This window comes from Accipiter gentilis, chromosome 5 (genome assembly GCF_929443795.1).
Source record: "Accipiter gentilis chromosome 5, bAccGen1.1, whole genome shotgun sequence".
NCBI lineage: Eukaryota > Metazoa > Chordata > Aves > Accipitriformes > Accipitridae > Astur > Astur gentilis.
The window spans coordinates 19,249,359-19,321,447 of NC_064884.1; positions in this window are offsets into that span (position 1 = coordinate 19,249,359).

Consider the following 72,089-nt stretch of genomic DNA (forward strand, 5'->3'; position numbering starts at 1 on the left):
CTTTCATGTTAAACTGGATCCTCGTAAGGGTAGGCTTTGGCCCAAAAATGCATTTCAAAACAATCCAAACAGATGGTAGCACTTAATATATCCATGAGAAGTGTTCTCACTACCATTCAAGCTCCCTGAGTGCTCAGCTGGGCAGAATAAGAAAAATCTCACTTTCAAGTCATCTTTGTTTTATATACGAGCAGATAAAGTTCTATAATGGGGGGAAAATTGGTGACAAACTATCCCATATCAGTCTGTAATAGGTCAAATTGAAGGGAGGAAAAGAGTCCTCGAAGACCCTGAGTGTATGTCCATGTGCAGGACTTTCCTTGAAGGTAATTTTAACTGTGCGGTTCCTATTAAGTTAAATCCCCGTATTCTGTGCTAGCTATTTATTATACCATGAAACAAATGTGCTTTGTTCAGGGAATTTAATTCCTAATGATTAATATGAAATAGTTTTGTCAAGTGACTCTTTTCTCAGCAATTTGTGACTGAATGTTAAAATCCCTGCTTAGGCCTTATTCTCACTCAGGCTACATGTGCAATGAACTTCAAAGCGAGTATTACTTTAATATAAACAATTCTGTGGGATGATTTTCAAAGGATTTTTGTTTGTTTGTTTCAGGTCTCCAGAGAGCTGCTATCTTTCTTAAAGCACAAGATCCTGGATTCATGCAGATTATGAGACTAACTGCAGTTACTATTTAAACTGTAAGCCAGTTTTTGCTTGTGGTTATGAAGAAAAATAGGATCTAAAGGTAACACACAGAAACAAAAACTAGTAGTATGATTTCTAGGGCCTGACTCAAAAGTCATGGCTATTTGGAATTGTTAGCCTTTTACCTATACACTATACAAATAAGCTAATTTCTGGAACTTTGCTGAAGACTCCTTTTTTTGTGTAAAACACATTCTCAGTCTAAAAGTTCTTTCCCAAGGAAATGTTGTCCTCTGAAACAAGAGACAGCTAAGGGACCCTTCAGAGCTTTAAGGAAATCCTTGCAGTTATAAAACAACTAAAATAAAGTTTAAAGCAATCCACAAGTTGACACTTTCTTAAGTTGTACAAAGATTTCATGTGTGTAATTTGAAGAGGAAAGTGCATTAATATACTTCGCAGTTGCTATCTTTATGGGTGTTCTGCCTCCCTTTGTAGCACTAAAAATCTCACAAGATGCTGCGCCTAATTTCAGAAGATGGGCGGTTCATCGTATTTCCAATTATTTTATCTGGATAAATAAAAGAAAGGTCACCTCCTGGTGTGACACATTTCTAGCCTCCTGCCTGCCCCATTTTTCACAGATAAAGCTTCAAAAGTTATTTTAATTATTATCTTTTTTAAACCAAAACATTGCTTCTCAGGTTGAAATCTCAACTCCCTGAAGTCAATGAGTTTTACACCTAACTCAATAGGGGCAAGATTTTAACAACTGCAACTCTTTTCCAGACCTCACACAAACAGAGAAATCGGTTAGAATCTCCTCTCTAATTTTTACATCAGGAGCAGAAAATAGAATTATTTAAATTAATGCAAAGCTACTTGAATTTCTGTATTTATAATATATACAAATTATATATAATCTTGACTGTATACATAACCTTTTCAGTTTTGTGTTCAACACAATCTTCCTTTAAGTCACAAGGTTAAAAGGTACCTTTCTCTGAACCAAGATTATGAGTTTTACTGTAAAAATAGGAAAGAGAAAAAAAACCCCAAACCTTAAGAAGCCTCGTCTGAAGTTAATCTCTTGTCCTTGAGATAGCTCCTCTCCAGCTTTTTAAAGGGGAGAGTGAACCTGCAGTTCCTCTAGCGTATAAGGATCATGCACCGTTTTCTCACTGCCCGATGGGTTTTGGTCAGCTATTTTAATGTTTCCAGTCCTTCATCTACATATGCCACTAGACATAGTACCCTGAGCAGCCTGGGAACGTGGCCATTTGTTAAATCTTGCTGGCATCAGCTACAGATTGTGCCAACTCAAGTCTAAATTTTTATTCGAGTATAACTATTAGCTCTACTGCTAACAAAAAGTCTTTAAAGAACCTCATCCTTTATTTGTATTCACTGCTGGATTGAACACCAACAGCAATGTGCATCCAATCTCACACCTGGTGGAGACAGTCAACAAACCTGACTGTTATGACACTTCTGAGTTTGAACCATTTTTCTGCATTTTACTGTTGTAGATAAAATTTGGTATAAAAAACCCCAAACAAACGAAATAAGCAGCTAAGCTCACCTGCCCAGATTATATGAAATTCATTAACTTCCATTGCCTAAATCAAATTTTGTATTGGATCACAATCCAATCTGAACAGAGTGCTTAGATCCAAAGGCCAAGGTTTAATCAGTTGCTTCATATCATCCACTCACACACACACACTCCACTTAGAAGCAGAAAATGTCCTTTCAAGTAATTGCAGTCTTGAGAAAAATTAAATAGCTATTTTCACCTGTCCCCCTAGCACCTCCTTTTGGTTCATTTGAGCCTTTGGATCTGCTTCAGTGTTTAGAGAGCCGCAATTACTAGATTATTTGGCTGATTGTGAGAGGCTGGCTCATTTTCCCCAGTAAGAACAGAGCATCATGCCCAGGGCTCCAGGCACAGACACAGACCTGCACACAGATAGATTTTTCTAAACACAGAGTTAATGCAACCATGTCATCTCATAATCACTCAAGTGGCTATTTGCCTTGTCAAGTGTTCCTCGCTCAGCTGCTAAGAATGAGTTCAAAAGGAGGAAAAGTCCAAACTGAATATAAAAATTTTACCTACCTATTTTGGGGCATAATCTAAACCACATTGATTTAGTGGAAAGGCTCCAACTGGCTTTGAATCAAATCCAGTATGGAGGTCCTTAAGTGTTACTGAGTTTTTGTACCATTAACAGTGGAACAATTATTGTAATATTCATATCAGCTCCTCAAAATATGAGAGGGCTTTTTGTATTATTTATGTCTTGTGCTAGGGGTTGGTAAAGTTTATTGTAGCAAGGATATTAGTCACTGATTATAATCTTCACCATTTGCGATAATACTTAGGGTTTCTTTATGTGGGTTGAAAGAACAAGGTGATGAATAAATAACATAGAATAGAAGGGAGAAATGACAGAGTTCCCCTCCTTGCCCAAATATATAGGAGGCCAAATGAGCTCTCTACCCTGCCAAAACATATGTGGGAATAATAGCAAAATGTGTACATTCAGGGTAGTTATCATGCGTGTATTTTGGACAAGCTGCATTTGTTTCTTGAGTGCTCTATCAGACAACGGAGGAAACCAATGCCAACGTTGCAAAAACACACACAAAAGCCTGGGGTGAGCCAGCCCCACTGTGCACTTTTGGTGCTAAATTAGGGATGAAATGTTGGAAACCAGCCCTAACATAGCAAAAAAATAAACAAACTATCCAATGATAGAGGAACTGCAAACAGCTTGGTTCAGAGATGGGGGTCTCAACTTCTTCCCTGTTCAGGCCCCACAAGTTCCTCTCAATAAATAATTCTGGAAATTCTGAAAACAAGAAGAGTAAGGGTGCGAAAAGAGATTAATTTCCCTTTTCTAAGAGAGAAAATCCTCTTCAAGAACTCAGTAAAAAATATAAATACCTTCTCTAATGATTTGCTTATCAGCACTAAACATTGTTTTTTAAACATGGAATTAATTAGCCCATAGAAAGTACTACTAGATACAGATATATATATATATATATATATATATATATATGAAGCCAGCGAGTATAAATAGTTTACTGTGGAATAATGACAAACATACTAAGATATGGAGAGAGAAACGTGTTGCAATGCACAAGGTCTTTTTCTTGCCAGCTGACACGTCTCTAAAATAGGAGGAAAAAGCAATGAAACGAGAAAGCATCAATAGTATTGACTTGTAAGCAAAAAAAAAATAAAAAAAGTTTATAGCATTACATTCAGAAACCCTGTGTAAACAGAGACGTACCATTATGCAAATACAGAAGAAACTCATTATTCTAAAGAAAACGTTTGGAAAAAATCAACCTGACATGCCTATATATTTTCAATACAGCGTAGTTAATACAGAACAACATGAGGATCGATGTGCCTTTAGCATGTGGTACACAGGAACCATAATTGCAGAATCATGTAAGTTTGGGAATACAACAAATTCATTTGGAATACCTATCAGCTAGAGAAAGCATTGTGAAGGACTGAAGTGCAGCAGTAATGCTGTTAGTTTTAACACCGCTCTGACAGTTATTTCATTGCTCAAAACCAAAATATGTCACACCATTTCTTTCTTTTTGCTCCCAAACTTCCCCCTCTATTGAAGGTTTCCATGGTGTTCTAGACTCCTAATATCTTTATCCAGATCCTCACAAAGCCCTTGCTACAGGGACAAGCTAGGAGTGACCTACTACCATTCTCCAAAATGAGTATTGCATCTTTCCTTCCTTAGATTTGTCCATCAGCATTCCTCATCATCCTTACCCCCCTGAATTCCTCTTGTTCTGCATAGCTGGGTACAAGTGCTCTCAGGATCAGAGAGCATTTTGATTTGGAAAATGGGCTTGGATCCGTTTTAGCATATCCTGCATGTTAATTTTGTAATTCTACACAAACTACTACAGCTAAAACTAAATAATAGATGAGAGCAGCAGGATAACATTAAGAGCCATGGGGAAAGAAGAAAATATATGATTTCAAATTAGATTTCTATTGGGAAAGGGAGTGAAGGACACAGAGAAATAAGTGAAAACTGTTTCAGACAGCAGGAATAATGGAGGAAAAGGCTTGTGAGTCAAGATAGCAATTGGTGTGAGGAGATAGAGTTAAGGCCAATATTGGAAATAAGGCAGAAGCTTATCTCTGTTGCTTGGATGTAAATCTGCAGCAAATAGTCTTACTCCAAATTTAAGTCTATACAGCTAAGATCAGAACATAGCCCAATATGTTTAAGATTGCAAGCAAATTTTTCCATACAGAAAATTTTCAGCCACAATAGGACATTTCTGGTTAGAACTTGGTGTCATAATCAAAAAGAAAATATTCACATCCCCATATAAGTAGCCAAATATGTAGCCAAATAGGACAAATAAATTATGCTCTCTGGAATTTGCATCTGATACACAGAAGAAATACTGAAAATGAGAACTGCACAGAGACAAAAATCCCATCAGTGTAAATCCTGTCTCTTCATAACAAAACTACTCTTGTTTTTCCCATCATATTGAGTCAGAGACAAGTGGCAGAAAACTAAGATCCAAACACCTTGGTCCTTATAGGCTGCCTAATATGCAGGTAAGTAAAAAGGATTACTTGAAACACCTGGTTTTGAGCAAGGAAATTAGGAATTACCTATAGCCCTAGCCAGAGGGATGTTAGCTGACATACAGACAGACAGCTCCATATGGAGCTCAAATGCTCGCACTCCCTTCTCCCTTCCTCTTTCCCACCCCCCTCAGACTGTCACTGGTACACACGGGCAAATATTACATGGCTGACACACTAACCTTGACAGTTGTGACACATACAAAAATGAAAAGTTACACCTTTGCTATAAAATACATTCCTGGGCTAGAAAGGACTCGCAGGCAAAAGACCAAGGGAGGGAAGGACACACACACACACACACAAAGCAAAGGTGTGTCCCCAAGTAGCTTGAAATGTCTGATGAGCCAATAGCTGAAGGAGGATGGGGGGGGGGGGGGGGCAGTAATCTGTTGTCCCAAAATAGAAATCTTTGCTATTGCTGTATAATCAGACTGAATCTGCCTATTTTAAACTTTGCTGAGTATTAAACTTAATATGCATACTGTTCCATTTGTTTTGATCATACCCAATCTCTCTATTCATTATAAATCCTATTTTAATTCCAGCCCTAGATCTCACAGCTTTTTCCTCACATTAAAATTCAATTTAGGTTGATTGACATTTTTACACAAATAATTCCCCAAACAATCTCTATCAGCTTTGGGATGAAACACCTTCACCTATCCCTTCATACAAAGAGGGATAGGTGAGAAATGGAGACACAGATCCATTCATCTCTGGCAGGAGGACATGCTGGGTAGCTGCAGATATGTTCTTTTATACATTCAGTATGTCCCATGAATTCCTGGATCTCTTCCAAAGTCCAGACCCTAACCACTGCTTCATCTTATTCCAAAAAGACAGAGGACCACAACCACATGTGGTGTCACCGTGTACAAATCAATCAACTTCAGCTATCAGCTTTGGTCAATTCTGACCAAACGGTCTGAACTTCTACCTGTATTCCAAATAGGTACTATAGAATTCATTCCGAGTTAATTCAAGCAAGTGTGTGTTTGCTGCCCATTGCAGAGCACAGGAACCTAATTGTTTTTTATACCTTAAACAATACCCCTCCTAGGTTTCTATGAAAAATTATTCTTTCTCATTAAATAACTTGCTTAGAATGGCTACCTCATTTTACCAGTTTTGAATCCAGACCTGTTTGAAACAGATTGATCCCTATTAAATTCACTGGTGTTTTCAATAAAGGGACAGGAAACAATTTATTATATAGATTATATATTTATTGCCACTTCTAGTTTGTCATCTCCACACTCCATTTCGAAATAGAGCTGATGCTTTCCTGCCATCTACCTGACCCTGCAAATATCTTCTAAATCAGTTGTCCAGCTTCAACCAGATTTGCTAGAGGCCTACAAACTTCAAAGATTAGGAAGTTCCTATAGATTTCATGAAAATCAGTTGGACTGATGAGAAAGGTCTGAACTAGCACCTGCCTCTTGACAGAAAAGCAGGCTCAGCTATTACAAATGCTGCTTGGGAACCAGCAATCAGTCACCCAACCAGCAGCATCATGCTTCCTTGCTAGTTTGCATGTACAGAGACAGACCACACACCCAACAGCAGCCAGAGGTGAAACTGCATAGGATGGTGTCATTGCAGTGTAATGGTGTGGGAGATGCGGACAACCAGGAAATCCGGTTTCATTAGTTCTGCCACTCATGGCACAAAGCATCCTCTTGAAGGCCAAGCATAAGTCAGGCAGGTAAACCAAACTAACTATTGTGTTCGCTTTAGCAGAATTTTCTAATGAATAGATGAGAAAAGAAATACAAATTCTCTTCTCCAGATAGTGACTGGACATCTCATTTAGCAAACATGAGCCAGAGGCACCACTTCCCAGGCACTGAAGTTGAAAATCTTTGCTTCATTTAAGCCACGGACATCACTCCCATTGATTTCAAATGGACTAGGAATTCACTCCAAACCTTTAGAGCCATTCAGCTTCAGCTGAATGTTTCCTCGCAACTTGTGCTGCCAGTTCAGGAGAATTATAGCTCTACAATTCAGAATAAAAGGATGTTCGAAATGTCTTACCCTTCACTAAGAAATAACCAAGATCAGGTGGCCATGTGATTCCATTATTTATGTAATGCCTCAAAATGTCATTTGTCTTCTAATATGAGATGACAGGTTTCACATGTACAAGTTTTCTGTAAGAGTAGCACGCTTATCTTGATGCACTCAATACACACATCGCTAATTTGAGATAAAAAATTTATCACGTAGATCCTGTAGTTAATTAGCTGCAGCAGCCCTTTTTTTTGTTTTCCTTTACTATGTAGATTTATTTGGGATTTCTTTATAGATGTGCCAATTTTCAAGACTGATATATTTGGACCAGAGGTTACTTTTGGGAAGGCTTTTATTTTCACTTTGTATATGCTCAGCACCTCACAGTATGTGTTCCTGGTACCTACCTGAGGGTCCCATGTGTTCTTGCAGGCTCACACAAATAGAATAAAAGAGCTTTTAATAAAAAAATTATTTTCTCTTTAAGGACCAATAAGAAAATTGGCCTTTTTGGTTATCAAGCCATACTTGATATACACAAAACTGTGTTTGTGACTTGAGTGAATTATGCTCTTGTACTGAAACTAACATTTAATTGAAGTTTGAAAATAACAACATGACCTTTCCCCTCAGTGATGCTTCTGTTCTACCAACTAAAAGAAGCAGCATCTATCATTTTCTGTCATTAGCATCCAAGTATTTGACAGCAGTGGATAGTACACAAGAACTCTAACTGTGACTTGGAAAATGCCACAGAATCACAAAATGACCAAGGTTGGAAGGCATCTCTGGAGATCACCTAGTCTAACGCCCCTGCTCAAAGGCCAACTACAGCAGGTTGCCAAGGACTCTGTCCAGTTGCATTTTGAACTGAGGACAAAGACTTCACAACCTCTCTGGGCAACCTGTTCCAGTGTTCAACCATCCCCGCAGTTATTTATGGGAATCTGGGGGAATATTTCATTATTCCGTAAGACATATTGATCAACCTGCTCAAACAATCTACACTCGCAATCTGGCAGGAGTCCCTTGTAGATATGCTCTGGGAGTGGGGAAGACACACTGACTCTAGAGGATCCAAAGCACTATGAGATAAAGGCAACTGGTGTGGTCTGGTTTGACTAAATTGGTATGAAAATCACAGCTGAAACCCAAAGTAGCTGCTAAAAACTGCAAGCTCCATTTTCCCATTCCTGCTGCCTCTTCTCCTGAGAGCAAAGTCCCTGCTGAGCTCCACAGGAGGTTGGTTTCTCCTCTCTCCAGCACACATGTGCATTTGGAAGTCCTCTCCCTTTGACCTGCTCTAGGAAGCAGTGTTTTTTTAGTATGACAGATTCCTCTTCTGGCTGTGACTTCTAGAAGACCGGCTTCCTCCTCAGACAATCAAAATCTGTCCTTTCTGCAGAGGTCTTAGGTAGAAGGTCAAGGATATCATCTGAATGTAGCTTATAAAAAGAGAAAGAGAAGAGAAAATAAAAGTGTAACTCATGAAATGCAAGACATACAGTCAACTTAAGCTGCTACAGACCCTTTTATCAATTCCTTCACCTCAGAAGTAAAAGAAATCAGGCACAGAGGTACCACATAACTACTATGCTGAACGGTTAGAGGTGTGTAGAAAGAAATGTTGCTTAGACACAACAGAAATTCTAACAATAACCAGATTTTTACTTAACTAAAATAAATGGTTGGACCAAGAGGCCATGAAAAAGCATTGCAGGTCATGGCTGACTTTACTTTCTGACCTCTGAACTCATTGTTATCCCTATCCTTTTAAAACATAACACTTTGTTTCTGTATTTATGACATAATCTTTCATCTAGTCTGTGAAGACACCCATTTTAAAATGTGCCCTGAATAAAGACACCTCCAAAGTGCCAAATAGCAAAGGCACACTATACTCCCTTATACTAGCCACTGCCCTGACCCTGTGCAAGAGCTATGTTTTGTTTCCTGTGAGACTGTTTGCTTCCTTTCCCCTTTATCAATGTCTTTCTCCACATATTCCTTCACCTCCTGTATTTGTACCGCTCTCACAAACATGAAGCAGAGCCCCAATGTCATTTCAGATGGGGAGTCCTCCCCTCTCCCCCAGACTGAGGCTCAAGGACCATGGCTGACACTTCATCCACCAGACTCCTTTAATCACGCATGTTTTGAGGAAAGTCTAGTTGGATTCAACAAGAATGTCTCACATAAGGTTTGGGGAGCTTGATTTGGGATATTTTTGCTGAAGGTAATCTAGCACAGGTTATGCTTAATGGGACAATATTCTGTTCTCAGTTACAGAATGGGTAAATCTGCTGTAGCTGTACCGAAAAGAAGAAAAATCCAACATTGACATGAACAGAATGTCAGAGGTGATCCTATACAGGATCAATTTTCTAAGACCTGGCACAAGTTTTCAAAAATTGGCAACTACAGTGAAGTGAATATGGCCTTTCCCAGAGGCAGAGAGGCAGAGACAAGCAAGAAAATTGAGTCTTGGAAAAGACACAGACTCCTAACATTATGATAAATAGAAGTCACCCTTCCTGGAAAAGAAACACCAAGGGGCCTGAGGCCAGCATTTGATCTGTGCTAAGAAACATTTGGATATTTTTACGAGCAGCAAGTTCATCAAGAATCTTGCTTAGAGGTTAAACCTCACAGAAAAGACAAAATAAGGTGACTAAGGAATGTTCATGTGAGCAAAGATGTACAGGAAGAGGCCCAGGCCAGTGTGTTGATCTTGCATTATGGAAATCAATTAAGCATTAATTATAAATGTTCCTGAAGGTTAAGTGAAGTGCGCCTTGCTACAGAGCCAGCAGCCTGATGGACCCGTAGGGCTTCCTGATGCAAACAGCTATGGGTTCCTTGGGCAGTCAGAAATGCTGAGCTCCACTGCCTCTCTGCAGCTGGGTACTCCAACCCATAAGCATCACAGGGGTGTATCATGTGCAGCAGAGGGGATCTTGAGGAATAGCTCTCTGAGACCTGCACCAAGCACTAGGGCAGCCCTGAACAGCGGGGAAACAAAGAGCAATCAACAGTCCTCCCAGGCATTGCTTGAGTCCTAAATAGCCATACTCCTAGTCTTACTAGACTAAATAAGCCAGCCCTTCCAACTTTCTCCCATCAGTGAACCTTTTGTCTTAGCAAGACCAGAGTGGTGAGATCAAGCTTTAAAACATTACCTCCCATGGCACCATTCCCAAGAGGAAGGCTGCAAGGAAAGGCCCCAACGTAGCTTCTGTTTGCTGAGGATATGGTACATATAGTGTTGATCAAGCAGTTTCTGCCTTCACTCCCTTCCCTGTCATACAGTTTCTGACAAAGTGCTTCTCCTGCTCTGCTACATCTGTGGACTAAGGTGATTTGCCTCCAGTACTCTGATTATGTACAGCTTAATTATCTACTGACTAATTGCACTTGCCTTCTTGAATGTCTCCAGGTAACAGGAGTACTGCTTTCTTTTTGCTCATTGGGCCGTGAAGGCAACCAGTTTGTCTCATCCTTTCTGGTACTTCCAGACAAAGGGCCTTTCAAAAGAAAAAAGATCCTGAACAGAAAAATCTAAGTAATCTCTCTTTCCACACCCCAAATAAGACAAATATATGTGTTTGCATGTGTCCATCCTAGTGTCAGCTCTTAATGCAGTAACTTGAATGTACCACCCTGAGAGATTTACCTGTACCCAGAGGCAGGAGTGGCCTACCCAGTTACCTTTTAAGTGATTTATTAAAAGGAATTTGCAGGAATGCAAGGTTAATCCTAACAGCGATACCTGCTAACAATTTGAAGCAGCAGCACAAATAAGGGTGTTCTCACTCACTGCATACGAGTCAGAGTTACCGCCTTTCACCCAGAAATTGCCATCTCTCACCTGAGTTAAACGCCTGTCCCGTCACAAGCAAAGCACAGCAAAGTGGATGACACTTAAACTAGATACAGAAGCTTGTGCATGCAGTCTGATATTGCTTCTCCAAGAAGGAGCAGTATTGCAGGATAGATCAGTAACTAGCTCACTTGCACGCCTGTGTGATCAGCCCTTATGCTAGGGTCAGAAGATATCACTTGGGACATTCCCTTTTCAACACTTATCTAAAATGGGAACCAGTCAAGAAACCGAGCATTTCCAAGCAGAGGTCCCTGAGCCAACAGCAGTGCAGGTAATGCAATGCAGCAGTCTCAGCTACACATCTCGGTTTAGGAATACTTGGCATGCCAAGTGCACTTAAAACTATTTCTGGTCTCAGCAGACTGATACCTTCATAGATACACTTCTTGAGTTGACCACAGCTGGGAAGAGCTGCTGTACAATAACAGGCAGGAGAATACCTGCTCTGAGGATCCAAACGGGTTATGAACCCAACAGAGACACGAATCTTGTTGGGAAAATTCTCAGGAAAAACAGGCTCTACGTGGAAGTGTTGGTAAGTGAACAAGCAGATTGGCACTCCTGCATATTCTCTGTCACAGATACTTAGTAAAACCTGCTGCACAGGCTGTGTAACATTCAGAAGCCAAACCAACAGAAGAAACTGGAGGCTCTGGTGGAGCATCTTCCCCTTTTTGGACTACCAGCAGGTAACAGCTGCCTGTGACAGGAAACATGCCTTCATGAAACCGAAGCTGACCCATGGGTTGAATGGCACAGTACAGTCCAGTCCTGAAAACAATCTTCTGACTAGCCAAGCGGGGCATCAAACACTTAGGCTTCCCCTTCCACAACGACTGCAGATAACATGAAGTTTTAAAATCAATGTAAAAGGCGGTGGTATTTGTTCATTCTCTGGCTTGGTTAGTACATATGAAGGGTGATACAAAGTTTTTCTTTAACTGAAATGATCCCATAATCATGTTCCTAAAAATCGAAAAATCTCCAAATGAAGGATATTCTCTAACTTTCCCTGAAGAGGCTTTGCTAAAATCTCTTTGGGAAAATTGATTCTGGAACACAAAAATTTGAGTAAATCTGTGCTAAAAAGTATCTGAGCATAGTCCAGATCTGGAGACCCTAGGATGATGATTCGAGCTTGTCCATGACTAAAATGTCAACAGGGCTTCGGTTTTATGGGAGCTGTCAGCCTGATGCTCCCTGGAAATCAATATTCACAATTTACATTTTGTATTTTGTGAGTTATCAGTTGAAGTTTAATGTCTGTTTCTCTTTCTTGTACTGTTTTTTGGGGGGGATTTTCCCCCCCAATCAGCATAGTGATTATACACAATGTCAACACCTGCTTGCAGCTGAGCCAGTGGAGGGGAGCAGATTCAAGAGCCCACATTGTCCCACACCCTAGACAGAAATAAACTGGTATTTCCTTTTATTACACCAGTTCAGCACCACAGTATGTGTGAGATTTCTCTTCCTGGGTTTCAGGGGACCAAATCCTATTCAGGACCCATAAGAAAATAAACACATCCATGTGTGTGGGACAGCAATTAAAAAACAAGACAGCAAAGCAGAGTATCCAATCCCAACCCCTTCTAGACTTTCTTGGGGAAGTTACTGTGCTGCAGGGTGGACACGTTTCCCATCTGCCAAATGACAACAATAATATTTCCTGTTCCCACAGTGAGGTTTGGGCAGTTAATTCATTTAAACCCCTTGATTTCTCTCTCCTGACATTCGTCACCATCCTCCCTTTGCTACAAGTCAAACTCAACCCATTACTAATGAATGAAAGATACCAAGTCCTCTTTCCCCACTCTCACGATAGTATTAGCCCAAGAAGTGCATGCAAGCCTCCTTCAGACTTTGTCATCCTCCTCACCACTCTTACCTCCTTCTTTGTGGTCTCTACTCATGTTACTCTGGGGCAGGGAGCTCAATCCTGTTTAACACAAGTGAAGTCTCCTGAGCAGGACTCTGAAACAGGACTTCTCCCTTTCTAAGGGAGGATTTCAAATCTATCACGCAAGAAGGCGGCATTACTGCCTGTCTCTGGCTCTGTTTTAGACCAAAAAGTCCACAACCGAGTTTTGTGTGGGGTCCAAATCCAGTCTGTGAACATTGCCTGGAAAAGAACCCTATAAAAAGCATAAGCATGTCGTTCCTGTGTCTCACTGACACTTACAGGGGAAGCAGGGAACAAGCTGGTTGGAGTGGGGCAGTTACAGGCATAGAAAGAAACAGGTCTCCAGGTCACTGGAGTCCAGCTGAGCAGGGACTTAAGAGCCACCATTCTGCCTGGAAAAGAAAAGCCCCTCCATACGTCTTCTGCTTTCAGGGACCTAGGCAGTCCAGCACCAAAGTGGGGCACCAAATTCTTTTTTGTAAAGAGTTGACCTGTACAACAGACTCAGAGGGGGAAGGCTTACAATTAGACAGTATCTGCCAGGTAGTTTACTCCTGTGAGAGACTAAAACTAAGCTATAGCATCCCTCTGAGATTTATCCTGCCAAAATAAAAAACATCTAATTGAGCAACAAAAGCCTTATTTGCTCTCATGCCTGAAGCTGACCAGAGCTACTCTCATGAAGAACCGCTGCTGCAGAAAATAGAAATTACCGGGGAAAAAATTATGACACACATGGGAAGACAATGCCAAGTAGCTGAAATGGGTAAATAAAGTCAATTATTAAATGCAGTATGAAAAGACAAAAGCTTCCTTTTATAACTCTGCTTTTGCACTAGTCTTATCTAGACACTTCATATGTCGGCATTCAATGAAGTTAGACAATATGCTCAGCTGTTTTCAGCAACTGGGCACTGATACTTATTTCAGAAATAAAAGGGCCTTGTAATTCATTTGTAAGGCTGTACGTGGTTAATTCCTGATGCCTTGTAAATGCTAATTATGAAGGAAGATGTTAGAAGGTTCCTTAGGAAATCAATACTTTATTATACAACAATTGCATCTGCAAGTTTAATGTTCTTCATAAGACTTCAAAAGAATGGAAGAGGTTGGGAGGTCAGATGATGCGATTGGTGGCTGCACGACCTGGAAAGTCATCAAGAATTTGAGGCCTAGTAAAATGCCCAGATGTCATTAAAATATTTTCAAAAATCCAACACTTATTATGGAAAGGAAACTGCTAGTGCATCTGTCTAGATGACACCCTGGCCCAGTATAAACCTAGGCACACTCATAATTGAAATGGTTGTTCCATCATTCGTTCAAATGCTTTGATTATTCCTTTGCCTGAATGATTTGTTTCTCTCTGGAACAGCATTTCAGTTCTGTCCCCCCTCATCTTCCTCTGGCTCACTCCCCAGTTGTTCCAGCTTTCAACATAGGAGTCTGCAAGGAGTTACCGTTAGGGTTATAAGCCCTGGAGACAGGATATAGCTGAAAAATCATTCTTCCAAGAATTTCTGGGTCACTGTCTAATTGATACTAGCATTAGCATGCTTCATATTCATGTTCCAACTCCACAGGCAGTACTTACTCTGCACCCAGCCATGTGGGACTGCTCTAGGCAGTGAGTGGGAACCCAAAACAATGCTACTGTATCAGCCTAAGAACACACCAGCCCCAAGAGTTTTACAATAGCAAAACAGAGAAAAAGAGTCTTTCTTCCACCATGGTCATCAGTGCAGCAGTACATTCCTCTGTTTTTTATTACACACTTTTAAAAAGAAATATTCCGTGTTACTTAGAGCTTATTAATTTGCAAAGAAACCACAAGCTATGTCCTTACATCATGATGGGTTTTTAATTTTTTTAATTCTTACAGGCTATAAAAATCCAGGGACTTCAAAGGAAATGAGTTTAAGACTCAGTATGTTATAAAAGGAGTCCAGACCATGTTCACAAATAAGATATCTTTTGCTAAAAGCAAAGTATTTCACAGGTTGTGTTGTAGCCTATACTTTGTTGAGAAAATGAATGAGAAGTAGGTAGCAATTCATAAAACAATCTGTACATTTAACACACGATAAAATAAGATAGTATTGCACAGCTTTCTTGGAGAGCCAAAAGGCGGTGCCTTGTGATCAGCAAACCAGTCAAATAAAAACACAGTAGGAGGGGGTGTAATGCTGAATTGCTGCAACCACTCCTAATGATTCATCTTTTCTCCAGCAACTCACCCAGTCAGCACATCCAAAATGAAATATGAATATTTAATGCACGCCCTCCAAAAAGTGACAAAAAAAGGACAATATGTGCATATGTTCACGTGTGGTGTGCATGCAGTATTTCTGTGTGAAAGGATGTTCACTTCTGTGCTCCTGTAAAACTTTCTGTTTGGCTGCCTACAGAGAGGTCAGAGGGAATCTGCCTCAATACATCAGCCACATGCTGACAGAGGTGGTTGCAGGAATTTCATTTTTCTGGAGAAAGCTTGGTCTTTGCTGAACACAGCAAACTCCCTAACAAATCCTCCAAAGTAGGAATCCTGGCACCTTAAAATATCCTCTCTTCCCCTTTTGCTGAATGATACATTTTTCTGGCGCCTGCCCACAATCAGCAAGACATAATATATATTCATTTATAAAGGAATGACACATCACTGCTTGACACCCATAAGCAAAACATGCAAAAGAAGTAACATCATGTATACTGGAGAACTGGTGACGCCAAAAAGGATTTTTTTTTCCAGCATGTCAAACATGACCTCACTCAAAACCATTAAGGGTGAAGAGCTCTACCTATATGCTCCATAAACCCTCCCCTTTGCTGTATAGCCTGCCGCTATAGAAGATGCTCCACTCAGCACTTTGTAACCTGCAGCTGTAGTCAACACAGGGAACAGAAGTGAATCCATCAACTCTATTTCCAAACATTTCGGAGGGTATTACTGACACTCAGGACACACTTTTAAAAGACAGCTCAGCACCCAGACAGGCACCAAGCTAAGTATCCTGGCTGGCTGAGTCCTGTTGAAAACCCAGCCAGGAGTGCTGCTGTGAAGCACTTTGAAAATCTTGCTCTTGTTGTGAACCCTATTGCAAACCTAACTCTGAAAGTGAGCTTTAAAGGGACAGCTTTTCCAGATTTGAACACAAGATAAATATCACTTGAGGACCCCAGGCAATGAAATTAGATGCTTAATTCTAAAAAAATGACTGACCAAACAAACAACCCCCAAACCAAATCAAACCCCACCCCACTGGCCAAAATTTTATAGTAATAAACATAGGTGCTTACCCCCAAATTTTCTTTTCTTCAGGGACAGCATCCACCAGTCTTACCTGGCACCTTCATGGCTGTCTGGAAGCCTGAGGACACAATCCAGGCTTGTCAACCCCTGCCACAAGCACAACTCTCCAGCTGAAAAAGCCTGTTAGCTGAGACAACTCGAAACTTATGATTGAAAATGTGTCCTTCTGACAACGAACATCGGTATTTCAGTCAAACACTGAACACTGTGCATATACTTACTGGAGAACATGAGAACCCTGCCATTCAGTCAGTTACCGAATAGCAAGAGCTTATCTTTGAGCTAGTCCATGACATGTAACCAGCATCGCTGCCTGAAGAAAGGAAACAGCAAGGTAAACACCTGAATGTTTTTTCTATTCTTCTGCACAATGAAAAACATGAGGAGATCTTATGATCCAGACAAGGTGTGGAAAGAAATGAGATTAGCTTTATAAATACAGTGTCCACCAGGAGTAGCTAATTAGGCATATTACTTCCTGCTTAACCAAAACACTAGCCCAATTTCAGAGGCATTTCAAGGATGTAGGCAAAATAGAATTGGCACTTAGGTGTTTGGTCTTAACAGCACCATTGGGTTAGGAAGGGGATGGAGACAGTTGCTGCTGGAAGGGCTGCCCAAGCCCTACCAAAAATGGCCATGTCATCACAAGCTACTTGTTGAATAATGGAGGCTCTACAGATGCAGCTTAAGAAATGCAATTCAACAAACCCAGTGACCATCCTACAGATCAATTCTCACTACAGTGTTGCTTGCCAAATGGTCTTAGCGATTTCAGGATGTGGTCTCCAACTGTATTTTTAAGGTACGCACATTTTCATTTCCTCAGACACTGAAGAAGTGTCTCCAATCCCTCCCAGGCAGATGATGAAGCATCACCAGCTATAGGCGTAATCTCGGACATGCTTTGGTCCTGCCAAAGCTGCTGTGAGGACAACTCATTTAACTGCATCTACTGGACACAGCAGTTTGGCAGAGGGGGATGCTACAACCACCAGGAAAAAGGAATAGAGCTGAAGGGGGACTGGCCCCAAAGCCATTCTGACAGTATGTAGGATTTTATCCTGACATCCTCAGGCACGGCACCTCATATCATCTCCCAAAGATAAGACAATAAGACCCCCCCAGACAGAGAACTACACTTTTCCTCGAGCTTTTACAAGGAGTATTGTCTGGGATAATAAACTCGACAGTACTGTCTCCAGTGAAGCTGACTATCTACTGCTGGCTAGCCAAAACACGCTTAAAGAAGTCTAAGTATTTGAAAGAAAATTTCAGCGGGTTTTCTGTGGTTTCCCACAGCACCTGATATTGTCACACTGGAATGATCTTCCAGGAACTGACTATGCCACCTCAAGGGCTACTTTGAAGTGGAAGAGGAGCACAAGAGCAGCTCTCACTAGAGCCAGTTGCTAGTCAGCACTCATATGAATGATTTACAATTTGCCCAGAAGAAACAGATGCTCCACATGAGATGTAATTGGAATGGACATTAGAAGAGAGGGTTTGCTACACTGGGAATGACCAGTCCTGCTATTGACATGTGGAGACATACATCTCAGTGAGAAAACACATACCCACCATCCTTAGCAGGGTAGGATGGCTTTATCCCAAACATGGACAAAGTTAAGAAGAAAGTAAGTAAATAACTGCTTTTCAATAAGATGACACATACATGTACACAGACGCCCAAACAGACTGCCCTGAGTGTTAAAAACAATCCTTTGGATTCCTTAAAAGTTCAAAGAGTACCTTACTAAGCATGTCATTTAAATGAGGAACCAAAGCAATGTTTTTTTCCTACTTTCTTGTGGTTTTTTGAGTCTTTGGGGTTCATACTTCCAAGTTCTTTCCAAAGCCTTGGGACCTCATGATTTAATGAAAGATAAGATTGTCACGTAACATCTTGGCTTCAGAAGCTTGAGTTTTAACAAAGCACAACTATTGCAAGGCTAACAATAGGACTGTAATAGTTGGCCCCTCTCAAATTTGGGACAAACACCACCTGTTGAGTGATTAGAAGATGCCTCAGACATGAATTTGGGCAGCATTCCTTTGCTATGAAGTCTCTTCAATGCCACTTTGAATAAGAAAAGACCGTCAACTTCAACTTATAATCGTCTGGTTTCTGTCATTTTTTGTAGCAACTTTACTGCCAGCACTGTCATCTCAAATTTGGCTGAAATTATAGATTTTTGTCAAATAAGCTTTCCCAGCATGTTAGAAGAGCCAACACATTCCTCTTACTTTAAAACAAAAATTCCAGAGGAAGCAGTTGTTTTGGAACAAATAGAGACCTCTGCAGTGGTTTCAGCTGAAGCATTGGAGAACTTGGAGGTTGAACTGATTATAGACAAAAGCAAAACCCACTTCAACACCATGTTGAAAAGTAAACACCAGGGGGGCGGCGAGGGAAGAAAAGAGCAAAAGAAAAAGTTAACAGCATTCTAATTTTTCCCTGTTGTCTCAATTTAAAGATTTTTATAAATAACACATTTTTAAAGATTCACTTTTCTCCACTGATTTCTAAGTTTTAAGTCTCCATAAAGTTTTCTGCCACACTACAGAGTTGTTCTTTGTGCTAAAGTAGTAGTTCAACAATATCTAGCCCTGATGTAATTTTTTTTAAGTAGGCTTAAAAGTATCATTATCCTCATTCCATAGGTGAGGAAATAGCTTATGTAAATTGCTGAAGGTCACTAACCAGTCAACAGTGCAGGCTCAAGACTCTCTCTCCCCTCCACCACACTTTACGGGAACAGGAATTAAAGAAAATTTCCAAATGAAAAATGCTATTTTTCCTTTTAAGTCCTGTCCTTAATATCTGACCCAGAGACCACCAATTCTGTGCTCTGAAACATCTGAGAAAGGGGAGAGATATCTAAATTGAATTAGCTAACAGGAGCTCCTATCAGTAAATGAGTGAAAGAAACCACTACAAATACACTTTCCTTCTGGAAGTATGGGTCCTGAGGCTTTACTTGATTTTTTTTTTTTTGCTTGATGTGGTTGGGCATGTGTCAACCCATAAAGATCCAGGCACCCCCTGTGCATCTTTGCTGAGCCCTGTTTTTTAGCAGGGCTGCAAAAAAATGGAGAGAGAGAATGCTCTGCTCCCTGCCTTGACCAGAATCAAAAGGGATCTCACACCCAGGAGATTCTCCTGCTGCAATGTGCCCATTTATCTTCAGGATTAACATAACAGACAACATTAAGTTCATGGAGATTCAACACCACATCTACTGTGCAGACTCTTTGTCTTCCACTCTCATCAGCTTTCCAGCTCAAACAATGAAAGACAGGAGTGAGAGGTAATAAGAAGTTTGCTGCTGCCAATGATGCTACCAGCTCCCATGTGAATAGTGTTCTCCCAACAGCTTGAGCTTCCTTGCCAGTTAGCTATCCTTCGTTCTTTGAAGAAATTAGCCCTTTGCTCTTCTCTCTATAGCCTTTTGAACCAGAATGTTCCCCCACCCTTTCTAACAGCATTTGGAGGAACACACAGTATTTACACAGCAGAGCTCACTAGCATGAGGAGGCCATGGTGTCTTATATCTCTACCCAGCATATCACCCCCTCCACGCAAAGCAAGCAATGGAATTCAAACAGGTTCAACTGGCTCTTAAAGACAACTGATTTCCAGCAAAATCCCTAACCATCAAACACTTCAACCTGCCAGCCAGGTCTCGTGCAGAATCTTTTAAAGTACAGTTTTACATGTCATCAGGTGCTGACTGCTCATCTGCATAAAAAAATAAAAATCATAGCTAGCAAGAGTCAGCTTAGCATTTACAGAACACCACTGCTGGTGGACTTACCATCACAAAAACCTTACACATTTATGACATTCCAAAACAGAATGCTGGAAACTCAGATCAATGAATTTCACAAAGATGAGACTGACCAAATTTGGCAAAACTTTTACAGCTTTTTCTAGGCAAAAACCTCTTGCCTTCAGCAGGATGCTTAGAGTGTAAAATTACTTTTAAGATTTCATGCCTTTTAACTCAAGTGGATGCCCCCCAGATTTTCTGGTCTTATTCTCTACATAAAACACGTCAGTGCTTCCTGCATTAATCTCCATCCATGCTTCAATATAACAGGTTTTATGTCAGCAAGCTTCTTCAACTTTCATTGCATTCTGCCTAGGGTTTTTATATCTAACATACTCAGGCTACACCCAAAAAGGTCATTCAATCTGCAGCCAACATTGCTGCACAGGGAGGAAGGGGCAGTCCCGTGCTCCACTGCAGCCAGGACCCAAGTGAAAGCAATGTTCATGATCTCTTCACTGGGAATGCCCTCAGGAAAACACATGGCACCTTACTTGGAAAGAAGGGGACTGGTGGCTCATATCCAGATGTGTTTTGTAATTTATATACACTGACCTAGACATTTCATGAAATTGATTTGGGTTCTCCAGTACAAGAAAGACATGGACATACTGGAGGGAGTACAGTAAAGAGCCACTAAAATGATTAAAGGACTGGAGCATCTGCCATATAGGAAAAGGCTGGGACAGCTCTGGTTGCTCAGCCTGGAGAACGCTCAGGGGGATCTCATCCATGTGTATAAACATCTGATGGGGACTGTAGGGGGCGTAAAGAAGATGGAGCTAGGCTTTTCTCAGAAGTGCCCAATGACAGGACAAGAGGCAATGGGCACAATTGGAAACACAGAAAACTCCATTTAAACATAAGAAAAACATTACTGTGATAGTGCTTGAACAGTGAAACGGGTTTCCCAGAAATTTTTGCCATCCCCATCCTTGGAGATATGAAAAAAACCCACTGTAAATGGTCCTGAGCAATCTGCTCTAGCCAACCTTGCTTTAAGTAGGGTCGGTTGGACTAGACAATCTCCAGAGCTTCCTTTCCACCTCAACCATTCTGCAACTCTGACTTTGTAACCTTTTTAAATTGAAGTAAATACTTAATTATTAGCAATCCTGACTGTTAACACACACAAAGTACAAATGTTGGTTTATTTAGATCAAGAAACTCCTTCCAGCCACCTGGATAAAACCCCTCAGCTGACCTATGAAGATCTGCCCCTCATCAGCAACTAGGGATGGAGACATACCTTAGCCTCTCCTGCCCTACACACCTTGCCTAGCAAGCTGTCTACTTCCATAGGAAAGCCATAACTTAGGGTAACAGGAAGGCTAGGACAGAGTGGCCTGAAATTCAGTGGCACCCTGTGCTCTGAATGCCACCTAGCCCATCCTGAAGTCTGGACTACCCACATCTCCAATGCTTTAACACCCCACCAGCTAAATTAAACACAGCTTAAGAAAATCTGTCTATTGTATTGTCATAGTGTAGGAACACCTTGAGATGAAATGCATTCTGTGAGGGTTTTTTTTTTAGGGTTTCCTCCACCCCCACAAAATTGAACCTAAAAAAGTCTCATCTAAGAAGCAAAGCTGTCCTGTTTTCAATTCCCTCCGCCCCCTACCCTCACCCCCCCCAACCCCCCCTGCAAACATGGCTGTCTTTGAAGTGCTGGCAAAAGCAGGTTATGATATAATCTAACAAAGCAAGTAGGAATTTAAGGTGCACAAGCCTTGCCCTGATGAAGGTAATTATTAGGTCAGCCCAAGAAAAACTGATGAACCTAACGTAACACTCCCAAACAGATCAACTGTCTTCATATAAATTTTGGTCCTGACTCCTATAAAACCATTAGCATTCCCCTAGTATTGTAATTTACAGCCTGATGATGCACTGAATCATGTTTTAATTTATCTGGAATATATAAACAAACATTCTTGGGTGGAAATTAATACCTGATCTTTGGCTACCTCTTGTGGTATAAAATTCAAAGAGAGGAATTACATTTTACAAAACATAAAAGAAAATCATTCCCCAACTGGTGAGCTTGCCAAATACTTCTAAGGAGAAAACCAGTTCTTAGTTTTTTGTATGTAAGAAGCCTAGAAGACCTTGCTGTGAAACTGCATGCTAGGGTATAAGCAGGGTGAATATTTCTGTAAGTATGTGCCATGGATGGCATCTGTTCTCAAGAATAGTTCAAAAGGAGTGCAAAGAAGTAGTGTATTTTTATGCTGGTAATCTCTTATATCTGTAGACTCTTCTGAAAGAAAACAACACAGATAATCCCCTAGACTTGCACCAATTTTGTGTTGACCCCAAATGAAAATCTTGCTAATGTGATTGAAGAAAAACCATACATGAATTACATAAAAGTGTTCCTTCCATTTTTAAAAGACAACGGAGGGAAACAAAAGTTACAAAGCTAAAGTGACCCAGGAGACTTTTTTCCCTTGTCTTTCAGGACAGTTCAAAAAGAACTAGCATCTAGAAATAGCCTGCTTTCATACACAAGAAAGTGGAGGACAAATAAAGAATTATAAATAAAAGCCTCACCTCTTCCATTTTCCTAATGTCCACTGTTCTGCAAAACATTTCATGCTATTGCACAATTTTATGTTTAGAGATAAATCTGTGAAGCATTGTTATTCACATAACCTAAGGAGAAAAAACCCAGGGAGCTGATACAAGCTTCTGCTATGCAACAAGAGCTCTCCCACATAAAATCAGACTCGACAGCTACAAGTAACTTCAAGTATAGTAAAGGTACAAGATATACAGTTATGGAGGAGAGAATCATAAATGCAGCTGGCATGCTGAGAGAACATCTGCACACTTATTGTACCACAGTTCATCAACTGTTTATTTCAGCAAGTACCATACGCAAAGCAGAAATGGGAAGAGTGCGAACACAGACCACAATTTGCTCAGATATAAAGATTCAGATGGTAGATCCATGGTCCAAGCTAAACAAGAACAGCAAAGAGATTCTCAAAATGAGACAGAAGGTCTATCTAGCCTCCAACTGGAGTAAATCAGTGTGGTCCCAACAAGGCTTACAGCTCTTGCTAGTTCTGATCTATACGGCATCACATTAACCAGGTGAGAAAATTACACTTCAGTTAAATAGCTTCTTTTCTGCACAACCAACTCAATACTGGGGAGAGACTTTTCTTTGCTGAGAATTTAGCATTCTCTAGCACTCACAAAAATGTTTCTACCCACATTGCCAAAGGCACAGCTTGTAGGAACACTATCCTATCAAAACAAGAGATGCCAGTAGAAGTCCAGTTTTGCCTGTAAGACTGTACCTACATTAGATGGTCTGTCAGTCCAAAATCTTCCCTTGCTGTAACCATGAGCACCACAGACCTTTGAACAGTGGAGTTTACCCCACGGTAAATACACAGGTGGAGAAAGAGCTGCACCACATAAATACCTATTGATATGTAAGAGGAATTAAGACAGAACACAGGAAACAAGTGAAAACAAGAGGAAGTAGTTCAGATGAAAACACCAGAGAGAAACCAAACAACATTTAGTAGCCCTCAAACTGGGGGCAGGAGAGTGCATCATAAAAGTTTACATACATACAAGTTTATGTTGTGGCCAGTGCCAATTTTTTTTCTGTAACTGAGATCACAAGAGATTTACTTTCACCCTATGTCCTACACATTGTGCCATCAAAGTCAGTCCAAATACATAAGCATTTCTACTACACTCCTCAGCATGCTGTGCATGGTAGGAAACAAACTCTTCAGAAAAGACTGGAACATATCCAGTTGTGTATGAGTAGAAGCAAATGACAGCATTAACTGCACCATGCCAGAGCCCCAGAGCAGCTGTGAAAGTCACTGGCAGAACTACTGTGAAAGGAGAAAGGTAATAGGAGATAGGCAATGCAAACACTACAGTAAAGGAAATTGAATACTCTGACAGGTGATAAGGAACCGGAGGGAGATGACTCCTGGACAACCAAGAGCAGGCAGCAAAGGAGATCTCCACATGAGATTTTTCAAGAAAGTAAAGTGGAAAAGAGGGGGTTCTCATAAGGAGGAGTAGACCAGAAGAGTCAAAAACGTAGCTATGCCTAAATTGTCCTTTTTACACCAGCTCCTGCAGAAAAAGGCACAATCTCTCCTGTTACGCTAATCTCTCAAATGGCCAGCACTCACATTCATATAGGTACAGATAGAGAAATAAGATTTCATCACCAACTCAAAAAGCCATTATAAAATTTGCTGAGGAGATTGCAAACCCAAAATGGAAGCCAGCTGAGACCACAGCCTGCAGGGTCATGTATCATTAGTGCCAAGTGAACCAAGTCCAAATGTCCAGCTTACTGTTCAAGAGGAAACAAAAGGACTACTATATATGTGGGCAAAGTATCATCTTTTTCTAATCAAACCTGTCTTAGGCCCAGGTTCAGAAAAGCATTCAAGCATGTGCTTAAGGCTCTCTTTATTCAGAAAACTGCTCAAAACACACATTTACCTGTAAGCACTTGCTAACAGCCATGAATAACAGTGTAAACCATAACTAAAGTCTTCTGAGAAAGGGTGTTAAAAAAAAAGCAAAATGTGGTAAGATGTGATTGTCCAATGCATTGCCTTATCTCTCTGCTAGGAATACTGTGGGATAAACAATGAATAATACAGGGCTGCTCCCAGAGTAAGATGGCCACAGACATTAGACACAATATCCTAGTCGCAAAAAATATATAATCAGCACACCAGCCAGTTCTTGGGTTTATTTATGGTATTGCCACAGACCCAGTAAAAAACTAATTAGAGCAGTTCCAGGTTTGAGCCCATTCTCAGCCATACAACTTTCAAAAGGGATCTTTTACAGGAGTCTGAAGTGAAAGTTATGACCCCATTTAGTGCCGTTCACTAATGGCAGTAAACATAACACAGTGTTCACACCACAGCTCAGCCCTGATGCCTGCTTGCAGTACATTAATAATCCTGTCATAGCTGTCAAGGGGACGCAACACTTGCTGTTCTGATGATGCTCTGTCCCTGTCTCCATGCAAATAATTTGTCTTTCATCACCAGCAGAATTGTTTTCTGGCATATCTGTTTGACTTGGTGACTTTTGATCTCTGGCCTAATATTCCATTCGTCCTTATCAAAAACCCCACAAATCTGAATAATAAGCTAGAAAGTTGCTGGCTAACAAATCTTAAAGGTTGCAAAGGCAAACTGTCATTAATTTTATCATATGATTAATACAAGTTGACTTACATCTTGAGGAAGCTACGTTACCTCCCTGGGAAATACCCTTCTGCACCAGTTATTCTTAGGTGCTATTTCTGATTAATTATGCTCTCGCTCCATTAGAAAACTGATGACCAACTTTGCATCTGTCTCTTTGCTTTGTATCTTACAAAGACAGTGGCTATAAAAAATTCATAGGGAATGAATGAATAGATGGTCAGTGTGTCCAAGGTGGTGCAGCAGCTCAGGTATGCTATCCTGGGAGTATGTGCTATGTATAAAAATGAAGGTCACAGAAGCATCAATTGATACAGCACCTAATCCCAGGTAGAGGTGCAGCTTTTGACCCACAAAACTGCATCTGCAGTTTAACACAGTAGAATTATTAACAATTCCATGAAAAAGTACCAGATGCGTCCTCAGTTTTATGAATGCAAATAGCCCTATTGGAGCCAAGGGGAATACTCACATGTGTTTAAGTAAGATACATGCATAAGCAAAGGCAGGATCAGAAACCCAGCTATAAATATTTATGTCTGCAGTACAACACGGCCTCAAAAATGCATTCACAAAACAGACTATAATGCAAGATTCTGACAATGCAGTTACTCCATAGAATTTCAATGGGAGGCTCTCCTTTCTTGGGCCTGTTTGAAAACCGCAGCCTCTGTTATTTTAATAAAGCTACCACTGTCATTTCAGCAACCTTGGCCAACAGCACCCAAAAGAAGCCAAAAGAAAGAAAGTATAGTAAAAAAACCCCCCACATTTGTTACTACCAATGTAAAAAATATTTTTAAGTTATGTTTTAGCTTATTTCTTCATTATTAAAAAGGGTACTAAAAGGATCTGACTTTGGAGCCCTGACATACATCTTCAACTAAGACGAGCACAAATCAGGCAAATTCCCACCTCTCTCTTCCTCAGAGATTTAAAATTAGATTTGGGTGACTAATGCAGATAAAAATATTCATTTGCTTCAGCCATGCAATCTGGTTTCCTGGCACAAACATTTGCAGAAAACAAGTGTCAAAGCAAATGCCGTTATTTACTTTAGAAGAGTACTTCTATACATCCAATCACAGAATAGAAACACCAGCAGGTGACTTATGCGGCCAGTCAGAAGTAATATCACTCAGATTTGAAACAGTCAATTCACAAAGGAAGAACATTTGGGAGAAATTTTATCAGATCCATTTGAACTCAGAATACATAAAATAGAAACCATAAAAGTACTGAAGGAGAAGAAAAGATGGAGTTAGTCAAAACAAATATGTCACTGAACCCTAGCTGACAGAAGGCTTTTTCCCTTTAGTTCAAAGGATTTCGGATCAGGCCCCTCCAGCTCAGTCCAGTTTTAAAAGCTCACACAAACTTGGGGACCTCATCCTGCAAGCAAATCTCAGGCACTTGGACTGTTATAGCATTGCAGGATCAAGTCCTGTAGAGCATCAAAATACAAGTTGTAATTAAAATAATTTACATGCTGCTAGCAAGTCAGCTAAAGCAATCGCATCAGGTTCCCAGCATGGATTTCAATTTGCTTCAAAATTACTCAAGGATAGGAACTCATATTTTTCAATATCACCCTAGTTAGCCTAGGAAAAATGCAAGACCCAACTGACAGCTGTTTGATTGGAAGAAGGTGGGGGTGACTATTACTTAGTAGGTATTTATCTTTACTCACTGCCTGGATTCATCATGAAAGCAAACATCCACACTATGCATACACTACCAACAAATGCATAATCAACTGCAAAAGAAACAGGCTGGGTTGCCTTTCCATGCAGAAGTATGCATGATGCTCCACAAGCAGAGCAGCTTGGTTAATTCATAGCAGGATCCAACCTAACAGGAGACAGTCCTGACACATGGATCCTGTTCTCACACCCCCTTGGCAACCCTGTCCTGGATGGAGCTGCATTCCGCTGGCTTCTCTTTTCACCTTGATGCTGTTTCTTCACAAGCTGCTATTGCTTAGCCAGCCTTAAAATCCAGTTAGTTGTCCTCTCCAGAACAAGCCACCTAAGTGAATCTTTTGCCTATTGAAATAGTGAGATTAACTCCAGTGGATCCTGGAGCATGCACGTTCCTCTACAGGACTACCTTTATCCCCGCAAGTGATAGTGGAGATGGAGGGAGTTGTGTGAAAATGAACCAGCATGTCAAAAATCCCATTTCTCCCTGTATGGGCAAAGTACCTCAGAGAAAATCGGCTGATGATGAAAAAGATCCCACAGAACACCACCAATATGACTTCAGCATTTTATAATAGCCATGCATAGTACCTACAAAATTAAAACGTATTTCCTATTAGCATATCTCGTTCAAGCATTTATAATCTGTCTTTGGCCATCTCAACCAATGTATGGATTCTTGTTTTAAGGACAGATGGAGACAATTTGGTTTTCTTTTTTTCCTTGGGAGCTGTGCAGTTGCTGAAATATCTACATGAATACTTGGGGTTTTGTCCCTTGTGGAAACTGATATTTTAAGGCTGCAAGCAATTCCACTCCAAAACTCATCCTTGCTAACATTACAGTGCAGGTGGGCGGATGTTCAGGGTGACTTCTACTGACACAAGCCAACTACCTTAAGTCCCTGAAAGACAACTGGTGGCACGTTTAACTGCAAACATTGAAGGAGTTACTCTATCCAGGAGCCCAGCCACCAGAGGTAACTGTGCCTACCGCAGAGTCAACAGATTGGAGTATCTCTGCTGGTGTCTCAGACTCCAGCACAAAGCCTGGAGCCTCCTCTTACAAGGACAGTTACAGTTTAGTACTGAAACCCAGCATTGACTGGCAGAGACCAAAATTCTAGCTTCCTAGATATTTTTCTGGAGCCTCTGCTCTTGGACATTTCTACACAGGCCATGCAAGTCTTGGTGGATCTCACAGCTCATCCACTGTGACAATTCCTTTGTTTCTCACATCTGTAACATAAAAGTTTGTGTTTGAAATTTTGCAGCAAAGTGGCTAGCATATTGAGTTTCATTTGTGCTGTATTACTTACCTTGCTGACAAGTCATTTAATTACTACATTTCTGAGAAGGCAAATGTTTACATGTTGCCTAGAACATAATAAGAATATTGCTTAAAAAATACTAATTCATAGGATGGCATCTGAAACAAGCAGATCAGGAGTGAAAGTTATTAGCCTAGATTCAAGGCAGACTTTAGCTGGAATAACGTGTGTTCTCGATCTCCTCGGATTGTGTAGTCAGGAGGGAGATATCTGGCTAGATGGGATTTTGCACATCTGTCAGCTACATCAGAGATCCAAATGCAAAAGCCAGCATGTAAGAACATTATGTGGATTTGTTACCCTCTCCTGAGGATTTGGGGTCCATAAACCAATGAATGGATTACAAAGAAACATAGTTATAGTATTTTCATCTGTGACAGATACTGCTGCAACTCCAGAGTGGCTCGCAATATTTAAAGGAAAACCATACCCATTCTCCACACACAGGCCCTGCAAAAATACAAAAGGCAAGCACTGCTGAAGAAATTGGAAAATGTATGTTAAAATTTGTTTAGCATCTGACTTGAGAACTCCAGATTTCTATGGTCAGAACCAGCATAGTATGGGAGTTTTTTCCTCTTTCATATTTGTTCTGTAAATGAATCCATGTAGAACAGACATTGGTTGTATACCCTGAACCACATGTTAGACACATGCAAAGAAGTTCACCAGATGGGCTAGAGTTCCTATTAACCCAGAATCAGATGACATTTAATAAGCAAACTACATGACCCTGTTCATGGACATTTCCTATCAATCCATTCCAAACTCTACTTCAAATATCTTAGCATGAGAACTGCTGAGCTTCAGTCCTATTTGGATGCTTTCTGGGAAACCCAGGAAATACCAAGAGCAGATGAAATTGAACCACTAGATGCACTACAGAGTAGCATTTCAAAAAGCCCACCCCCAAATTCAGCAAAGTTGCTCCTTTTACCTAATGGAAAGCTGGGAAATTAAAATTCTAAGGAAATTTAAAATACTAAACAGCACTCAAGCCACAAGGGAACACGTGTGAAACATTCAATTTCTGAATGAAAAGACATAACAAAAACCTAAATCTGGTACAAAAAGGTGAGTGAGATGACAGCATTCCCCAGTTCATGCAAACCTGTTCATGCTCTCACAGGCATGTGCATTGGTGGCCAGCTTTCCTCAAGAAGGCCAGTCACAAATCTCTCCAGCGCTTTGCATACCATGTCTAGCTTTCAGTACTCTGCACTTTGGAAAGTGAGCTGCTAAGCATCATGTCTTGTCTTGGTTTCTCCAATATGGTAACCATTAATTCAATTCTCCATAAACATACTGGAAAATCACATTCTCCCCATTGATCACCTTTCTTTTCTTTGCAAAGTCTATGCCTTTTACAGTCACAAAGGTCATAATTTGACCAAGTTGCACACTTTAGAGCACTTTCCTCAAACCAATTTTTTCTTTCAAGCTTAATGGCACACACAGGCTCCTAATGAAGTACAAGGCATACCACACAAACAGCAGTTCGCTGGAGATGTCTGGGGGTTTTACTCACCAGAGTGTCAAACACATCACTGTACACATATTTAAAACTTGAAAAGCTAGGAAAGCAACACATGATCTTACTTATTGAGCCACACAATGTAAAAATCTTTACTTGACCCACTGTACTATTCTGTGCATATCCTCAGTCAGAGAGCTCTTTGTTTCTGTGGTCTCAGGGGGCAGCACCATTAGAAGAAGTCCTATTTGTTTCCTTCTGATCTTGTTTGGAAAGGCAGTCATTTTAATTTGAAGCTAGGATTGACTTTATTTGTATCATGACAAGACATTTTCTGGTTTTTTTTCCCGAGTTCACCTGTTTATATTTAATAAAAATGCTCTTTTGTAACTCGTGATGGGCTAGAGAATTCCCAAACCATTCAAAATACTTTAAAGTTCTTTTGGGACATAGCCAGATACTTAATATTGTATTACATTTTATAGTTGTCACTTAATCAAGCTATTTAATATTATAGTACATTTTAAAACTGTCACTTAATCACATTTTCTTGACCCTTTTATGTGAATTAAAGATCACTGTAGATAAAAAATGGCATGCTTTAGTTTAAATAGATTCAGTATGTCCAGTTTGACAGTTTCTTCTGAGACATTAAAAGAATTTTCTGTGATTAATGTGACCCCCACACGTTACATAGTATAATGTTCCATTTCTTCAACCATTAGAGGAAACAGCATTAGACAGAAGGAGCCAAAACTTATCCAACTGTATGTAAAGCTAGGAAAGCTTAAAGATAATGTACAGCTATCTATGGTGTATTATGAGACTGAGTTAAACCAACTAAGTATTTTCTGTTTCCTTACAAGTCAAGTCAGAAAAAAAAATGTTCAGTAATGACACAGTAAGCCTACATTCCACAACAAAAGAAAGCATCTTATTGCAGCTTGCTCAGAAAGGAATAGATGCACTTTATGCCATGACAGGTGAGCAGGACTATCTGTGCTTAGTATAAATGATTGATAGCCATGCATTCTAATTTTGGAAGAAATCTTACATATGCATTTACTCACAAGAGCAAAAAAGTACATAAGACATGTCCATCTGCAGAACCATTTATAATGGCAATCATCATCATTTTATGCGGTTGATCCAGAACTGCATCATTGAAAGATTTTATGCTTTTAAGTCATACATAGTAAATTACCTTCTCTTATAGCCATGTTTAAAACTACTGTCTTTTTCTGTAACCTTGGTCCTCAGATCCTGTTTAATTCATTGAATTGCAATTGTTCTTCCTTTGTACCTTAATCTCAAATCAGAGTACCATGTTTGTTAACAGCTGTGACTATAAGTGCTGCCCATTCTTAGAGCATTCTGTGCGCTTTTCTTGATAGTTCAATTAGAATAAATACTCTTTTTAATCCATGAAGGAAGACACAGTACAATAAAATTGATCTTTCATTTGACAGAAAATTTGTTTGATAACAGAACATGATTTAATGTAACCAAATCAGCAACAGGAATTCTTTTTGGGTAGTCAACTAAAAATAGTGTGTATACAGTACCTCTGCAAACAATGAACAGTGGACTAAAATAATCAAAACATGAAAAGAGCCTGCACAGAAATCAGAATTTTGATGGAGGAGAATAGTTCAAAATTCTTTACAAGAGCTGCAAGTGAGATGCATATGGGTATAAAAGTGTCTCTCTTCAAAAATGTGGGGAAAAGAAGTCAATTAACAGGGTCAACTCAACAGAACTGCTGCCTCACTTATTTACTCCAGAAGGATATTTTGTTAACCTAAATTTTGCCTTTGCCTTCTCCTGAGAGAAGTGAACCAGCTTTTGCACTGGACCAGCAGCTTGGGAAGAAGGAACCTACCCCTTCATCCAAGAGCAGGCATCATCTCAATGAGGTCCACCTGCCCCTTCCTACCAGCCATGCTGGCACTGGCACAGTATCTCATAGCAGCAGAGCCTCAACATGTTGGGCTACAGCGTACCTATGCCCTATTCCTATGATACTGAATATCACATCTAAAAAGTAAGTTACAGTCATGAAGAGCAGCAGAAAACTAGATATACGCTCTTCCCTCCACCCAAAAGAGATTATAGCCATCTAGACCTAATTGAAGAGCTCGGTGAACACAAGCTGCAGAACCTCCAAATTAATACACCCTGTTACTGTAGCATGGATGTCGCAGGTATCAACTCACCAGTGATGTACAGTGCTTGAACACAAGCACAGCAGTAAAGAGGACAGATATTGTTACTACCAGTAGGTAAATGGATATTCTCCTTTTCCCTTCATCCATTCTTTCCCTTCCTGTTTATCATCAGCATTCTTGGATCTTTTCTTCAATTAGATTGTAAGCTTCCTGGGACATAAACCAGGTCATTATTGTGTCTTCAAAAAGGGATCATCGTAAGGGGCCAAAACTATGTCAATGCTGCTTGGAGCCTTTGGGCACAATATTACTAAATTGCCCTTCAACTGCAACCCAAAATTATAGGCATGCTGCGTGCAGTATTTTGTAAGCCATTGTTTTGCAACGTGGAAATATGCAAGTGAACATGATACTTGAACAACATAATTCATTTTCCATTCATGAACCACAATGGGTATCTCATGGCACTGTTTGCTCTTCAGTTTCAAATGTGAACTTGCATACAAAGTCAAGCAAATGAGCTTTCCTTCACGTTGTTTTATTAAGCTCTTGGACTACACTCTAAGCCCTAGAAGAAAGAATTACAATTGCTGTTGTCTCACAAAAGCAGTGAAATTCCCAAAGAACTGAAGAACTTGGCCCTAGATTGTGTATGAAAACAGCTGTAAGCTCCCTGCATGACCTCTTACTATGTCCTCTGCTGCTTTTCTTATCACTCCTCATGCCAGCACTGCATTTGTGTTCAAAAGTGAAAATTAAGTTTTACAGCCACATCCTGTAAAACCCCTCATCTCGACTTTTGGACAATATCCTTAATGACCTTATTGGTCTGAAAAGTTTAAAGATAGCTTTGTGTTAATTTCTCTTTAGGTCTTCACTCAAATATCCCATGTATGACACTATGATAATTCTTCTACCAGCTTTATACTTGCCAACTCCTCTACTATTCTTTTGTTCTTGGGCTAATCTTTCCTTTTGTATTAATGAAGTCCTTTGAAGTATCTCTTTAAATTGTCAACTAGATTCCTTTGTGACTTTTTTTCCTCCCCTAAACCTGATAGGGTCTTTTTATCATGAAAATTATTAATACTTCCCCTGCTGCTGGCATTGTACCGTCAGCTCTAAAACATTCTATTATTATTTCTGATCTTAAGCTGCTTTCTCCTGACCCAGGAATATTGGCAAATTACCGACCTATAGCCAAGCTTTTATAGGGAAGGTCTTGCATCAAGTGGTAGCCTTTCAGGTGCTTAACCACCTAGTAATAATCTTTATGACAAATGGCCTCCTGGTTTGCAGTTATGCCTAGCTTGCTATGCATAGTGCTATGAGAGTGTCCCTTAAAGTGGTCAATGACTTTTTATAAAACCATACCTTGAGTATCATGTCAGCTCTTACCCACTGTGCTATTAGCACAGCACTAGACACTGCAGATCACAGTAACCCTTTCTGACCATATGCCAAGTTATAAAACACAGGGTGCTTCATTTAATCAACTTGTCACTCTGCAACATCATTCATCTGCATTGAGCAACATGCATCATTTTCTTGTGATCAATGCAGAGCCCTGAACTGTTCCTGAACATTACTGGAGCTAGTCATTAAGACGAATTTAATTGTTAAGAGTACTGACACTCCTTTCACCCACTTTATGCAAAGAATTAATTCCTATACCTACAATTTGGCATTTTGCTGTGAATCAGTCTTTTTTTCCTCTTTCTACTCCTTTATCACATTGTCCTAGGTGCAATGCAGTGGTTTAAAATTATGCTTTTAGCAATAGGAAGTGTTCGTGAATAGCTATTTTCCAGAATTTTTTTTAGGTCACCTCCTTCAATCAAGAGCATGCCTAAAATTACTGTAAACTAGAAATCAAGACTATAAGCCATGAAGAAGTATGAAGCAAAATGTTCCTTAACAGGTTCTTTCCTGGTCACCCAGCTGAGTAGAAATTCCACAGGCAAACAACTTTTCACCTCCCAACCACAATTCATTGCTTTTAAAAATGGCCTCATCATGACCAGAGATTTTGTCATGGCTTTCATCAGAAAAACAAATCCAGAAACAAACACAGTTGACAAGGACTCTGACAGATGCCTTTGTTTGATGTAATGATCCTCCCTATGTGGATAAAGAACCACAGTCAAAAGTGGTGAGTATTTTTTGACAAATCTCATTTTGCTGAAATGGGAATATTGAGGGAGGAGGCAGCTGACGAAACTTGTTCTCTTATTTAGAAAATCTTCAGCTAGTCCAGAGACAACCTCATATAGAGATCTATAGATAGATCTGTAATTATCAATAAGAATTTTTACCAAAAATATAGAACAATCAAGCTTATAAAATGACTTTTTAATGTTCAGTTATATTTATCTCCATTGGGGCTATTTGCAATATTTGCTGTGCTTAATCTAAAAGATGAGACAAACATCACACATGAATGACAAACATATGGCAAATGCCCTGTTCAAATAATCCTGTTCTCTCATATGCCCACAAGCACAAGACTCTTTGCATATCCTCAGCATTCCCTAACACAACTTAATTCAAGCCAAACAGCAAGTCTTTCTGCTCCCAAATTAACTCCTACCCTCATCTCACAAAAGAATAAATTAAAAGGCAGTCTATAGACTTCTCCAGCATTATGCAAAGAGACTTGGGCAGAACCGGGAGTGGAATGCAGAAATCTGCTGGCTCCAGCAAAACCAACCTGAGTCAGGTGAAAGCTCCTAAGGGATGATCAAACTTCTAAGGTCAGGTTGCTGGCCACTCCATTGCTTTAGTCCATGGTCACTGAGACACATTACAGGTGACAGTTTCATTTGGACACTCAACATTATTCTGAAAGTGTTCTTGTGAAGCTGGTGGGGGCTTCACAATTGAAATACATTTGAAAACATACACACATGCAATTTTGATGCTCCAAAGATGAACTTTGAACATTAAGAGCATAAGCCAATGGACCCCAACGAAAAAACCAACATTTGCTCATGGCAAAAAGCTACTCACTCTCACTACTGAACTGGGGATTTGCCTCTAACATTGTACACAGTCAATGCTGATGACGGAGGGGAGCAAGCTGTATATTAAAAACTGCTGCCTCAAGAATAATATCATGTACAGATTTAATCATAATAAAAAATTATCTGCAAGTAATTGTAGTCATTACTACATCTGTTCAGAGCTGTGGGTAATCATTATGTATGAGTGAATTAAATCAAATTCAGTATCATGGGCCTGATCCTAGAATTTCTTGAGTAAACTTGCCTCATATTAATAATCTCCCTGAGTGCAGTAAGTCTTACTTGCTTCTACAGGTGTGTGTCTTATATGAGGAGTCTTTCAACCCTTCCTCACTTTACCTTTAAATGCTAATTAAAACATAACTTTAAAAAATTAAGAAGGTAGAGTGAAACACAGATTCCAAAAGGTGGGAAATTAATTTGTTTCAGGCTGCTCTTCTGTCTGTAAAGGTGCTGAAGGAGCAGAGAGAAAGATGACTTGGTGTGGAGCTTGAGTAATGGAAAAGGTAAAGCCTTCCAGGATAAAAAGTTGCACTCAAATTCCTTCCTTTTCTCACTAAACCCCAGGCATTAGCATGGTACTGGAGACACAGGTGTAATTTATAGCACAGAGTGGGAAAGTCAAACCCTGACTCATGTAGATAAGAAAAAATCTGTTCACAAAAAGCTGCTGAAGGGCAGACCTGGAGCCAAACTCAAACTAGATCAATAGCCAGATGAATTATTAGTAAAACAAACAAATAAAGAAAGAAATTATTGGTGAAATTTCTTCTCTGTCATCTGTGCCAAACGCATTTTACCATATCATCATGAAAATCTATCCAACAACCAAACAGAAAGTTTTTAGTCCAATAGTCTTGTGCTGACTTCTACGTACGTTTGAAATGAGGAGTAACAATTGAGGTGCCATATGTACACTTTGTACAAAGGGCAAGTTTTACCATTCTTACACACAAGGGTCCACAGAAGGCATCATGCTCTTCCAAAGATGCAGGAAAGAAATGGAACAAGGTCTGAATTATTCCTTGCATGCCCTTGGTGAGGTCACAAGAAAATATGTTACAACCTGAGTTTAGGTGACATTTTTTCTGTCTTTTCCATGGTGGATACTCCACTGAAAAGAGTCTTGAGGGCAGCTGGAGCCAGGAGAAGCCATAATAGTTTGCCTCTGTGCAGCTGGACTATCAGAGAGCAAAGATTGAGTCATGGGGACATGGGGACACATTCATGCAGCAGGAGAGCTGCCGATTCCATGCTGCTCAGGGAAAGGTCATCAGATTTACCTCCTACTGTCTCCTTTCACAGGGAGCATACCACAACAAAGGTGGCTTGGACTTAGCTTTTATAAGGAGTTCTGTATTTTGGTCTCCTGTCCAGAGACGGCAATATCTCTGGATGCGATGTTCACAGAAGTTGCAGTGGAAACAGAAGACTTTAAAAAAAGAGGCAAAGTAGATGTGAGTGCATGCATGACACATGAAGATTATACATATATATACACACCCACACATACAAATCTCCCCATCACCCACATCTATGCACATATGCTCTCACTACTGACATAGGTAATTGAGTGCAGTAACACAAATTATAAGGGTTTTTTTCTCCTGAAACAGAGATGAGCTGGCAAGCATAATGAAAAGATGAGGATCATTTTTCCAGAGAGTGAGAGCAACAACAACAAAAAAATCCAGCAAGAATTATGACAATGTAAGAAAGCAATCACTAGAGAAATCCTGATAAATGAGGAGCTTGCATTTTTAAATACCTTAAAACCAGTAAAAATAAATCTAAATTTGAACAGAATTCAATGCACAATTGAATTAGAAGGGAAAAATTCAACCAAATTGTTAAACTTCCACTATAGAACCTGTAAGTAGTTTATCTAGATACAGCTATAAAATGAATAAAACAGCAGCAAAAAGGATTGAACTTTTGCTGTGAGTAAGAAATCCAAATCACGGATAAGAGTATTATGAATGCTGCATAAAGAGCTCTGCAAAATATCCTCCAGTGAACAGGAACTAATGACAGATGAATGTGCACATGTAATTGAACATGCAGAAAAGAAAACCAACATCCCAAGAAGGGAAACAGAAAAGCTATCAGTAATGGCTCATACTAACATCCACAAGACTGAGACCCATACAAGGAGAAAAGGCAAATTACCAAAAACGCAGCCTGCTATGTAAAAAAAATATATGTTTGGGTCTAAATGTATTCCTCATTAGGTTATCAAGGGAGCATGTGTCACACACACAGTCGTGAGGAATGCTGGCAGGAACACTCAACCACATAAAACTCGCCTGGTTTGGGGTTTCATTACCAACATTGGCCCCCATGTTGTTCCCATCTTAATTGATGACAAACTTCCCTTTGACTTCACAGAAAACAGGATCAGGCCCTTGCAATTTAGCAAAGGGTTAAAAAATAAAGTGTAGCAAAACCCTTGAAGTGCAACTCAGCCCAGAGCCAAGCCACCCCGAAGAACCGATCCCTTTTGCATCCCACACCATAGGAAACAGGATTTTCCTAGCTGTGTTTTGTGTTAAGTTGTTGGGCTCAGCTAAATCAAAACTCAAGCAAAGCAAACCCACACGAACTAAAAATCAAATGAAATTTCACACTCCCCCTGAAAACTGAAGCAGCCCTATGCAAAGGTACTTTCAGCAGACGAAGCTAGTGCACCTTTTAAGAGTAAGCAAAAAGTAGACCATATTTGTAACAGATGAATTAGAAGCACATCAAGGTACTGGATGAAAACATTTTTTGAATGTAAGCCAAGTACACAGTAGGAATAGGTTAGAAGGCTAAATCATTTCTAACCACAACTTAAAGAAGACTTCATTGTAAAAATATCCTTTTTTAACTCTTCTCTTCCAAGCACACATCACAACTTTTGTTTCCGTTGGTTTTTAGTTCCTATTTCAAAAGCAGCATTTGCTGTAACAGCTCATTTTTTCATGCAAAATACTGAATCTAATTGCGGAAATATGTCATTCCCTCCTCTCCGCCACATGGCATGAGTTAATGATGATGAATGAAAGTAATAAAACCCAAATCTTTTTCAAACTAAAGCTCCTGTTAAATTACTGGAAATTATATGCATGCGTCTACAATGAGGACACTGCAGAAGGTCAAAGATCTTGCTTCCTGCATTTGGCCAAACTATTCAACAGGCAGCTTGGCTGAACCTGCACAAGACACATTTTTGCTGAGGTCTGGGGGAGCCACCAAAGAAATGCAGCTTAGTTTAAGGCTGGTGATTTCATTACAATGTTTCTCTCCTTCCCCAGGGAACACTAAATATCATTCGCCAGAGCCTAGGACCTGCTCCACATGTCCATGCAAGCTATTTTTGGATGTTCGAGACCCAGGGTTGGAACAGTAATATATCATCTAATGTGATATATGTTCTTAGTGAAGGTCCCAATTTCCCTAATACAAAACTTTATTCTGTGGCATTGATATGAAGCAGAAAGAATTCAGCAAATTCAGAGCCAGACACTACATCTCTCATTCACTCTGAATCACACCTGATTTCTCTGGTTGGTCCACTGAGAAGACAGTCAAACCATTCAGAGATTAAGGTCCTACTCAATACAAACACAAGCGGCAAAATGTATTCCTTTCCTTTCTGAAAACTCTGTTTCCAATCCTGCATGCTGCGAACTGCATCAGCTTATTGCTGTTCTCCCCTTTCATTCTTTTCCTCCTTTTTGCTTAACTGGCCAATGATGCTGCGACCCCTTCTTTTCCTTTGGGCATTCGGACACTAAGTTCTCCCTTCTTTCCCCTGGCTCATCCACAGTTCTCTTCAGAGTCTTTTTTTCTCCCTCCCTTTCATCATCAATTCATTGAGGTTTCATTGTTTTTGTCTTCCCACTATGCTGATCTCCCACTCGCTATGCTTCCCTCTTATGGTCCGTTTCACAGATGGACCACAGAAGACATGGAAGGAAAACATAAGGAGAGGAATTCCTAATAACTTCCCTTAATGTATTTCCTGCCTACAGATGAATCTGAATGCTTTGAATCTTGGACTGATGCAAATTAAGGTGCTACTTTGCACAAGTCAGCATAGGTTATTTTTGAAAAAAAGTGTTTGTAGTACCAGGCTTACCAGCAGCAAAGCAAAATTTACCATCCTTGCAAGTTTTATTTCTCTTTCCAGGAAAAGCCGTTTGCTGAATTGAAATGCATAGAATTAGAAACATCAGTTTTCAGAAACAAAAGACCTAAATTCTGCCACTTATGTTCACAATGAGGGATAACTTACTCTCTAAGTAGTACTCATTTCATCTTGTCAGAGCCATCAAGAAATCATGAGTAATTCAACTCTCCATTGTACTCATTGCTTCACCATACAGCCTGGACCAGAGAAGTGCAACACAGCTCTAAGCACAAAGCAAAGCAGGAAGGTTGCCATTGGGAGAAATCAGCAAAGGGATGGCTGCAGTTAATCACTGTGCATACCCATTTAGAGCAAAAGGAAGTGAAGGAAGATCCAATGAAAGAGCAGAATTGTTTTTAATCTGCATGTTGACACCATTGAGGGATAGCACAAGTGTTAAAAAAAATACATTAATTTTTTTACCTTTCTTTTTGCATTGCCAAAGTACCTTATGCAATATCACACTGTAGAATGCACACACCCCCACTGATAAGTTTTGCTATATAAGCAAGAACACACAGAGATGTTACTAGCAGCTAAATAACATAGGGGTACAAGTCGCGCATTTTCCATGGGAATCATGCAACTAGGTGAGCAAGAAGTTAAAAACCTTCCATCTGTTTCAGACCCTGCCAGTTCACACTTGGCTTTCAGATACTGGCTTTGGGATGATTCTCTAGAGCTCTCATGACACCACTACACTATTGGAAATTACTAACTAATTTCTCACTGTGAAGGAGCCGCTTAATTTTGATCCTGAGCATGCACAAAAGGAGGAGGAAATCTCACAGAGCCACTCAGGATGGTATTTCACTGACTATTTTTGAATGCAATGGACACCCAGAAGTTTCAACAATCTCCATAATTTTTGAAAAAGAAAATCTCTGTGGGATAAAAGAAAAATAACTACATAACACCTCTGCAAGCACAATCCTGACCTTAATTGTTTAAGACTAGTTTTTTTGGTTCAGCACTTTTGCATGGAGCTTACAAATACCATACAGAATACACTGTGGTTTTCTGGCATCCTATGTCCACAGAGCCATGTGTTGGAGTGGGATTAAATATATATGCAAGGCTGCATGTCTGTTTTAAAAGAAGCATACTCTAAGCTCTAGCGCTTTGCAGGTTGAGAGAAATAGCCTCATCCCACAACCAGGGGCACCCTTTCTGAACACAGGCCTTCTAGGGGACAAATGACACCAACTTAAAGGAGTAGGTTTCATAACCAAAGCTGGGCCATGTGAGCTTTAACGTATTAGCTGGATATTTATAAGAACATGTCCTCATTTACTAAGCTTCTGGGAACATTTCCACAATTAAAAAACAAAACAAAACAAATTGAAAATAATTGTCAACATACTGACAACAATTGGCAGCTTTCAAAACAACTCACAATGCCATCTCCAGGCCTTCAAAATCTCCCCCACAGTGACACTCCATTACCATCCTACACGGATGTTCATGACCCTTGGAGGTCCCCTCCATTCCCATGCCCCCATCTATTTACATGAAGTCCTAAGTAAGAGTTGATACACAAACCCTATGCCACGTCTAAGAGTCACACTGAGGCAGTAAAAGGAGAGTATTCCAGTTCTTCGCTAAATAACCTGCTTCAGCCACACGGCATGGGTTATTAGTATTCTCATGGCCACAGCAGATGCAACAATTCACATAAAGGTAAAACAGATTTATGGAGAAATTGTCTTTGTGGCCACTGCTGTCAAAAAGGAACTGCAGTGAAATTGTACCATAAGCATTCCTAATGAAGTTGTTACTTACCATCAAAAAACCCACAGGACCAACTCAGAAGGGCAGCATACAACACCAAAACATTCTGCAGCTTTATCTCATTCATACAGATACTGGAGACAGCTGCTGAGAATGAGGAACCTCAAATCCTGAAATCATCTCTTCTAGGACCTCTGAAAAATGAAGACGAGAAGCTGCCACAGAACCACGATTCAGACTTGGCAAGTTCTACAGGAGCATCTGCTGCAAACTAGGATCTTCTGACTGTACTGACTCAAATCTGCCAGCTTGCCCCTCTCAGCTTATGCAAGACTGCCAGCTACAGTCACCACATTGTCTTGATACTAGGCACAGACTAAAGAAGGTCTAGCAGGAAATGCTTCCCAGATCTGAGATCTGCTGCTCTGTGATCTTCCTGGCAGAGAAAGTAGGAAGAGAAAATAAAGGGAGAGGCTAAGCAGAACGCACAACAATTACAGAGCAGATCTAGCTGCCAGGAACGATGCAGTAACTCTCTGAGCAAGAATGAGATGCTTCAAGAAAAGGGGAGACAGCATCTCCTCTGTCCTATATAGTATTCAGATGCAGTTCCCTCACCCATTCCTGACTCCAGGCCTGGCTTTTTTTCTCCTATACCTTCTCATTTGATGTTTCTTGCTTTATTTTTACCTCAGCATCTACCACTTCTTATCTAAACACCCTCCCTGTCTCTTCTTCCAGTTGCAGAAATCATCAACAGTCTTAATATTGGAGGGAGGAAACTATCAGGACCTTTTCACAGGAAAAGCAGGATGATCATCCCTCCTCTAGCACCTCTAGGCTTCCTCCATACAGATGTGTTTTCTCCGCAGTCTCCGTGGTTTCATCTTGTCCTCTTTTGTTCCCTTCATTTCACAAACTTCCTCTATGGCTCCTCTTACTGACATCTTCAAAGTCCTATGTGGCACAGAATAGTTCTTGTTCCGCATTTGGGCAAAGCTCATTGACTGGAGAAGGGCTTGGGAAACCAAAGAACATTTGTGGTTAGATGCTTTTTCTTTACCCTGAACTCCTTGCTTAGGCACATCTCTGTAGGATCAGAGTTACAACATCTGCAGTCTCAGCCATGTCCTGCTCTGAGTCTGAAGAGGACTCAGAACACCAGCACAGGGAAGCTGAGATCTCATTTGAGGCAATAGAGAGGCAACAAGCCTGACCAACCTATTTTGCGTTCCCCAAAGGTAGGCATAGTCCAGCAAACACTGCAACACTCTCATAGCAGAGGCTGGTCAGCAGAGGAAAAGTAAAACCAGAACACATGCACCTGGAATAGTGCCCTGCATAGATAGGAAAAGGCCAATTCTAAAACCACAAGCAGGCAAATTTCACCTGGTTGCACAACATTCATATTTTGTGCAGAAGTTTTGCATAGCTGCAATGTCATGATGACCAGCGCATTTCAGGAAAGAAGGACGGAGAGATGCGTGGGGCAAAAAGCTCACTTCTGGCTTCTGCACAGCCAACATCATGAAACTCTGGAGGCATGAATCACCAGTCGGCTCTAGGGGTGCTGAGTTGTGGAGTCTCCATGACTGGCACCCACAAAGACACAATTTGAGATGAATAGATGTTTCTGAGAAGGACTGTGGTGAACGATGTAACACATATACAGATGGCACAGTCATAACCATTAAACAGTTATGACCAGCTTGAGTGAGACAGTGAAGAATGTGTGCCCAGGGTGACAAAATACACCCATGAAGTTGAGAAAAATACACATATTCTAATTTTAGACACATGGGTTATCAAAGATAAGTAAGCCCTCATTACTGTAGGATCTGTTATCAGAAACCTAAGGCAGCTGGTTGGTTTCTGAACTTTGATTCACAGATTCCCATATGGTGTCAGTTTGCTGGAGGGGGGGAGGGGGGGGCAGAAAGCCATGAGCTCTTTTAGCACAGCGAGTCTAGTCCAGTCAAATGATTTCTCCTCCTCTCCATCCCTGACCCCATTTAAAAGCTATCTTAAATATTCCTAGGGACCCACTGGTCCATAAAGAAAAAAAGCTAAAGAAAACATAATCTTTCAAGGGCTGACATTACCTAGTTCCCAGTGCAGCTACAGATTAGTTGCAGTGAAATGCAACAACCTGATGGGAATTAGAAAGCTGTCTTTTAACTGCCATTATTATCTCTAAAGCTTCTCTAATAGCAATCCCAGAATATAGGTTTAAAGAAAAATCATTTTAATGGAGGTCCCAGTACTACATTTTTATATTGCACCAAGTCAAGCTATTGATTAGCTTTACATTAATTTTAAAAGCACAAAGAATTTGTCATGATTTTTCTCCCTTTGATATCAGTGTCCATCAGCGATTGCATCAGTTTTCTGCTGAGCTGCCGAGCAAAGTTAAATGATGATGCGCTTCCTCTCCCTGACTTTTGATTCCAGCTTGGTTCAGCAATCTCAACCAGCCACTTCCTGTCTCCCCTATTGCACCGTCTGGCACTTACTTCAGACAAGTCAATATGTTTAAATTATATCTGTACCAGGCGTAATTAATCATAAAGCTTTCTGCTTTGTAATGTTATTTGAACTTCTGCTTGGTGTTCACAAGTAGAAAGCAAAATAAAAGGAGTTCAATCAACCGCACTGCTCCCCCCTGCCTCCTCATTGAGTTGGAGCTCCTTGGATTTCAGAGCAAGAGACAATTACTTGGGAAGCCACTGCTCTCCAACAGTTCAGAACTAGGTCATTGAACTCTAGTAGGCCAATAATGGGTGTGGAGAAAACTCCAAGGAAAATACACAGCTTTATAATCAGCTACAGGCAGAGATACTTTGTACTGAGTGAGCCTGGAAACACACAGGTAGTTTTTTTGACATCAGGCAGAGTCTGGCGCTCTGTGCGTAAGGGAAAGACCTCAGAGGTGCTGTGTATGGGACTCACCTCTGAGTCACAGGTCTACCTCTATGACTGCTCTTCTCCAGGGCATGTAGTAATTTATAGCCATTAGAGGCCAGCAGTAAATTACTACCCCCAGCCTACCTCTTGAGTCAAGCTCTCCAGCCAGCCACTGGCAACTCAGTGGGAGGGGAGTGTGGAGATCGAGAAGTGGTTTGCATCTGCCCCTTGTCGCCTCATCTACTTCTAGAAAGGAAACAAACAGACAAGTAACATTTTCTTCTTTCTGGGCATTCAGCTCAAAGGTCTGGACTACCCTCCCACAGTAGGGGAATGGGAGTTCTTCCCCCTTGTGCAAGAGCACAGCGCAAGCGCAAAAAGGGTACTACGCGCAATGACCACCTTGTTGGGTAAGATATCTCCCTCCCCTGAGAAGCCACAGAAGAAGCTCAGGAGTTCAGGATGCAGTGATGATGCAGCACCCCGACAGCTGAAACTGCTCGCAAACCAGCCAGCATTTGCTCTTCTCATGTGGGGGGCTCTGCTGAACTCAGCATGGTAGCATGCTCAAGAGTACAGCCCACAAAATCCACCTCAACCCGCTAGGATTGTCCTTCAGCTTGGTGGGTTACAGGGGGCTGAGTATAGAATGATAGAATGGTTTGTGTTGGAAAGGTCCTTAAAGATCATCTAGTTCTAACCCCCTTGCCATGGGCAGGGGCACCTTCCACTACACCAGGTTGCTCAAAGCCCCATCCAACCTGGCCTTGAACACTGCCAGCGATGGGGCATCCACAGCCTCTCTGGGCAACCTGTTCCAGTGTCTCACCACCTTCACAGTAAAGAATTCCTTCCTAATACCTAATCTAAATCTACCCTCTTTCAGTTTAAAACCATTATGCCTTGTCCCATCACTGCACTCCCTGTTAAGGAGTCCCCCCCAAACTTTCCTGTAGGCCCCCTTTAAGTACCAGAAGGCTGCTGTAAGGTCTCCCCAGACCCTTATCTTCTCCAGGCTAAACAACCTCAACTCTCTCAGCCTGTCTTCATAGGAGAGGTGCTCCAGACCCCTGATCCTCTTCGTGGCCCTCCTCTGGACCCATTTGAGCAGGTCCATGTCCTTCTGATGTTGAGGGCCCCAGAGCTGAACGCAGTACCCAAAGTGGGATCTCACAAGAGCAGAGTAGAGGAGGAGAATCACATCCCTCGACCTGCTGGTCACACTTCTTTTGATGCAGCCCAGAATGCGACTGGCTTTCTGGGCTGCAAGTGCCCACTGCTGGCTCGTATTCAGTTTTTTATCCACTAATACCCCCAAGTTCTTCTCCGCAGGGCTGCTCTCAATCCACTAATCACCCAGCCTGTATTTGTGCTTGGGATTACCCTGACCCATGTGCAGGACCTTGCACTTGGCCTTGATGAACTTCATGATGGGCCCACCTGTCAAGGTCCTTCTTCCCTCCAGCATGTCAACCACACCACACAACTTGGTGTCATTGGCAAACTTGCTGAGGATGCACTCAACCTCACTGTCCATGTCACCGACAAAGATGTTAAACAGCGCCAGTCCCAATACTGACCCCTGAGGAACGCCACTTGTTACTGCTCTCCACTTGGACATCAAGCCATTGACTGCAACTCTCTGAGTACGACCATCCAGCCAATTCCGTATCCACCAAGTGGTCCATCCATCAAATCCACATCTCTCCAATTTAGAGACAAGAATGCCATGTGGGACAATGTCAAATGCTTTCCACAACTCCAGGCAGATGATGTCTGTTGCTCTTCCCTTATCCACCAATGCTGTAACCCCATCGTATAAGGCCACCATATTTATCAGGCATGGTTTGTCCTTAGTGAAGCCACGTTGGCTGTCACCAACCACCTCCTTATTTTCCATGTGCCCTAGCATAGTAGTGCCATTCCTATCTGGCACGGGGCTCTAGCTGGCACCCAGCTCAATCCTTCCACAGTGAATCTGTTCCAAACCAATTGCTCATCATACAGGGAGGGAACCCTCACCAAGAGCTCAGCCAGCTACTGGGGTGTTTCTTTCAGGTGTTTTAGGAACGAAGAGGTGTCATTCAGTGGAAATTAATCTTTCATGTAATCCATGGCACAGGCGCCTTTAAAACATTTCAAACAAAAAATAAAAGCAACAACAAAACCTGTTTTTCTTAGAGCATCCCAAGCAATTTTACAGAGATTAATTATCCGTATTCATTTTTGTCTTTCCATATAGTTAAGCTCTCCCACAGAAACTAATCCACTGGATTTCAAATTATGGCACAATTAGCATGAAATTAATTAGCATCTGACCTATCCCCTAGTTTTCCTCCAGCTGAGACTGCCAACTTTTAATATAAGCCTAAAGCAAGAACTGTAAGTCTAATGCAGCAAATGGGACAAAGGACTTTTAAATTAAAGAGAGAGTTTTAAAAATGCAATTTATAGCCATAAGCATTTCCCTGACAACCACCCAAAAACTCCAGTCCTCGAACAAAGTGTAGAGAAATATTTCACCTCCCCCCCGACACACACAGAGTTCATTTGCAAAGCCTGCAATCATCCCTCCCATCTTTTAAAATACTCATGTCCTTTCAAAAGCAGAGTCTACAGTTATCAATTAGCAATGCCTTTTAGTCCCATCATGCAAAGTTTCTTTTTCACATAACCTCTCCAGACACCTGTAAGGATTTTTAAGTCCATCGTATATATATAATCAGTTCCCCAACTGTATCTTAACCTTCACAATTTCCTGCATCATTTATAGACCTCTGCAGTCTCTCTCTTTGCCACTGTACATATTTTCCACATTCCTTCAGGCTCCTACTCACTATCTAGTACTCAAATTTCTTCCCCTTCTTCCTCTTCAGAAGATTTCAGCCATCATTAACCGAACACTCCTGTTATTCTTTTTCATAGTTACTTCCATCACTGCCATCCTTGTCTCCCACATGGAGCCTGTGATTCACATATGTCCCACGATATTTAACTCTTTTGCTTACCCTGTGTGGAGTGGCACACAGCAGCCTCGCAGGATCATCTCCTCCTGTGGAACACAAGTTTTATATCAGAAAACAAGACCTGTGCTCAAAGAATTAGTCAAAAGGAACCTTCCCTCTTGACCTGCCATGATCACAAGATGTTACTGCCTCTGCAAAATCTAGTAATAGGCTCTCCCCTACCTTGAAAGGACAAGAATCCCTGGTGCAATCCCCACCGCCTGTGCACTAGAAAGCAATACTATAGACACAGCTTCAACAGGAGGATTTTACAGCCTTAAAAGTGAACCATCAGGATGATACCCCCATCACAGCAGCAAAATAAGCACCTTGGAGAAAGTTTGCAGTACAAATGTGACTTAAAAAAAGGACATGGGCAGGCACCGCAGAGAAAACAAGAAGACTGAAAAAATGGAAGGGTATAGAAGATGCATGCAGCATACATAGGAGCTCTTAGAGAACCTGTGTATGGCCATATAGATTAAATGTATACAGTACAGAGAGTACACTTCATTCTCTGATCAGTAGAGGCTACATTCAAGATCTAGATCTTGGTCAACAGAGTTGCAATTCTATTAGCCTTTGAGAACACTAAAACTCACTCAGAAACCACGGAAATTAATAAAAAGAAAGAGAGAGAAGAAAACAACACTCTATACAGACACAATATATTTTCAAGGTTAGATTTCATTAGATTAGATTCATTTCACAAGTCTTCAGTTCACCTGGACATTTACTGTTGTTATGGTTTGACAACTCTGGTTTTATAGACTGCATTGATCTTTCATTCTGTGTTTGCCAATATTATTTTTTCATGTTTTTTGGTTTGTTTTTCCCAAAGATGAAAAGAGGGCCCTCTGCTTTTTTATAAGGTGGCAGCAACAAGTGCCCGAATCCACAGCACTCCAAACTGTTCTGAACTTCAGTAAACAGGCCTAGACCCTCCTCTCCTGCTATTCCTCTTTTGGTAAAACAGAATCAAAATAATTTGTTTGTCCCCTTCCAAACTCAGACAGATGAGGGGTCCAGGGAAAATGAGAGAAGGAAAACAGCATCCATAGTCACAGCCTAGTCCAACAGTAGGAGAAACCTGCCTCATGCCCACATGCATTTTGGTCAGAGGAGGTAAGAGTAGAAGCACAGTCCAGCAGCTGGGCTCTGCACCTGCTGAGGTTGCCTCTTATGCACACAGACTTCATCTGCTGTTCTGAACAGCAGAAGAGGGGAAACAGCAGGACCTGTTACAAAACAATCTGCCCCAAACAGGTATTGCAATTACATGTGTTGGCACAACACAGCATGTCAATGCATTTCTGCTGTGCACATTTCCACATTGTTTGCCCAGTTCCCAGCAACAGCTGGCAATTTTACAGACTTCTTTTAGCAGGATATCAAACTGATGAACCAAAACAAGGTGCCCTTTAACTTCATTTCTCTTCTCCTACCCCTAAATACTTCTTTCAGAATGGAACACTTTACAATAACCTGGCTCACACTAACCCTTCACCCCTCCAGAATCCACAATATTAATTCTCATAATAAAGCCTATTTTAAATATTTTTTTAATCCTCTAAGGAAACCAATTTCATCCTTGAATGTTCCATTGATCTACAGTAAATAAATAGGCATTAGGGAGAAGCATTGTTTATTTATTTGCTTGCCACTTAGAATTTAATCCTGGGATTCTAAAGGGATGATTATAAATTTCTCTAACAGTCCCTAGGGTATGTTTTGAATGTAGCCATCTAAGATAGGACTGTTGCACTCCAGGATGCTGGTGCATTACAGCTTTAGAAAGATTGTAGCCACATAGCACTCATTTATTATAAAGAAGGATGAGTGGCAATTCCAGGGCACACACTAGATGAGATTTCACCACTATCTAGTCTCTGTACAGTGCAGAATGTATCTGGGAGCTTTCCAAAGCATGCTTACATACAGCACAGTCTCACTAAGGGAGTTCCTGGCAAAATCTTGTTGTAAATCTTTACCCTTGTTGGTAAAGCAAGGGTTTTGGAGCTTCTTCAATGAAAGAGCAGCTTCCACCACTTACCAAGCCGAGTTTGTAGCGTCACAGATTCATGGCCATGTAGAAGGATTGTGGCCCATCTGACCTCTTACACTGGAAAATCTTAGAGCAGTAGTTGCTTCATTCAAGCTTTCATTCTTCTTGAAAATCAAAGGATGGGCTTTTTTTGGAAGACTCAGGCTTAGGGATGCCATGCTGGAAGGTACCAGAAAGGTCACTGCAGCCACTTATATACAATTCAAGCATCAAGTTTATTTGAACATCAGCTCCTACCACCACAGGCCATAAAACCCTCTCCTGACTCCAGAAATAAAAAAGCTTAATTCTTAAATACTGATAGTGATGAAGACCTCATCATATATCCAGAAAAACAGTGGTTAATCACTCTTCTAACTTTAAAAAAAAAAAAAAAAAAAAAAAAAAAGGCATCTCCTTTTCTATTTTGCCAACCCTTCTCCTGGGAGAGGAAAAAGCCATCCACTAATCAGAAAGCTCTTTATTCAAACTACATCTAGGATATCATTAGGTCATGGTGTTGGATAAACTAACTAGACTGAGCTTCTGTGGGTAGGTTTTCCAGATCTCTGATCATTCTGCTAATGTCCTTTTCTAAGCCCTTCCTGATCTGTCAGCACAACTTCAGCAAAACTAGACAGCAAGGAACTGTAACAAAATGATTAAGCTCTTTAAGCAACATATTTCCACTGTATTTCCAAGGAGTGAGAGAATGTAATTCATTGTGGAGAAGTGAAAGAAATGGCTGCACCACAATACAATCTTGCCTAAATGCTTTGGAGACTCCAGATCCCCAGTGCATGTCAACACGCAGCCTGAAAGAGTAGCTGGGCCAGAGCACTAGGTTACATACAGGCTAACGAAAAGCTCAACATAGCACGGATGAAGTCTGCTTTGTGTCACTGGAGAAAATTAGGCTGATATCTAACAGATTACATTTGCCAGTAAAAACGATTGTTCACATTGTGTTTGTCTTCTGGGAGATGTTACTAATCTGATGTGCATCCACAATACCTGCAGGTACTGAGTGTAACCTTGCTGTAGATGGCCTCCAACCTGCTACGTAGGTCCTTCCAGGATACAAAGTTTCAGGATAACAGTCTTTTTCATTTAATTTATGAATCTCCTTCATGCTCCTATTAATTAAAGACTAGTCACATTCATTGGAACCAGGTGCTGAACGAATTTCTCATTTGCAATGCAGAGCACCATGGGCCCTGGCCAGGTGGAGAGGAAGGCAGGAATGGAGACCACCTCTGTTCATGTGTCTTGTAATCTCTGGGCTCCTATTGCTCATTTTGAAGTACGGCTTTGGTGCTCAGAGTTACAGACTACAGCCTCATTGCATAGGGAGTCCTGTGAACACAGGACACTAAGGTGGTCTCTGTCCCAAAAATATCTATTATAAATGCAGTCACTCTGTCTGCACTACCACTATTATTTTACTCCTTTGATAGGGAGACTCTGTACTGCAAATACAGCCACAGTAACATAATGCTTACCACGTAAACCAGTTGGTATTATCACTTCTGGTTTAATCTAGGGGCAATGAAGAACAGAAAGGTAGTGACTTGTCCCAGATCACAGTAAAAATTGATAACATAACTGGGAATAGAATCCCCATCTGCAGAGACCTGCACAGCATCTTCACTATATGGTCAAAATTGCTCAAACTGAGAATTTCACCACTGACACCTGATTGCACACAGGAACATGAGGGCTCAGATTCCTTTAGCTCATTTGCAAACCTGAATTTGGTGAATAAATTCATATTCCTAGGTAAACAGAGACTCTGTTAACACTTTGAATCACATGGTATGGAGTGGGAAACTCCTGTCTCTTCTAGATCCTATTTAAGTCAGACACAAAGAGTTTAGCCAGGCAGATCATGCACACAACAATTACTTGAAGCCTATGAGAAAACCCTCCGAGGGCTCATCTTGCTTCTTGAAGAGCCAACACACAGAGGAATTCCCTGCAATGCCTTTCATGATCTCTATTGTTTGCAGGGTACTAAAGTAATGAATAGCCTTTATTTTTCCAAGTTTCAGTCATAGAATGTGCATGCTAGCATTAAAAGGAAAACAAAAGTGCAGAAATGCCAAGATACTATGTAACACACAGCCCTTCATCACTCGCATTGATGCACAGTGTTACAAATTTTATCTAATCAACTGACATTTTAAGTAGTGGAGAATTTAACAAGAATAACAATGTGGTGACAATTTAGTCTTTCTTCCCCCTCCATAAAAACACTGTCTTCTGTTTGGTCTAGATTCAGGTCAAGACATTTCACTAATTTGCTAGTCATTAAAAAGATATTTTTATACCCAGCCTGTAATATTATACTCTTCAGTGATTATGATAGTTCCCAACAGAATTCCAGACTTGAAAATGAAGGCTGGGAAGCTGAGCTGCAATTATGATACTTTAAATAATTCCACAAAAGTAGAACCACTATTAAATAATTTATAGTCTTTGATCTTGTCACAGATCTACTGAAATCTTCACATCACTCAAGCTAAATATTTTCAAACAGAAATGGGATAGGTTACTTCCCTCCACCCCCTTCTGTCACTGCGGGAGCTGAGGAAAATAACAGTGCCAGGGGCCAAATTCTTAGTTACTTTGGTGTAAGCTCCTTCCGAGCAACTTGCATGAAAATTTTTCCTCTGGGGCTTAAACACATTCAGAGATAAGTCTTTCATCACAGCACCTTCAATTAAGAAATTAGTGGTTATTTTTGAAACAGATTCTCCTCCAAAGTGACATTATTCCAAATATTTTACAAAACAGAAAATGTTACCTTGCAACTCTGCATCTTGCGCAGCTTTCGGCAAGCAGAGACAAGAGGTGCTCCACACAGGACACTAGCCCTCGTGAAGCTCTGCAGGTCCATGCCAGGAAGGTGAGGGAGCCTTGTGCAAGAGGTCCACCCACACTGCCAAACCTCAGCAGATGCCATAGGACCTAGAGAGGCACTGAATGCGGCCAGTTTCCTCAAGTGAGAGTCAGCTACTAAAGGCTGGTAACCAGGGACATGCGTGAAAATGCAGCCTGTACTAAACTGCGTGGTTAAAAACAAAACAACAACAAAAAAAATCTGTAACTTGTAGTCTAATCAGTCACAATCTGCCTTAATGTCCCACCAGTCAGCGATATGGACTATTCACAGCTACCATCAAGAGCGCTGGCCAAAAAACTATTCTCTAGTGAAAACTGTACTTCCCAGTCAAAAACCTCTTACAAAGTCAGACTGAGAAGCTTTGGTGTAAATTAGAGGCTTAAGTGCACAATCAAGCTATGCTTTTGAAAAAAAGTTACCTCTAATTAGGTGAGCCCTAGTAGCTACAACAAGACAAGATAACATATTTTAAATGCCTTTCAATGGAAGCAAAAACTAAGGCTGCATCACATTGCAGCCCAGGAAGCCTACATGCATGCATATGTACAATTACAACAGCTCAGCTGACTGGTGACTTGTTAAATTGACATAACTTGACTGTGTCAGGGTCCGAGGACTAATGAAACATGTGAAGTATGGCAGAAGTAAACAGCAGCTTTCCAGGAAACCCTTCATTTGCATTCTAATTAATGCAATGTGGGACAGAAGTCATAAATAAAGGATTCAATCACAGCTTACTGTATAATAGGCAGACTGGTTTTACACTCCTGATATGACAGGCAAGTACTAATGTGGGGTTATGGAAGATGCTAGACCTAAACAAGCTATTCACGTCTGCAAGTGACAAAGAGCCACATCACCAAAAAAAAGGTTTTCACGATGCAATTTGTCTTTTAAAACTTTCCCTCCCTAGGAATAAATCACATCATTTTTAGAAGATGACAAGTGCAAAGGAAATTTCATCTAGAGGAGTCCTTGTAGGTGTGACAAACAGGACTTGAACATCCCACCTTCAGGCTTTTTACCACTGGAGATGAAGTGAGTAGTTCTCATACCATGAATACCCTGGTAAAGATTCAAGTCCCACTTTTCCAACAGCTTGCAGAAGTCTTCTCAGAATAGCTGCCACCACCAAGGAACACTATGCATGCTCCCTGGCTCTGAGACAGGATGCACGTATACTAGAAGAGGGACCAATTTGCCCAAAATGCCCTGTACAGCACATTCAACTGAGAGACTGAATAAGAAAAACCAGAATCTGGAAGAGCTCAATGGTGTGTGAGGGTACATGAACAACACTCAAATGTGTGAGCACCAGGTCTGAATCTTGCTATTACATTTGTCAGTCCTGTCACACAGAGCATATTGCCTGCAATGGGCATTTTTTGGATCAGGCAGAGTTTGAGGACAGATTCCTGGTTTGCTCTCACCTGTAGCCTTATTGTACCACCGTTACAGCATTTCAACTATTCCTTCCCAGGGACTGTATTACACAGCGCCAACTGGTAAGCCCCAAACATGACAGGGCAGCAGAAAAGGAGGCTGGTTGCATTTAGCTACAATAAACTCATCTACATAAAACCATTCAGAAATTCAATTTGATGTCCTTTCTGTGTGGGATAGTACATATGGTTTACATTATTTCAAGAACACTTTGGTAAGCACTCTCTCGTATTTATTAAATGTAATCAAGTCAAGAAAAGAACAAGCAATTAAGTTACTTGCTTTCTAATTAAAAATAAACAGAATTATTTAAAATATCCCGCTTTTCCTCCCTGCTGAAACTACAGTAGAAAAACTAGCCTATATAAGTGACAGAAGATTATTGCAAACCAAGCCGATGAAATGAAAGGGGACAGTAAATATCAGTACCACAATAAAAGTAAAGTCCATTATTGCTTTTAACTACTTCACCACATTTGCTTCACGTTTCTCCGCTACCCTACCACAAGTGGCAAGTCTTTCCATGGAACTGTCCGAGCTCATTCATTTTTGTGAAAAATACTTCCTTAGTGGCTATTTGGTTTTGCAACCATAGTGATAAAATATATTACTGGCAGAAGTCTCGGGATTATAAATAGGTATCAGTCTTTGTTTAATTTCAGTAAGCCAGGACAAAATCACTGAGGTTTCCGCACACATGACTTTCATTAGGAGCAATGTACAACTGAAAATACATCAGGCTCATGCATTTTATTGTTCTTATTTTTATTTTTGTATGCCTTCACGTAGTTAGAAGGCTGAAAATTTTGGGGGGTGTTTAGCAAAGGTGCCAGGGAAAAAGCACTGATGACTGTGGAACGGGCAAAGTCACTCACACCAGGCTGGTAACTACCAGTCTGTCTGGAAAACTGAAAGTATTTTGTTTTGAGATTTTTGCTTGTTTCATTTTTGTTAAATTGTTTAAGATGTGTTACTTTGGTAAATAGCCATCTAACTCCAAGCGCTAATCAACACTGTGAGGGAAGAAAGCCTATTCTGAAAATTTAAAACATTACTCCAGAAAGCTGCAACCTAACAGACAGTAACTCACTGCCCAAGCACCCAGTATCCCTCACCGAAGCTGTTAGAGACCAGAGCTAACATTCCTTATACTTCAAACTCAGACAAGCAGTGCCAAAAATACCCATAAAAAACAAATGCAAGTTCTTCTTTGGGTCAAAATCTTTCAAGGATTTTCCTTAAAATTCATATAAATGATCTTCATGTAGGACTTGGAGGTTTTATGCAGGGCTTGCAAGCACTCTGTATTAAGAACAAAGGCTTAATAAAATAACACAGAATTTGTATGATAAATAGAGAAAGTCCCCAACACACTGTTTTTGCAATGCAAGGATATAATTCTGTTCTACAGCAAACAGGCAGATGCAACAGTTTAGTCCAGGTGCAGAGTTTAAATCAGCCCATGACTTTCCCCTGCGAGCAATGCTGCACTTTGTCCTTGGGGAAGGGCAGGCAGAGGGCAGCCCACGCCTCCTCCGCACCAGGACACGGGAGCCGCTTCCTCTCTAGGAGACCCGTCTGGGGCTTCATCCAAATTACTTTTAAGTAATGCCTTCCTGGGCTTTGCCTGAGAGTACACGGACAACGCAAAGCCGTGCTCAGCACTGGCTCTGGCAGCTGCAGCTGGCGGCTACGTCCAGCTGTGGTAATGCTTTGTAGCAGAGGCCAGGCCCGTGAATGCTGGTACTGAACCCTGGGGCAATCCACCCACTCCATCTTTCCACCATGGCCATAGACAGAGGACCCATTGCCAGGATTATAAAACTGCAAAGGGTTAACCAGTCCCAGCCAGTTCCGCACGGGCAGGGCTGGGTGGGGGTGGGGGCATATTCCAGATTAGCAAAGAACACAGCATTCACAAGAGGGGAGCTAAAATGATTTGCTGTTTGGGAGCCATTTCATGCCACCCTCAGACAAGTCTCTTGTAGAAGTCAGCAGGATGCTCCTCTGGTTACAGACTGCAGTAGGATTTGGCTTCGGCTCTGAAGAAAAGGGATTCATAGGGGAAGCTTCTGGTAGCAGCATGTACACTAGGGAAGTTGGGCACAGCAGCATTTTTCTTGCAAAATCTCCCTGCTCCTGAAAGGCCACCCATGGGACACAGCCATCTCTTGTGTAGCTATTGTTTTCTGTGGATGTGTGCCACGTATTAACAGCCGGGGTGGAGCAGAGGGAGCTCCCAGGCCTTGCACAGAGAAGACGAAGACTGCCCTCTGCCTTTCTGTCTTCAGAGGCCACTCGTAGCACAAACAAGGCAAAAAGCAGAGGACAGCTACAGTATTACCATCCCAAAATAGGCTCCAACAGCACCCAAGCTAACTCCTACAGCCAGCATGTCAGCAATGGAATGAGCCTTCCTGGAAGAGTTGGAGGGCACCTGGAGCAGATCACCCTAGATCCCTGATTTAGGAACCACATACTCCAATTTAAGAGTCAGAGGCTATATGGTAGTGAATCAGGAGACAAAATGGACAGTTTCCCACCCACAGTGTATTAAGCTCATCACTGCCAGGTTGAGCCCTTTACAGAGAGGATGCAAAGAGTGGGAGCTGAAACGAGAAGGTCTCTCGAGCACCTGGGGAAAGCCATCAGCTGAGGACGGAGGTACAGCAAAGCTCGCTCCCCTTACTTACCATAAAAGCCCACAGAAGCAATAGCGGGACTAACTCCAGCTCTCCCTCTTTTGAAAGGGCAGAGACCTTTCCAAGTCCCCAAGGCTCAAGAGCCCTTTCTCAGAGCAGCATTTTAAGGAGCGCAGTTTGGTCTCTTTGCAACCTTCCACTTCATTTCCCCCTTGGCTTTCTCTTTGGGGCAGGGTAAGCATTCCCCACAGAAGCGGGATGAGATTTAGCAACAGCAGAGTTATCAGAAACCTTGTGTGTCAAATAAACACTACATTTCTTACAAATAGAAAACATACAAGTCATAAATCAAGGGCCCAGCTCCGAGAGGCTCGTCCCTGGAAAGGTGTCAGTGCACATGCATTTGGATGGCTGCTGCCCTCAGGCTGCCTGAAGGAAGTTTTGACCCAGGATATTAATACAGCTTATTTGGTACAGAGCTAATCAGGCCGGGGCTCAGAGGTCTGTTTACATTACAAGACTGTGGGCCTTTGGGAGATTAACACCTAGAGAAAACGCATCTGTGTTTGTTTTGGGTGAGGTTACAATTTAAATTCTTATGTTATCACACAAACTGGACATGATAGATAATCAATGCCCTGTGACAGCTAGTCTGAGGAACTGAGCTAGTTTTGTTCTACAGGATCACTATTCAGCATATCATTCTTTCTGTGTTTGTTTGTATTTAAAGTTAGATCAGGCATTTATTTTACTGAGATTTTTATGAATTCATACCTATGTTTTCATCTCTCATCATAAAGCAAAACTGCCTGGATTATATCAGTTCTGTGCTTTTTTGCAGCAATATAAAATATAGTATATTGTTGCAAAACATTATGTCACAGAAATCATACAGGTGTCAGACTAAAAGGAATCTTAAGAGGGCATCCAATCTATCTTCTTTACCCAGAAGCAGTATCAAGTTTACTTCCAGCCATGACAGATGTCTGTCAAACTTCTTAAAACCTTCAGAAGAGAGTCTACAACATCCCTGGGTAACCTATTCCAGTGATTAACAATCCTATACAGATAGAGTTTTTTTAAACAACCAGAAGCCTTGTTTTGCTACCAGTGAAGCCAATCTCTGAATTTATTTTCACATCTTTAATCCACACCTTAGGTAACTCCACCTCCTTGAAATCACTGACATCTGAACATGAGCCTACAGATACACTGCACCTTTAGCTGTTAAATTAAATACAGAGACACGACAGTGATCCGGGGAGAGCAAGCAACTAGCACAGATCAGGGTCAGTAGCCCTGTTGAGAGGTAGGTGTGCAATACACTTTTCACATGCCTGAGCAACCAAACCACTGATCTGCTAAATCTGAGTTCAGTTTGGTTTTTACAGAGACCCTTCTATTAAGCACATGTGAAAATATAGTACTTCTGATCCTATGCTCAGTAGACATAGAGACTGATAGATCTGCATCCTCTTTCTAACACTTGTCTAGAAGACTTATACCCTCCCTCAGACATATCTTTTCTAGACAAACACACACAAATTTTTCAATCTTTCAGCACGGATCATATTTTCTAAGTCTTGAATTATTTGGGTCATTTTTCTGGATTACATCCCATTTTTCTGCATCACTTTCAAAAGAAGTAAAAAAACAGACCCAAAAATCCAGCTTCTGACTTCTCGGCACTCAACAGAGATTTTTTTGCACACAACAGCTTTGCTCACACGCTGCACACTAAGAGTTGCTCTTTTAATGCAATTATCACATCTTTTATTCCTGTTCCACTTGCCAGGCACTAAAACTCCATTTTCTCTCCTGCTGCCAAGTCACTGTGTGGTTACAGATTATCTGACACATACTACTTTGCAGTTTTATAATCTGAGTGCCATCATGCTGCTAACCTTTTTTCCCAACATACCGTATTCATTTGTTTTTCTAATCCTGTCTTCTAAAGCACTTCTGTACCCTCTCAGCCTAGTATCCTCCTTAAATTTTACACATTCACTTTCTGTTCCATCATTCAAGCCAGCAATGAAAATATTGACTGGAACCAGGTCCACAATTAAGCCTCTTCTGAGAGCAAAAGTGAATTCTTATTTTAGCAGAGCATCACTGCTAACTACTTTCTTATTGTGGGTTTTCAAAGAATCAGGCCCTCCTCTGTTATTCAGGCCACACTTCTCCAGTTTACATATGAGCATATAATGCGTCATAGTGTCAAAAGCCTGGCTTAAGTCAAGATGCATCACATTTACCACTTTCACCTTATCCACTAAGCCAGTTTCCTTGTGAAGGAAGGAAATTAGATTGGTTTAACATGATTTGTTCTTGACAAATATGTGTTGACTCTTTTTTATCACCTTATTATCTGGATGGTGCTTACACACTGACTGCTTAATAATTTGTTCTAGTATCTTTTCAGATATCAAGGTTAGACTGACAAGTGCATAATTCCCAAGACCTTCCCCTTCCCCTTTTTTAAAGACAGATACTACAGTCTGTTAAAAATTCAGTGCAGAAAAAGATATATGCCTCCAAGAGAAGCAAGACTTTGTGTGCATTGTGATAGTCATGTGCACAAGTTTAGACAAAGCAACGTTTAACTATTTTCTAGAAAGCTTGGGCAAAAACAGTAAGTTGAATTTATCTGTTGCACTATCTTGGGATGAGATGAAAAATAAGCAAAGTGTAGGGTACATGACCAGAAATTAATATTATATAAACAGAATCATTCATTGTCACAGAAATATGATCACTATTACGTAACCTCTTCCAGCCTCCTGCCACTGGATGATTATTTCCTACAGAGCATTTTCCACTGCTTTGTTCAACAGAGATTTAAGCAAATCAGTAAATAGCTTCCCCTACTTCCCTTGGGAAACTGTTGCACGGCTATATAGTAGTCAATTTGGTCTCACTGAAAACAATAATGCAATACTGAAACACATACTTAACAGCAACTAATTGCGACAACAAATATGTAGTAGTAATACTACCCCTCCTTTCTTTGTCCCATTCAGACCACTGTTTCCATCCACAGGTATTACACCTACTTATTCTTCTATTGTTTCCCCTCTGATTTCTGAATAGTTCATACTTTTCATGTTTCCCATTGTACACAATCACAAACATACGTTAGCATCTGCAGAGGTACCTGGAAAGGCTAGGAATGCCTTATCTTCTATTTTTCGGGTGCAGTTATACCATGTGCCTCCCATACTCTTGCTGGTGTCTACCATGGTTCCTGGTGAAGAGACAAGCCTTCATCAAAGAGATGATCTTGCAAACAGAAAGAACGAGAACACCATTACATCTACCTCCATTATAATGCCAGTATATATAATGCCTTCCCTTACATATAAAGGAATAAAATGTCTTCCCTTACCATCATTGATGTGTATGATACACACACACTCACACACATGCATACAAGCAGTTGAGCTCATCAAAGGTAAATCTGAACATTATCTAGATACTGCCTAGATACTTCAGTATATCTATATTGAAATGGCTAAAATACAGACAACAGCCTATCAGGGGAGGTTGAGCCCTCATTGATTCCGACCTGTCACTTCTCTACTTTTCTCCTGATTTACTAATTTAATCCAATCCAGTTCCATTCATATAATTCTGGTAAACTGATGTGTCTGGAGAAGAATAGGCTCCCAAGCTGCTTACAAGCCAGCAAATACTCCACATCTACCACTATTCCAGCTATTTCAGATATGCTCAGCCCATTTCTATTTGTAACACGTTGGGAGACTCAGAGGTTTGTGACCAGCTGAGAATGCACCAAGTTCTCATCATCACAAAGGCAGCTGAGATTTATTTCTTCATAACAACCCTTGCACCTATTGAAATAAAGTAGGATTAGTTTTGATGTTGAATTCGGATACCCTGTATCCTGCTCTCCCTTTTAGATAGTGGCTAGGAGTGAAGTATAGCTGCAGTATCACATGATAAACCCACTGCATGAATAAATGCTGTTTCCCATTTTCCATGCATTTAAATCAGAGGTAGTTGACCTGTTTAGGATTTGATCTATTCAGATAATAAAACCCACATGGCACACAGTAAAACGTTTTAATCCATGATCCATGGATATACTTCTCTAGAAACAAAGATGGTTACAGACTGTAGCATATAAAATTTGCCCTGAGCTAGAGAGCCAAAGCCCTTTAGCACAGAGACATTTTTGAATTGTGAACTTTATAAAACCCAACCCATAAGTTCTGCAGATGTAGCTTATTGCTGAGAAAAATCTAAGATGTTAACTGCTAGTGTTAGCTCATATAAGCTGGTATTTGTAAGAAGTGTGTTGTATAACTTGTATTATTTTTCTCACCTTTCCTGTATAGTAAAACCCAGCTATTGTAAATAAAGGCTTTTTTTTTTTTTTTTTTTTTTTTCCTGTGGATTTGTTTGCGGGTTTAATGAGGGTAAGGATGTGGTTTTGTCTTCTGCCATTTCTAAAAATTGTACAAATCAAAGTGTATTTTGTAAAGGAATTTTACTACCTGTTTAATAACTTTTTAAAAGGTTCTAGTATTGCATCATGGGACTACATATATGGCAGGTCTTTTCCTTCATGGATGAACAAAGAACATATCCAAGCAAAGCTTAGTAACATTAACAGCAGTTGTCATCCAAAAATCCCTTGTGCATTCCAAGCAAAGGGATCCAGAAAAGCTAGTCCGCTTGAAACATTATTTAAAGACATGGGGTTTGGACACAGACCCACACAAGCTGTTTAGCAGCAGATTATCCAGACTGTATCAGTTTTCCTTAACCTTATGGCTGCCTACAGCTATCATTTTAGGTTGTTTTTATCCAACAGTGGGAAGGGATAGAAAGCAAATCAAGATCACATGCAGAGGGATGCCTTAGACTGACCACTGCTGGCTCTTTCCTTCACCTGGTGGCAGACAGACACCCCTCAATTCTGAGTATCCATGGTAGGACTTTGCCAGAGGCTTTTCCTTTTGGCATTTCATGCTTTGGAGAAGCTTCTCTGCATGCTAATAAAGATGCCGGGAAGACCAGCTGCTCCTAAACGGTTTGCAGGGAGGCAGATATAATTAATTCACAAGTTGGAAGCACATTTGACAGAGAGAATTGTTTTGTTACCCCCAAACAATCGAGGAGCTCATATGTGAAATGTACGTGCAAGTACATCTGCTCTCACTTAAATCCTATACATTTACACTACCCTAACCAAAGACACTGTAGTCAACTATCATAGCTAGCCATGAAGATGATTTGCAGAATAATCTAAATACTGCTGTGCAAGGAAAAGCTTGATCAATAGGCTCCATAACTTAGAAGGTATGAATCTATGTTACTTTAATGGTATGTCCAAGAACATTAAGACCAATCAAAGTCTACCCAGCTGGCCATGTTTACCAGGGTCTTGGCCTTCTTTGGGTCATCACAACCATGACTTCCACCAAACTCAATGCCCAAGACTCACAGCAATAAGAACAGGACTGTTTAAACAATTTTTTCCTTGCTTTTTCTTTTCTTCAACCATATTCACATAAACTTGTCACCCATTTGCATACATTTGAACAGTTTGCCTGACTATAAGGCATCTGCACTTTTATGTTCATTTCCCTGACATCTGGAGCACTATAAATTCAATGCTTGCCTTATTTTTTAACTTTTCTCTCTCCCCCTTGTCCTCCAAAGAAGTATTGGCAGTAGCACAGATCAATCCGGTCCCATTCAGATCCAAACTTGCTGGAGATTTCTAAGCTTGAATGACTCAAACTGGACCAAAAAGTTAGAGTGGTGGAAAAAAACCACCAGCGGTGTCTCTGTAAAGAAAAAGCAGCATTACCATTCCATTGCAACAAGATTCAAAGGAAAATACTAACAATGAACAACTCAAGATAAATGGCTAAAGCTGAGTAAGGGCACTTTGGAAGAGAACACTGGGGCAGGTACAACCAGCTCTCACCCACTTCTGCTACCTCCTTGCTAGGTAAGCAGGAATTGATACCAGTACCCCAGGGAAAAACATGCCTCAGGGCAGCTCTGGGCTGACCAACAGAGCAATTCAGCTTCCCTCCATGTCTGCCTTTGGACTACTAGACAGGTAAAGGACCACCATGCCAGTGAGTGTGGGGATACTGGACGTTGCACAGTGAGCATGAAAGCTGTACATTCATTTAAGGGGAATGTTTGGAGTAGCCAAGCACCCAAAAGGGACATATGAGAACCACTTCGCAAATCTCCAAGGTATTGCAACACACAATGCAAACATACAATTAAGTTTTGGAAATCTGGCCAGACACCAAAGACTTTGGAAGTTGGCTGAACACAAAGTTCCGATTCTTCCCCTGACTGCCAGCTTTCCCTGCAGACTGAATCAAAAAGTGCAGATAATACTAGGCTGCTCATTCCTCTGTTGCCTGTACACTGATATCTTTTTCTTGCTCCGTTGGGACAGATGAAATAAGAGAAACGTGAACAGGGCCAGTCTGGTGTCTGTTGTGGGATCATCTCTTACTAACCAAGAAATGGCAAAATCCTCCTAAAGGTTCTTTGGGGAATATTTATTTAGTCCTGCGTTTTTACTGTAATTGTGTTAATCCAATAGATTTGCTAAGCAGTAAAGCATTAACTGGCATGTCTGAGGAATGCCTATTGGGTAATGTGTCTGCATGGGAAGAGGACTGAAAATGCAGTTTACGTAAGGGCGTGGACCATATGTGACAAAGGATACATTATAGTATATGTTTCCTTCATGGTAAAATATGATGAGGTAATGGGGAGCAGGGTTAAAAGCTGAAGAGACTATATTTATGCATAAAGTTCAAGGGGTTGTTTTAATTTCTAGACCCGATCAATGATGACAAACTTCAGCTCTGCTTCTGTACATGCTTTGGTAGCCTGGGAGGGGTAGCTACCGTGTGTTCAGCTTGCATACATTTATGTGCTAGACTACTTTTATTCTCTTAAATTGGCATTTTGAGTGGAAAGCACGGTGCCAAGCATGACAGAAGGGAGAAGGGAAAAGAGTGAAGTTAAATTATGTGCAATTGGCCATAATGAAAAATTTGGGGGCTAAATCAAATCTGCAGCTATTTTGCCTATCACTCACCTACACATCTTCCCTCCATTTAAGAAATCACTTACTTGACTTGATGATCACCTTTACAAGCTGCAGGGTGCATCAGGGGAACATTTTAACAGTTTCATTTTCTCTCCTACTGAGTTATGCTACCCACAGCCTCTATGATCACACAGGATACGAGAGCCCACAGCTTTTTTTTGCTGCTGTTGGCTGCTTTCACTGCTAGAGCTCAAGTCCTGTCAGCAGCAGCTTTGTAGCGGATGCACAGGGAACCTGCCTAACGTGTTACAAACTGACACAATTCCAGCAGTAGCCAGCGGTCTCATATAATGCAGTTATTTTTTCCAGGCCTGTTTTCTTCTTCCAGCTGAGTTCCCAAAAGGCAGCAATGCTTTAATGGACCCACACAGTGAAAAAATGAGCAACAGCAACATCCAAAAGGCTTTTGTTCGTTATTGCATCCAGCCCTTCTGGAGTGCTCAGATGAACTGGAGGGCAAGCTTGGCTAACATTTCCTAACTGAAGTACTGAGAGTGCCTGACTCAAAGATTTCACATGTCAGAGCTCCCCTGCTATGCTACTTAAAACCTAATGAGAAATGAGTGTATCAAAGTATGTGAGGTCTCTCAGATACCTGTCCCTTTCTTCTCCGTTCCTTTTCTGAGGACACCTGGTCACCTCCAAAGATGAGAGGATATGTCTCTAGACTGTCACATGCACAAGGGCTTTTGTAAAGCACAAGGAACATTTGGGCCAGTAATACAGTGCGATGCAGCTTTGCCACTCTAACAGAGGAGATAATCCAGGGCTCAGGACTGATTGTTTAGTTGGTGGTTTCGTTGGGGGTTTTTTTTGAAGTAACCTACAAGGATCTTCGTTTTCAGTAGGATCTAAGCTTCTGAAAGCCTTAGCTGACTCTGGAAATCTCCGCCAAGAGGTTTTCAAATCCACATCGACCAATGTTACAATAAGCAATTTCCAACACCTACAGAGCTCTGGCTTATAGCAGAGCCAGCAGCTCAGGACAAAGCCTTGTCCATGCTAGATATATGGACTGAGACACAGCTAAGGTGAGAGCTTGCTTGATCCACATGAAGCCTCATCAAATGCAAAGCCAGTAGCAGAGATACCAAAGGTTCACACTGGCACAGCTATGCTGAAAAGGTGACCATTCTATGCCTCTTTCCTTCTCACCATAAAAATAATACTGAAAAAAATCCCTTAATTCCTCTGAGGCTCCATACATGCAGTTACCTACACACCATGTGTACAATTGCTCTCCCCCGTTGTCCCTTCTGCCTCCCTCAGCTATGGCACAAAGCTCTAGATGAGCAGTTTCAATTACTTGAACAATGATCTTGGAAGTAAAGTATTTCCCTCCTTGCCACAAATCTTTATAAGTAACGAAATAAACACCACAATGTGCCTTCTTCCAACAGCTGGAAAATTATGGTCTATCTGAAATGACATCATTGTGTTTTCCTATGGAATTTCTGTGCTGTGAGATTTCAGGGAGAAACTGTGTGGTGGCTTGAGGTGGAGTGGGAGACAGTTTGTAGTAAAGTGGGTAAACAAAAAAAAAAGGTGAAACTGTCTTAAATAGGCCTTACAGAGAAATAAATATTTACACAAAAATGGGAAAGATTCCTTAAAAACAGATCAGACAGGCTGTTCCTTGGCTTACAGCCATTCCTTAGTTCCAGTCTTCAACAGCCGTGTCCTAGCTCTAATGTATGATGTTTCTCAACATCTTATATTGTTCTTCCCCTCTCTCTTACTACATCACTGAAAAAAAGATATGGAAGATACACCCCAGTGAAGAAATACCTCTGTCAGAGCAATGTTGCAATTCAAGCAGCTTTGCAAAGGAGACAGCACTAAATCTACACCCTTAATTACATGCTCAATTGTGGATGTCATCAGAAGGCAAGTGACCACACTGGGTATACTGCAATCCCCTTTATTGCACAGAGGTCATATGGAAAAGAAAGATTTGGTCCTAGCAAGTTAGAGTCAAGACCCAAAATGTGCCTCTGGACTTGAAAAGACAGACTGCAAAATGTTTGATGGTAACAGAGTCAAAAACTAAATTTGGCCAGTTGGTAAGAAGAGACACAACTGCCAACTTCTATCAAGAACTGGCATGCTCAGTTTTTCACTGTTATGGTATTTAGAACTGTAAGCTTTGGCTAACTTCTAAACTCAGCTTTGGTTAACATTATGCAAAGAAAAAAAAAAATTACACTTTTTTTCCTGATTTACTTTTTCAATTCCTTACCATGCCGGTCCTCATGCACAGTAAGATAGCCAGTGCTAGATGATTTTCACTCCCTGGCCCAACAGGCCCCAGTCTCATTAAAGGTTTGGTTACCTTCACTGAAAGTTTCTCGAGCACAATTCTCAGTAGTACTCAGTGCAATTCAGTAGTGCAATTTGGCACTCCATAGATGAATTAAAAAATAAATAAATTGCTGAAGCCAAACAGAAATTCTGAATTGTCCTTGGTGATCATTGTTTCACTATAAACTACCTACTTACTCCAAATCATAGCTGTGGGAAACCATCAGCAGCACTGGTGCTGACTTCAGGCAGTGATCAGGCTGAACATGAAAAATCAGAAATTAAAAAGAACATGTGAATAAGAGAAAGACAAAAGACATCTTTGCTGAAATTCCCCTTCTGTTTTAACTCCTATAGAAGGCCTTGAAAAATCTTCTCAGTGCTCTGAAAACACTACAAACATCTTCAATAGCTCTGGTGTCTATAGACTTTCTCTTACTTTCCCCTCCTGCCCCTCCCAATTTTTCTTATTCTGTTGAATAATTGCATAAACAAGCCAGGACGACATAGCTAAAAAGTCAAGATGTAGGTTAAAACTTCCCCCAACCAGGGATAACACTCACTCACCTTGCAAAGTTTTTCTATATTCTTTTTTTGTTATGCAAATGAGTGAACATCATATATTCAAACCTGAAATTCCGTACTTCATTTGTTAACTTTTCTTGTTGTTGTTATTTATAAGCAATTCCACCAAATTATTAACTTTCAATTGCTCTATTTAGTGGGGTCAAGAAGAGCAAGCAATGAAGGTCTATCTTCAATACTTTGACAATGAAGAACAAAATTGATGTATAAATGTGCATATCACTTTAATGTATCCAGCCTAATTTTGTGTGATTTATATCCCTAATTAGATTCCCATGGCAACATTCTTCAGCTAACAATGTGTATCATAATCACCTTTTCTTCATACAAATGATTTCCTTAACTTTGCATGCATAACTTAGCAGCTTTTATTTTTAAAACTCATCTTAACAGTTTCTCTCTTGTTACCAGTAGGGGTGCTGTGATAAGAAACTAATTTGCTGTAAAAATTACTCATTTGTCAAATAAGCATTAAAATAATTGTTCCCCTTTTGACTGTTATCCTGCTGTTTCCAGTCATTTTCAAAAACTAAATTATTTACTCATTTGAAAGTTCAGCTGTGCATATTTAAATTGATATTCCCTCATAGGACTCATATTGTTAATGACAATAATTAACCCGAAATGGCTGCTAAATAATTATGCTGAAAAGATACAAAGTATTTGTGCAGAAAGTAAAATCAGCATTTGAGAAACCATCAAAACGTACAACTTTCCTATTTTATGGCAAAGCATGGTAATAGTTCATAATCAAATTAAGGATGAAAAGGAAAAATGTAGATTACATGCTTTGATGCAGAATACTTTATGTTTCCAATATAGTATGGTATTCTAGCTAACAATGAGTATTCAGTCATTTTAATAAATCCCTAGTATTGCTATTCCAAATAGTAATATAAAGTACTCTCATGAAGTCAGTGCAGTTAGGAATGTAGTAAACTCTCCATTAATAATATTTCTCTGCCATCTATCTATTGCATTTCATTCCAAGGAATCAGATCACTGCAATAATTTATAGCTTATGGAATTAATGCTGAAGGCTTTCTTCTGGCAAGCATTGTTGATTTCAATGATGATAGCCAAAAGCTATTCAGGCCCAGCTTCTTTCTCTGGACACATCACAAGCCAGATGCATTACGGACCTCTTGTTTATGTAACCATTTATACCAGCACAAAAATGATATCATTTTTGATTTAGCTCCTTTGCTTGTCAATAGTGCAACTTACGGGTGAAGCAAGCTCTGTATGCACTGCTAAATAAAGAGACAGGAGAGGTTTGTCTACATGGGAAACAATCTGAGTTAACTAAGGATGTGATTTTAATGTGGGTTTCTATATACAACTATATTAAGCCCATGTGGACTCACTCATTCAGAATTAAAATAGCTCTAATTCACTTTAATCTAATTCACTTCCAAAGACCACAGAGGGGTTTAAAGTTGTTTAATCTGTTTGAACAGCTCATTTGAATCCACATATCTGAGTGTCCCCACAGACACCCACACAGACAAACAAAAACTCAATAATGCAATAGAGAGGTTAAGAGTACATTGGCAAAGTTTTACTTTATGGCTTTTTGATGGAAAATTTGGGTTTCAACTACATAGTCTCTTTGAAGAAGGTGTTGACATTGAGTGCTCCTAAATTTCAGCTGGAAACTAAATTTCCTTTCTGAAAGGCGCCTGAAATGCTGCTGCAGTGCTTCTTGGTTGAATGTCACATATGCCCATAGTCTGCAGTCCAAGCAGTTGGCCCAACACACTGCAGTCAGGGACAACAAGGGTGACAGATAATCCCAGGTATGTCAGACAACACATATTCTGGCTCCAAACCAATTTTACTATTTTAGACCAAACCACTTTTGGCCTTTGATTTGTTATTGAAAAGTCAAGATTTTGAATGGGGGAATAACATTCTCCCCTTGTCCCCTACTCCAGATCAGTCCTACCTGAAAAGGCTTTTCCAATAGCCCATACCAACAGAGCATCCTAGAATTGAAAGGTTAGTGGGTACTTGCAATAAAACCAAACACTCTTCATCTATTTGCAGAACATCCACTGTATTATCTGTGTGCTCAGCTCTTCTAAGAATAAGCATGTATCTGAACTCAGAGTTTAAGAGTCACCAACTCCTGACATTTTGCTCTTGTTAGAGGAAAGGCTAGGCTTGAAGGAGCAACAGGGTCTCTGCTCGCCTAGGTGGCTGTTGGCAACAAGCAGAACTCTGTAGCTGATACACAGGAGTGACGGTTAGTCATATTCCTGCTTCTGGAAAAGCGTTGGGTTTTGTAAAAGTAATTGATTTTCTATAGATGTTAGTTTTTAAGACTTGAGAAGAAAGTAGACGGCCCACCTCACAGGAGTGTCATGGATTAAGCATGGATGCATTGCCAACCCTGGCAATTTTGAGTGTGTTCACTGTAAAGCTCCCCCCTCTTAGAAAAAAAAGAATATATGAGACTTTTAAAGCAAGTGAATTTCTATTCTTTGCTGTAAAGGAAAGAAGAAAATTCTCAAATGAGCGAACTCCAAAGGTTAAAAAAAAAAAAAAAAGGCATATTTTTTAAAAAGTCTGCTGCTTTTGAAGAAGCAATTCCCAATTTTTGAATGCTTTCAGTTAGTAAAATGTTTCATTACAGAAATTTAAATACTCCTGGTCAAAGAATGTTAATATGAACGCATCTGCCTTATTCACTTAAATTGCCTCCGCAATTCTTGTACGTTTTCATATACAACTCTGGGGGTTTGCATGTGTAATCAGCAGCATTCAGAACTCCAGCATGCCTCTGTGAAAGTTTGGCTCATTTAGAGCTACCTTCCATGTCTACTAAGTTACGTTTTGGATTTTGAAATTTAAGACAAATAGCCAACAGACAAAGAGCATATTTGCGAAAAAAATTTCTTTTAATTGCTTAACCTATTGCTGTCTGAAAAATAAGTACAAGCTATTACCGGCACCAGATGACTCCCAGTTTTCACTGGCCAGCAAAGCCGCATCTGCAAGTTCAATGAGATCAGTAAACAGTGTAGGTTAAGTAACTGGTTACTAATATTTTCCCTGAGCTAAAAAACTTTTAAACAAACAACAACAACTGTGATCACAGTAACCTTCCAGAGGTTAACAGCATGCAGGTGGTCAATTTGAATTAAATTCAAAACAGACGGCTGCGGCATTAAAAACTGAAGATCTTGGTTAAGTTTGCTTCAGGAATTGGGTCTTCTTTCTCAAAAGCCTCAATGATACAACACATAAATGTCAAAATGACAAAAATAAGAAAGTATGTCATAGACTAAGCATTTTAATGCCTTTCCTGGCTCACTTTTGCAGGCTGAACTGTTTTGACCACATTTGATGGCATCAATACTTAGAGTGGCTGTGCGCATGAGTTTTTAATAGCTGAAATAAATGGAGATGTCCCATCAACTAACTGAACTGTGCTGAGGGCTTGTATTTTAAACCACTGGTATAATACATTTTATACTTCATTTATGACACCATTTTGCTGACCTTGTGAGATAGCTCAAAGTATTGGTAATTAGATACTAAACTGGAAACAGGTTCAAATCTAGCTAGTGGCGGTGTAAGCAGTGATCATATCCTTCCAGAGACCATTTTTAAAGCAAGGCTCTCAATCTATTCCTAAGCAGTCAGGTATACCTAGTACCATTGGTGACCACAAAGAAACCTATTGGAAGGTCCCCCAAAATAAACACAGATTAAAGCATGATAGGAGCTAGGAAATCTCTCACCCAAGAAAAATGTTTTCTCCAACATCATCGAGAGGGGCTGTGAAGGGAATGTGGGTACATCAGCACTGCTAGGGACTCCTCTTAGGAGACTAAACAAAAGTTCCCAGTGTGGTTCCCAAATACATTTAAACAGCACCTGTGAAACATAACATAAGTTTGGTTCACAGTGGACATAGCCTGGCAGAATAGTTGTTATTGGAATGGAAAATAAAAACAGAGGAGAAACACTAAAAAGTCCTTCATCCCACATCAAATTTTGGGTAGTCCTGTGCACAAACCATTTGCTTTAAGAGCTTTTAGCAAAATGTTTTTCAAAGCCAAGCACTCCCTTTTGGGATCTCCCGCTCACTCACCAGCCTATCCAAACAACACAGTTGCAAGTGAGCTAATGCCCAAAACCCACAGGCACACAGTAGCTGCCACAAAGAACGAGGGACACAAGCAAAAAATGTAGGACCATGACTTGCCATGTATGTACACCAGCTGGCACTTGGACTCCATGGAAAAGCACCAGCAGTTCTGAAACTTGACACTACTCAGAGATCCACATTCAGGTTGAGTGACTGCCAGTAAATAAATACAAATCCGTTGTCAGGGTGTTTCGTAATGACTAGCTCCTTAAAGCTAGTAATACTCATCCCCTAACGAAGAAATATCCCTCTAAGTACAATTGCTTCTCAGGCTGCAATACTACCTCCCAATCTATTGTACCACATCTTAACTGAGGGCATGAGTCTCAGGTGGCTCCAGCACACTCATATACAGCACCATGGTGCCAGTGACATCAGGGTACATGGCATCTAGACATCTTCCAGCAGCTGCTTCAAACAAGTCAGTGGAAATAGTGAGGTTAGAGAGATCTCTTAAGCGTATCATCACGTTGTCAGTTGTGTAAGAGTCACATCCAGTGTGTTAAAACACAAAGTTGTTCCTTAGTTGTGCTGCTTATGAAAGACACGTTTCCTCTGCACATCCTACACCCTCACAGATGATCCCTCTTTCGTGTCCCCCCCCACAGGCAGGTATATGCTGGCACTAGGTCAGAGCTGCACACATGCATGTCACTTAGACGTGTTTTTCCCAGCTAGCCGAGCTGGGTGGCCAAACGTAAGCAGGGAATGGCTGAGCTCCAGCTGTAGCCTTTCCGTTACTGGTGGCATCAGTTGTTCTCTCTTCTTTCCACTCAGCCAAAAGTTTTCAGAAAACTTGCAGGAACTTAATTACCTCCATAAAATCTGGTTTAAATTGGCCAGTTCAGCAGATACTAGGAAAACCAAACACTCTAAACAAGCTTTTAACACACTTGTGAGGTCTTCTACTTCAGCAAACACTTAGCCAATTGACTGAACAATTAAATTCTCTGAAAATTTTGAACCTCTTAAAATGCAGATTAACCTCTGCTGCAATGAATGCCCAGCATTATTGCTTCCTCAAAACACCTTTATTCTTCTTGCCATTTATTTGCTCTGTGTGCCTCTAATTTCACCTGGAAAAAACAGGGAACTGAGATGTTCCTCCAAAAATCAGCAGTGCTCCTATCACCAAGAAACCGAAGAAATAAAGTTTTGTATCTCACCTGAAGCAAAGGAGCCATGATTCTTTAACAATATGATGATTCTGTTACAGACAAGAATTTTGGCTTCAGCTGCAGGGCAAGAACATGTAGCAATGGACTACATGACGGAAAGGAGTATTTTTCAGCCTCACCCTGCATTACCTGTGAGTGATACATTACAGAATTGAATGCCAGAAAAGTGCATTTTATAATAAAAAGTATAGTGTTTCATAATTTGATTTAAATCAATTATACCACCTCTCACTGGAACGCTCATGAGCTTCAGAAATAAAATATATAAATGAAACCAGCTGCTCAGGATACTCTTTCCTTGGGATTGATTTCACTTGACTCAATCAGCTTTCTTCTGCAGCACATTATTGTCATGCAACATCACAAAGGAGAGCACACAGTGCTGTATGAGTTATTGCAAGGTAACCAGTAATGGTTAAAAAAATGCAGAAGATTAAAATTCTTTCCTGCAGTGGCTGGCTAAACTCTGAGGAATTAATTAATTCCTCTGGGGCTGACAGGGAAACTGAGGTAGTTACTGGCATCCCAACAAAATCCATTAATTTATAGCTATTTACTACATCACATAAAGTTTCTGATTTGTCTCAGTCTGAAGTCCCTCTGTGCCCAACAGCATGGAGGTCTGCAGTGTTTGGGATGAAGAATAATTACAACTGGAGAAGCACGTGCAACCAAAACTCCATGTTCTTTAATCTCCAAGTATAATGCATGTGTAGATTTTGGCATCACTCTTAAA